This window comes from Rhipicephalus sanguineus, chromosome 4 (assembly GCF_013339695.2).
Source record: "Rhipicephalus sanguineus isolate Rsan-2018 chromosome 4, BIME_Rsan_1.4, whole genome shotgun sequence".
Taxonomy (NCBI): domain Eukaryota; kingdom Metazoa; phylum Arthropoda; class Arachnida; order Ixodida; family Ixodidae; genus Rhipicephalus; species Rhipicephalus sanguineus.
The window spans coordinates 67,417,533-67,489,621 of record NC_051179.1 but is presented as its reverse complement, the minus strand read 5'-3'; the positions used below and the strand labels follow the sequence as shown (position 1 = coordinate 67,489,621).

The 72,089-nt window shown below is 45.3% G+C and overlaps 1 long non-coding RNA gene across 2 annotated transcripts; it reads left to right on the top strand.

Annotated features, from left to right (window-relative positions):
- Positions 1–26,954: 26,954 nt before the first annotated feature.
- LOC119390177 (uncharacterized) lies at positions 26,955–49,285 on the top strand. Of its 2 annotated transcripts, none has more exons than XR_005183247.2 (5): positions 26,955–27,084; positions 30,266–30,364; positions 33,550–33,616; positions 42,329–42,486; positions 49,067–49,285. It is a non-coding gene; the product is annotated as an uncharacterized LOC119390177 (long non-coding RNA). The 2 variants fall into 2 exon arrangements; XR_005183248.2 differs by having other exon boundaries at positions 42,287–42,486.
- The last annotated feature ends 22,804 nt before the right edge of the window (positions 49,286–72,089 follow it).

The following is a 72,089-nucleotide window of genomic DNA, read 5'->3' as shown; positions in this document are numbered from 1 at the left end:
GAAGAGGAGTTGAGTGGCGGCGAGCTTCACTTCTTCTTGACTCAGAAGGGCAACGGTTGCAATGGGATGAGGGTCAACTGGCTGTTTATCCACAGGGAAGCATTAGGAGTTTGGGGGTTTGATTTAGGCGGTAAAGAAGGCAAACCCTTCAGAGAAGCGAATAAGGCCTTGAATAATCACAATGCCTCGACGTAGGGTATGACCGTAAGCTTGCGTGAGCATGTCGCCATTCACAATGTTGTTGCAATAAACGCCTATTATTTCTCTGCATGGCCTAAGAACACAATCAGAGGTGGGGACGAGGCAAATGCGCCAATCGTGTTCAGGCAGAGCATAGTCAGTGGCATTCAGATGTATGAGGCAATGACGAGAAGAAATAGAAGTGGACGCAGAAGGCGAGAAATGCCACCAAGAATTTTGTTCGTAGGTGCAGTCACGGAATGCCGCAATGACAATGGGATAACGAATACCACCTATGCAAACACGAACCATACACTGTGCGAGCGGGCGAATCATGGCGTTGTTCGCGGCACGGAGAAGAGAGCCACAGTAAGGCGTGGTCACTTTTCGGAGGCGGGAACAAAAGTGAGCGTCAGTAATCGAAACGGCAGTGCCAGCGTCCACGAGAGCTTCAACACGTACACCTTGTGCTAACAATAGTTTATTTGTCGCTCTGGAGGAATAGTTGGCTGTCTGATGGATACAGTTTCGTCTTCTAAAACTGCATCAGGGAGTTCAACGAGTGGACGTTCGTGACAAGGGAGGCGGGTCACAGAGGCGACACTGAATGGCGACGTGGGGAAGGTGACCTGCGGCGAGACTCGCAAGCATTTACAGGCCTATTAACACGGTAAGAAGAGGGTGAACAGAAAAGGCAAGACCGATGGAGTCTCCGTTGGTAGCTCGGGGTTGGACGGGCGCCTGCGCGTTCCTCGGAAGCGTAGCCGCGTTGCTCGTACAGCTGGCGCCTTCGGCAAAACAGAGAGGTGTGTCCCCGATAGCAACAGAGGTAACATATGGGTCGAGGAGGACGGTAACTGGTGTAGCAAGGCTGTAGACGCATCGGTGCTAACAACGAGCCAAATGTGCCCGGTCTGTCGGGTTAGGCACCGGGAAGGCGGTGGCTGCAGAGAGCGCCGCAGCGTCAGCGTACGTTGGCACTTGACGAGCGATGTCACGGCGGCGCTGTCTCTTGCTTAATGATGTCCCGCAAGCTGGTTTGAGCAGAAGGTAGAGAAGACTCCGGAGCGCAGGAAGAGCAACGCCCGTGAAGCTCTCCACGAACGATGACACAGATGAGCGGAAGATGAATGTCCGAGATAGCATAGGCGAAGAGACTGTAGTTCTTGAGGTCGCTGGCAAATGGGGATTACATCCTGAGTGTTGTCGCGAGTTGGCATAGCAAGGGCGTTAAAGGCGATGTTGTTTATGTCTTTATTGCTATGGCGTATTTGGTTGGTCCGGGACATGGCAGAGTTTACGTGCTTGCACAATGCCCGGACATCCTTAATGTACAAGGTGTATGATTAACCGGGTGTTTTCATGCATCCAGCCACTTCTTCGCTGCCTTAGCGCTAAATGGAGGGTGGGGAGGCGGAGGCACCGAAAATTTCACGAAGCTGCTGCATGAACGTGTCCCAATCGGAAAGATCTCATTGGTGGTTCTAAAACCAGCTTTTCGCGATATCAGACAGGTAGATGGGGATTTTCCGCAACTTCTGTGGTTTGTACCACCTATTGAAGTCACTGACGAGGTCGTACTTGTGTAGCCAGTCGTCGGCGTCATCCCCTCGTAGAGAAGGGAAACATGGAGGGTCACGCTGATGACCAGAGCGATGGCGAAGGCTGCAGTAGGCCGGCGGCATCGGACGAGCCAGGATTTTCTTGAGCGGGCAGGGCAGGTGGTCTTACGCGTCGACCCGAGCGGAACTCCAATCAAAATATGCAAGAGGACTTGGGGATCGAAAAGCACCATCCTCCATTTATGAGGAACCGCTTTATTCATCCCAGCTGGAGCTATCACGCACTGATGATAATATCTACGGATGATGAAGTGTCGAGGTGAAAAAGAAGTGTCGCTGACTGCGCTGACAATATATGAGAAAGGTGAGCACGAACATTGGACGCGTGACATATACCTAAACAGGGATCATGACCATGAAAATAGCATGACAGAATGGCGACGATGGCATTCTACGGTATGGTATTATAACGCACAGTTCAAACAACACTTTGATGAGCTATACTTAGCTGCGCGAAATTGTGCCCAAGTTGGAAACAGGAGATGAGAAAAGCATAAGTTCCCGAGCAGCTCTGGCTAACAGTCCTCTTTCAGCTCTAAATCTACACCTCTCCTTCTTCCTTTTGGTGTTGTTGTTGTTGTTTTTCAAGAAAAAAAGAAAACAAAAACAAAATCGCGCGAAACACGCCGTATATGAAGTAGACTCGCGTACGCGCGCCACTATACTCAAGCGCTTCCAAGTGTTCTTTGGTTGATGCACGGCTGCGTTCGTTCATCGCCGCATTGTGCAGGTCTTTACCCTGTACAATGAAAGAGTCAGCGGCTTCTTTTGATGCCGCGTACATTAAAAAGCATCTATCATCAATGAAATTTTAGTTGTCAGTCACCGCTCTATGTGTCTTGTGTGCCTTCTTTTCTGTGGTGTCGTCTCATGCTGTAAATGTGGAACTCTCTTGAAAATATGAGGCATAAGTAATGGCTAGTCTCGCCATTATACGGGCGAAGTCATCTTGTGCATATGCAAAAACCTAGACGCTCCGTTGCTTGATATGCGTGTTATAATCGTGTTTCGTTCGTGGTTTGTTTTGCCGGGCTGCTTCGTGTGTCAACGTCTCTGTTGTGAAAGGCGAGTTTACAAGCTTCTGCAAAGACACTTGGGCTGCCGTTGCCGTTGGAGCCACACTGCCTGCGACCGCCGGCATGGGTGGCGCCACTTGCTTAGTTAGCTTCTTGATCTGAGGTGGCCATCTTGAGTTTGGAGCAACTATGGTTAGTGGGATAACTGTAGTTAGGCTTTCCGTTTAGCTGAATAGAATGGCACTACGGCTTGCGAGAACTGAGGTTCTTCGTAACTGAGGTTAGCGTGCCCGTCTAACTCGGTATAAAACATTGCGCATTTCTCGTTCTAACTCAACCTTCCCTATGTATGCCCTCCATGACTGCCTCCTGCAATAATTTATATTATACCACTGCCTTTAGGTTTCATATGACAAACGATCTTTCTTGGAGTCAGCATGCAGAATACCTAATATCTAACGCTAACCGTTCCTTCGGATACCTGAAGAGAATTTTAGGAGCTTGCTCCTTATGCTCGCGCCTTGTCCGTTGTCGGCGGCGTGTACACTAGTTCTCATTGGTCCCGCCATAAGCGCAGTTGCGCTCTCTCCGGTGATTTCAAGAATGCTCACTAGATGGCGCGCCGCCGCTCAAGGCGGCGCACACCACGCTCGGCGCATGCGCTAGTAAGGCAGGTGACCGCTAGAGGGCCGCGCCTCTCGTTTGGCGCTGGCGTTTGGCGCGCTTCCTATCTCTTCGCCGGGAGCTCAGTCAGTGAACACTCTTCGTTGCCGCTCCGCAGCATGAACACCCCAGCCAAGGCAGCAGCACGGCGGGCTCGCAACGCAGCAGCACCTCGGGCTCGCCGCCAAGACGCTGCGGTGAGAACCCGGGAGGCCGAAGCGATGAGGGCTAATGTATATATAACAACGTTGTCACGTCTGTATATGATGGTATAGAGGAATGTGTACGGAGGATTCGCGGGTCACCCGATCATCTCCGAGCAAGCTCCTCAACATCATTCACTTCGTGGATATGGCGAAGTTTTTCGCTTGGACATGTCCCATTGAAACGACTGTTGTATATAACTTACGTCCGCCCTCAATTGGAAAGTACCTAATGCATTTGCAATCTTCGTCAAGTCACATTAAGTAGCAAAATCGGATGAGTGAAAAATCGCTCTGTTCGTTTCTTCCTGGCACACTATCACCGCGCTGCTAGCGTTGCATTAATGAATAGTGCCCTTCAGACACCGCTATTATCTCTACGCAGAAACAATCACGAATTTTAGTTTTCATAAAATCTATTACCACAACGCATCCGTTCGCTCCCTATGCATCTACCCTCCGCCTTACTATTCAGCTCGTCATGATCACGTACATAAACTTAAGGTACCTCGTCATACCACCTAGCATGCTCACGATCATTCCTTTTAGGACCTAGATTGATCGGAATAAACTACCTACATCATTAGTAACCATAGTGGACACCACTAGTTTTAAGAATGCACTTGTCACATCAAATAGCGCATCGTACCAACAGGTGTAGCTGCATGCTTAGTGGTGGACATTGCCTGTTTAGCGCTGTCTTTGTGTATTTAATTTTTATTATATGTTCAATAAAGTGAACTCCATGCGTATGAGTTTACTATTACGTAGTATTGATCGCAGCTCTGTAATTGCTGTAATGAATCCTGCATGTATTTTGCTCCTGCGTTGTATTTCCGACCCTCCCCTCTACAATTTACAAAATGTACCCTGAGTGTCTCATAAATAAATAAATAAATAAATAAATAAATAAATAAATAAATAAATAAATAAATACCGTTAACAGTTAATATGAGTATTTGCAGCACAGATACGTCAGCAGTTTCAGATTGTTGCCCTCTTGAAGCGAAAAGTGTTCCAAACTATTGCGCAGCCTTAAAATTACTTTTAAAGTTACGACAAGATTGATTTTTGAATAAATATGGAGATCAGTAAAGCGTAAGCGCTTTCTATGCTGCCACACGTCGATAAGCGCGGCGCATAAAGAGCCAGTAAGTGCCGCTTGGAATACTGTTTGAAGGAGCATCTTGCTGCACTATCTGTAAGTGCATTTGTAGGATATTCTGACTCCTTGTAACTGACAGGATGAAGTCGGTTTGTGTTGCAGTAAACGTGACATCGCGGAGAACATTAGGCATCACTGCACAAACGTAGAAAAACACAGGTATATAAAGAAACGGAGAAAGGAAAAGTTGAATGCTCGAAAGCCAGAGATTTGTGTTGATCGGTAGTACGTTTCGCCTTCTAAAGCAACTTGTAGAGAAGAAGACTGCATGTACATTTATTAGCTTGATAAAGAAGAAAGTCATGTGTGATGATCCTAGCATACTGGAATTTATTTTAACGTGAATAAAAAGGTCACTCTATCTTGTTTTTCATGAAGGGTTGGTTGAACCCCTTTCAGCTTTCTTTTATATTGAGACACAGTGCACACGTCAACGGGGAAGTTTCATAATGTACCAGAAACACATAAGCGCTATGCGCTTCTTTCATATCGGAAACTGGAGAGATATATACACGATTAAATACTTCTCAGCAGCTGGTGCGTGTATTCGAAAGGTCAAATGTACTGTTCCTTTATCAGAAAAAAAAACGCATGTTTCAGAAGCATCAGTGAGAGTTCATCACTCTGCTGAGGTCTTTAGCAGCTGACATTTAGGAGATCGCTTATACGGAAAATCTTAAACGATTTATACAGCAGCGTTACCACGTGGTCTTGCTGAGTCGGTGGTAGATGTCTTGACGTCAGCACACGATAGTTTCTCAGCAGCATCTTATTTTATTGGTAACCACTGCTGTGTCTAGCCTAGTGATGACGCTCGGGAAGAGGATAACGGTAGCTCTTGTTCTACTGGTTCCTTCGCTATTGTGAGTACATATTAAGTGTAATTTTAGGAATTAGCAGTAGCTGTGTTTTTCAAATGAGAAACATCTGTGTAAGCTGCACGATAAGTCTGAAGAAAAATCTACATCATGCAGAAAAATACAAGCGAATCACCAAGAGAAATATGGCGGTTTCCTCTAGCTAGTATGAATATCTGATGCGGAGCCCCTTGATTTGCTTGTTTCATGCGCTCAGTTGAGATAATTTTCTTTTTGTCGGCACCTATTCTTCCTCACACTAGTGTCGTCTGTTGTGTTCTTTCTTAGCCGCATGCGCAACACAACATGGACAGTCGCTTGAAGGTGACGTAAGATTTGTGGGTTAAAATAAATAACAGGCGAAGAGTATGGCTACAAGAAGAGCAGGCGGCGCACCACTGCGGCACTCAGGCTGTGGACCAGTTTTTGTTGAAGCGGACATCAACGAAGTGCACCAGTCGTATCAGGTTTTGCAGAATATATTTTCACTTTACTGTGTCCTAAATGCATCGCTAGCGTGAAAGTGCGTGGGCAACCCACAAAACATCACAGAGATACGAACCAGGCAATAACCGCGTCATCTTGAAGACGGTGTCGCGAGGTGTCACCGACTCGCACGATGACTCCAGCTTAGTTTGAAATTGGTGTTATTATTATATCTTTATGGCGACGATGGCAACTAATATGCGATAACAGAGACAAATGAATGCGAGAGAACTGGACAAAACAAGCGTAACGAGTTTGAAACTTTGGCGTCGGCGGTGGTTTGTTGAACAATGCAATGTATGTACAGCCGTCCGCACGCTTAGCACGAACGCTCCGCAGCGTGGCCTGGACCGCCTTGGTCTGATGCGAGCGCCGCGAATAGTTAGTTGGTTAGTTCGCAGCGGCTGACGGCAGCTGGCACTATCGATATTAAGCGCACTCTGCCCGCCGGTGAGTCACAAGTGAAAGACTAGTCGATCAGTGAAATCGAGCGGCGCTCCAGCTATCGTCAGCCGCCAAAAACATACTGAGATACATATTGCAGCGCAGGCGTCAGTGCAAGCCGGTTCAGGCCACGCTTCGGAGCGTTCGTGTTCAGCGGGCGGACGGCAACACACACACACACACACACACACACACACACATATATATATATATATATATATATATATATATATATATATATATATATATATATATATATATATATATATATATATGCGAAGAAAAGAAGGTAACTTTTTCAAGGGCTTCTTTTTATTTGTTAGACGCAATATTAATGAGAACTAACATGCAGTAATGCCAAGGAAAGTATTGGAGGTGTTATTTTTAGTAATTAGTATATAAAGGTGAAGAAAGTAAAGTGGACAAAAAGATAACTTGCCGCCGGCAGGGACCGAACCTGCGACCTTCGAATAACGCGTCCGATGCTTTACCACTGAGCTACGGCGGCGCTCGTCTTCCCGTCCACTTTTTGGGGGGTATATGTGTGCATTTAAACCTAGGAGTGTTAGTCAGCGCCGATCGGAGCCATTGCGCCGAGTGTGGAACACTTTTTTTTTGTACCTGCTGGCGTCACGTAGCACGTGAACTTCTTACAATTTGGCAGCTGACCAATAATCTCTCGCATACTACCTGAAGGCATCAAGTCTGCCAGAGCGAGACCCTCGCTATGAATGAAGGAAAGAAGGTAACTTTATCAACGGCTCGTTTTTATTTGTTTGACACACTATTAATGAGAAGTAACAGATAATATTGCTAAGGAAAGTATTGGAGACGTTATTTTTAGTAATTAGTATATAAAGGTGAAGAAAGTAAAGTGAACCAATATATATATATATATATATATATATATATATATATATATATATATATATATATATATATATATATATATATATGGGTATGACATGTGGTTGTTCAGTTAGAAAATTCTTTTCTCTCTTATAACAATAACTACTCTTTTCATACTTCCTACGTCATACCCACAAAGCATACTACACAACGATGCAAAAGACATAGGGGGGTATCGGAGATCTCTGTTCGTTCCGCGTTCGTTCTGGCGGTGTTACGTCACAAAAGTGGGCGGTCCGCAGCTCTCTCCCGCCGAGAGGAAGAGGACAGCCAATCGTCAAGCGGTGAGTGGCGAGCTTTCCGGAAGTAGACGCGCATCGTTTGTCCTCGGCAAAGGGACCGAATATTTCAAAACGAAGTGTTTCTCGCCTTCTAATAAACACAGTTATACGAAAAGATATTGTTTTTCTTTTCAAGCTCAAGCAGTCTCTGAAACAGCAATAGCTTTGAGTGCTGATATTTATTGGTGCTAATTTTTCTAACGTGCTTGCTATGTTAAGTTGCGCACGCGAAAAAAAAAAAGGAAAAGTAGCGGTTGGCGCAGTTTTTCAAGATGCCGTCCCACCGGAATGTGGCTTGGCTCCCGGGTGTCGGATCGTCAAAGGGAGTTTCTGCTGGCTTTTATAAAAGAGCACCCACAGATAGCTACGCCGTCGCGCCCGCTGGGGCCGTCGTTCACGAGTGAGGACCGGGACGACACGTGGCAAGAGCTGGTAGCGCTTTTGAACTAAGAAGTCCCTGCGCGTAAGACCACAGCCCAGTGGCAGGCCCGTTCATTTCGTTCGCACTGCTCCTTTCGAGAAGCGAAAGCGACGCCGCACTCGCTCATGGCTTCAAACGCATCTCGCACCTCCAGCCGCAAGAGAAGCACACGTTGCAAGCGCCATTTTCTGAAAATCAGCTGTTGCGGCAGCCGCAACCCCCGCATCATGCCGTGCGAAGCCGTTTGTTCGCTCGCGTTCTCTCGAGCGAACGGCCTCGCGATCCGTTTGTTTGTAGCAGACGACGTGCTTGTTATGACGCGGTCTGACGTCACCAAAAAAATAAAAGATCAAGCAAAAAGAAAAGTGGCTACGCCCCTCACAGACGTGGTTTATTCCGGCTTCGGCTAATCGCGTGCGCCCCCAGAACGGGTGCAGAACGAACGGCGAAGAACGGAGATCTCCCATCACCCTACTCGTTATGACGCGATATGACGTCACCAAAAAAGAAAAGATCAAGCAAAAAAAAAAAAAGAAATGGCGACACCCCCCGGCCTTGAGTGGCATCTCCCGCTTCAGCCAATCAGCGCGCTTGTTCTTCCCTAGGAGAACGAACAAGCGGAACGAACAGATCTCCGATCGCCCCCATATTTTTACTTGGTCCGCTACATTGTGAAAACGAAGCCGCAATATCGGCCAACACGCTATTCTTTTCAAAATTGGTCACATTATTGTGACAACGTTTCTTCTTCTTTCAATCCCGCAGTATTTTTATCATTTACTATACAAACCTACAAAGCCCTCATTGTGAATATATTACTCGCAGAAAATTCGCCGCTCTTTCTAAGAAATGCTAAACATGCAACATCTTACGACTTTTCGTCAAAGCGAAAAATAACGAAAGTTGAAACAAAAATAAATGAAGTATCATAGTCATGAAGGGACAGCGCCTTGAAATTAAGAAAAAAAAATGTTTCGTAGTAATGACTCAAACCAGCGATTTTATATAATTTTTTTTGTACGCCACAGTTTCACTTCCGTGCCCCAAGTTCGGAGCACCCTCTAGGCAACACAAATTTTTTTCTCAGTATATAACGTCTGAATAACTACTTCTCGCATTCACGCATACCAGCCCAATTATTTCGGCACGATCGGATATCGTCGCAAATATACCTGGTACACTTGATATGGAAAGTACCCATATATATATATATATATATATATATATATATATATATGTGTATATATTGAGCATTAGTGAACCGTAAAATAGTTTGGCATAACTTCTATCACTTGGCGAGCAAACATTTCAGGTGAACAATGCAAAAACAATAGGTACCGCACACTTTCCGGCCTCAACGTGACCAGAGCACAACTTAATGAGAAAATTCATGCCTTTCACAAGAACAGTTTGTTTCGACGGGAACTGCACTACATGGTACATATATTTGGGCAGACGCAACGTTATCGTCGATGCATCTGCACGAGAATTTGGTGCATATTGAATTCCACGTTTTTGGCATAACACCGGATAGTTTACCCAACACTTATTATCATTAATTCAGCACTAGCCAACACTGGCCTTAAGTCCCGCTATGTATCTAACACCATCACTTGAATTTTAGACAATGCCAGGCAAGATTAGTCATTATTTAGCCAACGTTAGCTACCATACAGGAAAGATGTATGAACATCTGAAACTTTTGAATATAGAATGGAATGTTCTCGTATACCATTCGATTCACCCTTGGAACAGTATAGCCATTATTTCCAAGCACGAATACTTTTCGTATAGCTTACGCATATTTGAAAATGTAAGCGGCGAATAAACGAACAAAATTTTTATTTATTGCACCAAGTGCAATGAAATTCAGACTCGCAGACACAGCATGGCCACGAGCCAGAGGACCCTATGCATTGTGGTCGGCTACACCTTTACCGTCCGCTAATTTATTCCCAATGTTGTGTTGTGAAATTCACGCTGAATATACGCCTTCTCGGTGGAGACAAGAACTTTGTATTAATACAATATTACCGTGGAATATTTCGAAAACATAGGGCAAAACACTCGGTTTACTTTTCGTCTGGAACTACTGGACTGTTATTTAATTATTTCTCAAAATTTGCTAATCACACGGTCGTATTGCATCTAGCAAATATTAGTTAACAATAGACGACATGCAATGCCGCTGAACGAACTATAAATAGCCTGTGTGAAATAGGGCGTTTAGTATGCGAGTAAGTATGGTGGACTTCGACACCACGTACAACTGACCGCGTACCGATAAATTGTGGGCGGCTGCACTAAGGTATTCTCTGGTGCGTAAACACTGAAGCAATATCAGTGGACTCTAGAAGATGTGTTTGCCATAGACTACTTATGGCGCTGTATCGTAGTAGGAATAATCTATGGTGTTTAACAGCCAGGCTTTACCCGCATATGGGAGACAATTAGCGCAGTGTGCACCTGTTCCTCTGCGATACAGCTAGCACATTTATAGCTCCTTCTTCCTCGAGGATTGATTTCCAACCGCATATAGCGTATAGATTCGATCTTCTCTGGCTTAGAGCCAACGAACCTGCAACCGTGGGGGCATTTCCTCGTACGACAGCGCATGCGTGCTCAAGGGCACAGACCCTACACAGCTTTCATGAAGAAAGAATAGAAATTGCTGGCCTCAATACTTCACGTGGACTACATACGGTGCCGCTACAGTATGCTCACGATTTCTACAAGCTTGCTAATATTCGAATGATGAGGATTAATTGTGTCAAAGGGGACGTCATGGTGACAGTTTTCGGTACAAGAGTGTCAATTCCAAATGCACTCTTCAGTGCAACATATCCTCATTCGGTGTCGAGCGTGTGTCGATGAGTGTGCGCTCTGTGAACGTTGCATGCTTTTCGTCACAGACAGACCTTTGCCACTTGAATGTCTTAGACAACTTAATAAAACCAACAGACAATGAAAAAAAGGAGGCATATGGTCATTATTTGTATCTCTTCCACTATAGTGCAGTAATTATGACACAAATGGGAAGCAAATACAGCGGATGTAAAAAGAAACTTGCTGTCGGTAGGGACCGAAACTACAACATTCGCATAACGCGCCCGATGCTTTACCAATTCAGCTGCAGCGGCGGTCGTTTTCCCACTCACTTCTGCTATATATTTTTATGTTTAATCTTGGGAGTGTTAGCCAGAGGCACTCGTAGCCATTACGGCGATTGTAGAACACTCTTTTTGCCAGCTAGCGTCACGTAGGAGGTGACCTTTTATGAACTGGTAGCTGCCAGTTCGTAGCAAAACTTTAGCCAAGTTGGAATTTTCCTGATGTGTGTAATGACCATGCCGGTTTTACTGGCAGTGCTAAAGGGAGCTGTATTGCATCCTCCCAAGATATTTCACGAAAGCCCTCATCGAAATATTATCCGTTAGACTTCTTTTGTACCGCCGCTATAACGTATTCATTTCGTTTAGACATATTCACGTTCCGCAAACGTGGGTGCTATAGCCCAACGGGCAATAGATGTGGTTTCTGAGCGGGGCATCGTAGGCTCAAAACCTACCCCCGCGAACAAATTTCATTTTAACACAATAGCGGCAAGCAGACGGTGTCGCAGAAAATTCGGTTCAGACGTTGGCGTCATCGGCAGCGTTGAATAAAAACGGGTCAAAGAAGGCTTTTAGTGGCGCCACATTTCTCAGGGCAGTTACCTCAAACAAAATAATGAGCACTATTCAAAATCTAGAGGGTCATCGTTTCTTGTGCGCAAAAACGAAACCATTTGCATATCGCAGGCTTTCAGATGCTCGCCCCGGATTGTGTCTTTGTTCTCAGATGTCTGCCGATTGCTTTGTCGCTGTTAGGGCAACGAGAGCACTGACAATACCAGAAAGGAAGCAGCACAGTCTTTAATCGAACGTATTGATTACTTAACCGATGAATAAAAAAAAAACTACCGATTAGAACTAGTTTCGTCAACAAGATCAGCATGACATTTTTGCATGAAACAGAAATAGGCGAGCGTAAGCGTTCCGCTCAGCCACTGTTCTCAGTATTGGTGTATTTTTTTTTGCATTCCATGCAATGTAAGCTACACTTCATGAACAACTATGGATGGATTTTTGCTTTCCGCATTATTTTTTTAAAAGAAGGACGGTACTTACGCGCTAGAGAGCATGATGGGTCAGCATTCATCTGCTTATCGAGCTGCTCATCAGGAAACGATGTTTTGTGAGTATAATCGCTGGTAAGGCTACATCTATGGCTCACCATGTGCAAAATGGGAGTATGTAAATATTTATGTAATGGCCAAATTGGGAGACCAGGCTAGACATTTAGTTACGGTGTAATATCTAAAGCACTGAAGTGAAATGTTTCTGAGACACACTGACCGCTAAGAAAACAAGGACCTTTAAAGCTGTATAATCGCGTAGTACATAAAAGGAAACTAATAAAAAGATTGTGCTTGTGCAAGAAATGTTTTCGTTAATGGTCTCAACCAATGCGATATATGGCGGTCACATTGCATCGTAAAGAACCGCTGTGCAGTGAAGAAAAGCAGATTAGATATTCTGGTAACTCGTTGTTCACGCCTGAAACGTGCGATCAGCTTTTTGTTTTTTTAAGGGCGTATCGCTCACATGTAAATGTCCTTGGGCTTTTAAAAAACAGATGAAGAAAGTAATTGTCAATGATACACAGATGCCTGTAACTAAACAATGAGCGGGTGTTAGCAGCACATTGTTGTATAAGACGTGAAGAAACAACGTGGTTTGGATATCTGAAGCGCGTTTGTTATCGCAATCGTAAATCACATAGATCATTCTATGTAATGCAAGCTTACTTTAGAAAATTGACGCTAACATCTCCTCGGCAACGTAAAATTTTATCCGACGATTATCTCAGATCCAAAGTGCAAGTCGCAACAAAAGAAAACTCAGCGTAAGTTTAGCTGTGAGCGATACGCGCTTCGCAGCTACCATGCGAATCAGCTTTTAAGTGCTTCAAACTCCGATATTGTGTTGTCAATTTGCGGTGACACCGTAAGGTCCGCTGACAGCGGCTCGATGAGGGTAGCAACTGCTGCGCTTTCTTGGCCTTGAAGTTCCAGGAACGACTCCTCTGCTGGTCTCTGGCCTCTCCTAATGAAGGGGCTTGCAGACCGCTCTGCGAAAGTGTTATAAAAAAGGTGGTCGCACACAATGGCTGCGCTAGCGCTGACGTCATCACTGCTCCTAGAGGGCTCCGCGAACAAGGGGAATTCACGGCACACTTGAGGTGCCCACCGACAAGCGAATGAAAAGGCGATGTTCATGAACAGGGCCCAATCACGCTTACAATCTTAAAGGCGAAGCTTAAGCGTCCTCCAGTTTCTTACGATACATTTATTTCATTATAGCGATTCGTCGTGACCAAGGGGCAGTGATTAATTATGATTAATCGCAATGATTAATTATGGGTTTAAGCATCTTTTTTTATGTTACAATTCACCTAATCTATACGGCGTTTTCCGCATCAAGTTCAACGCTGTGGGGGTTAGCGAGACTTCTTGCAGTAGATGCTTTCGCATTAAGAAATAGTTCAATGTTTTTGACCACCCAGAATAGATTGTTATTTTCGTTGTTATCCTGAGTATTAAATAAAGATATTTTGTGCCTTAGAAATAGACAAACCATGTTTCACTGCTGTTACAATACGACTGAATCGCTTAGCGTCTTGGTATTTTAGTTTTATGGTATTTAATTTGCAGCCGTCGCCACGCGTCATGCCGAGGCTAGCTTCCACAGCGTTGCACCCGATGTGTGAAATGGAGTATAGTCGCGCGATTGTGAAAGCCTAGTCCTTATGCATTCAACGATTTCATTATAGGCACCATGTGCCAAATGTGAACTGAATGCATACCTTGCGGTGTGGGCAACGCCTCCACAATTAGCTCCGGCAGCGCGCCGTCGCTACGACCGTCCCATTTGGCATGTTCCCGAGAGAAGTGTAACTTTGTCAGCGGCTCAATACACCGTGAGCAGGGGCGTAGGCAGAAATTTTTTTCGGGGGTGGGGGGGGGGGGGGCAGCTCCTTCATTTGAAGTGGGGGCCGGGCATGCAGATGTGGTCATGTGTCATTTTGGGCTCTGTATGCCATAGCAAAATAAAATTCGGGGGGGGGGGGCACGGGCCCGATGTGCCCTCCCCCTGGCCGCGAGGGGGCGACCTTAGACTAAAGGCCCGCTCGTAGATTCACACATCTCAAAAATTGCTCTGTGACGCTCGTCTGGCTGTCATAACGTGATCCCCGTGCTCTCCCCATCAGTAGTTACGGCCGGGCTGGAGGGCAAACACGATGCGCGTCGCGTTTCGCTCTAGCCCGGCCGTGGTGCCGTTCTTTGGGAAACTCTTTAACATGCCGCGGGGTGGTGACCCTGGCCCAAGGTCAGCGACCAATCCGCGACGCTCTCCTGGTTGCCCTCCGTGTTCTCCGATTACGGCCTCCCCGTGCGAATGGAGCGGCTTGAGCAACGGCGCACTGCCGGAGCTAACCGCGAAGGCCAGGGTGAGGAGCCATGGAGCAAGCTTTGAGGTTTCACATTCCTAAATAAGATTTCAGGCGCGGAAAATTCTTGTTTACAATTTTAAACTGACGTGTATTTTGTACACATAACAGCTTAATGCGCGCCGCGCAACCATGTCTAATGCGAACCTTTATCCTTTCAGATCACACTGTACCAGAATGGCCAATCGCGGCGAAATTGATGGTGGAGGAATTGGGTCCTGTAATCAAACTGTATGTATTATGCGGTGATAACGTAACAACTGATAAAGTTCTCGGTTCAGCGAGAAAAGCCATGGCTGCAGAAGAGCCGAAACGCTAAGGCTAGAAAACTTATTGAAGCTTATATGATAACGTCTTCTCTCATTAGTTAATAACAAAATAATAATTTCTGGAGTTTTTAATAATATAACCACGGTCATATTATGGTGCATACTAATTTGTTGAGCTCTGAAAATCTCCACCACCTGGTTTTCCTTAACATGCACCTAATCTAAGTACAGAGGCCCCTAGTATTTAGCCTCCACCGAAATACGACCACCGCGGACGGGATCGAATATGCGTCTTTCGGGTCAGCAGCCGAGCACTGTCACCGCTGTACCACCGTGGTGGCCTTCATTACTTGCCACCACTACTTTTTATACGCCCATTACGAAAATGCTTCGGCCCTTGTGTCTCAGCCCGCAACTGGGCTGAGCTCTACAGTTGTGGAAGTTATCCGTACTCTTAGATTAATTCGCAGGGTTGCCGCCATCATCGCAATTATTCTCCGCATAATGTCCTCAGGAATCAGTTATCTAATGCGGCGAGGAAAAAATCTTACTACTGCAGCCCTTGTAGGGGCTACGGCCCAGCTTCTGTTTTATAAGGAAAGATGAGAGTTGCGAGGAAGGGAGAGCTGAGATGGGAACCAGAGTGGGGAGTTGGCATCCGCGCGTCTGTCATTTCCACATGGCAGACGTGCAGCGGAAAAGTTTACATCAAGCAGACAGGGCGACGTACAAGTGAACAGATGCGGGAACAGTCTGGTCGTAACAGGTAGGATTGGTGGGCATCTAGATTTCCATTGTAGGAGCTGTAGTTGCATAGTGCAATTCTAAAAGTGGGAATCATGGCTAAGTCAAGAGAGAAGACCGACAGATAAATCATATAAGTTTTTAACAGCAGAGCTGTTTATCTTCGGCTTACGCCCGTACGGCGTGCGGAAAAACTGTCATCATCATGTTGGCGCGCGCTATCTTCGTTGTCTTCTTCATCTTCTGCTTCGCTCCCCGAACACCCTTGCCGCTGTTAAAAGAGATTAGAAAAAGCAGATATCAAGACAGAACGAGAGAAAGAGAGAAAAACAAATCGAGAAAAACAAAGACAGAGAAATAGAGAGAGAGAACGAGATGAAAAAAGAGGAAGCGGGGAACACAAAGGGAGACGGACTGATGGAAAAAAGAAGACGAGGGGAACGTGACGTAAAATCCAGTAGCACTAGTCACGTGACATGTTCCCGTTCAAGAAGTCGCGTAACATGTGTCACGTGACGTGTTCCCGCCAAACCCATGTAGTTTACCGGGGCAGGGATATATGGGTTTGGAAAGCCAGCTCCTTCCTCTGGAGTCCAAACACTAGCTCCACTGTTGCTTCCAGCCTTGTACCACTAGTGCTAGCTGCGCAGTCTGTCGCAAGCTGTCGTGTAATGAATAGTCCGAAAGAGTGAAAGGAAAGCTCATAGTTCTAATGCGCTTCAGTCACAGCAAACATTATTCTCCTGTCATGTGTGTACCTTCAATTCCTATAGAGCCTCGGTACCTCTGGCACATACGAATACTATTGCAAACAATCGCTGCTACAACTATCGGCATTGTCTTGTTTGAGTTGAAGCGGCTCAAAGACCAAACAACGTGTAAACGCGCCTAAAGGTTCGAGTGAATAAGTAGCATAAAACTTGGAGGCCGCTTGAGCTTCGCCTTCAAGCGAAGAACGCTATAGCGCAGTAGGGCCCTATGCGCATAGCCTTCAACCGCGCCGCAAAGAAAGGAACGTTTGTGCGCGTAACATTGGTCGTTTCAAACTATCCTAGAATGCCTACAGGTTGTACAGCCGCGAAGTGCCATCTACGCTATATTTCTTCCTTTTGCAAATTGGCGAATACCCATTACGCACCCATGAGGTGCCATGCGCACCAGCACAACTACACACTTCGTAATGGTTGGCAGATTTAAACCACCCACTTGTTGCGCTATTCACATGTTTTGACACCTGGGGCGATTCTACGATACTGCCACGTAATACTACATGCGTCAAGGCGACTCTTCCCACCATATGAGTGTTCTTATAGCGTGTTTCACGAAGCAGTTTCAAGCACTAGCGTGCCTCCATGGTTTTCACCCGAACAGAGCATTTATATTATTTATTCGCATCTATCTCGAAGTTTTGGTCATGGACAACGCCCATTTTTCGCTCACAACCAACGACGCCGCCGCCAACACAGACGCCGACACCGATGCCACACCGGCACCGACGCCGGAATTTCTTCGAAACGAGCTGTTTAACGCTATCGCGAGAAGGCAATTTTCACGAAATAGACTTTAAATTGTTATCCTAAAAAATGTACCATGTTTGCCGATGCCGATCCGCTGCACCTTTCAGGAGGACATGCGCGTGTCAAAGCTACAGACACAGATTTTCGTATGTAGAGATAAAAAAAAATATATCATTGCATCGTTAGTTAAATACCCATATTTGGGGGCGGGGTGGTTATATCTTTCACTGTCATTGAACCTCTTGTTTACAAGCTTAGCTACAAGATAATATGGTGTTCTCTAATTGCTATGGGGGAGTTCGGTCTGGATGCACGTATCAGTGCTGAATGAATTTGGATTGAGGCTTGATAATCATCGAAAGTGACTGTGCAGTAAAGCCTTATTTGGATCGGCTTGATTGAGATCGAAAGTGCCGTTATGTCAGCGGGAAAACTAAGACAGAATGCCCATTATGGTGCCTCAAGTTAATACACCCAATGCACGATCTGCAGCTTTAAGTCAACATACTGTTGGCTTACCCCTACAATGGTGAAATGCGCCGGCATCATAGTACCATTGTAATAAAGTATTCGAAATGGGCAACGTCAACAGAGAAGTGGACGCTAATTTTCACTCGGTTCTCAAGCCCATACATTGAGGCAGACAAGCAAGGCGCGTTCACGCGCCTTGCTTATCCGCCTCAATGGACAGCCTTTTCAAACAGACATGGCGGCGTAAATACGAAGGGCTAAACACAAAAAAAATTTGGCAGATCTCATGCCTTGTGGGAATCGGTTTCATACGAAGCAGTCGGTGACCATGCTGCATTTTTGTCTCTGAGCCAAGTGCTAGGAGGTGGATCGAGGCGTTTTTGTAAATCGAATAGTTCCGTGCACATCATGGGCTTACCAGGCACGTCGACTACACTGGCGTTTAAAGGGTGACTGGTGGTCTGACGTCACGTCAGCACTCACGTTACATCACAGACGCCAGTATTATCGAAACGAAGTGCACTTTACAGAGCAGTGATGTGACTATCATGCGTAACTTCCGTTAGCGTATTCCTCCGGTGTCGAGCAACGCTTGAATAAAGGTTACTGAATCCTAAGAATACGAATGTAACGTTTACTAAATTGCTCTAAAACCGGAGCCAACACTGGAACCACAATTGAAGTTAACCCGACATCACGCCTGTATTTAGGATTACATACGTAATGCATGCGTATTGCCGTCCTATAAAATTAGAAAATTAGATAGACAGCACTGTAACCACCTGATGTTGCACCGACATTACGCCTGCAGGGCGAGAGAAGACAGAAAGCAATTGCAGCGTGCCACAAATCTTCGTAACTCCGCTCGTACTGGATGGATTCTAAAACTTTTTGCGGTGGTCGATTTGTGAGGAAATAAGCTCTTTTCGTGAAGCCATTCGATGGCTATTCGGAAAACTGTTGCAGGGCACCTCCAAAGTTTTACACTTCATTGGTCTTCGTAACAGATACTAGTTTACTCAGTCACAAATAATTGAACTAATAAATCAAAATATATTGCAATTTGCGGCAGGGCACGCTGCGAGACCAGAAGTTGTTACGTTTGGCTTATAGCGTTTCAGCACATGTAGTTCAAGGCGGGGGTAGAAATTAACGATGCCGTAGAATCAGCTTGTTCTAAAACACATATTTCCAAAGTATAAAAAATTATGTTTGCGTAATCAACGAAGGTGCCTTTCTTCCATTCTTACAGTGTACATTCTACCCAAATGGAACCAGCAGTCCTTGCAACGGGAATTGTTCTTGCATCAGCCACAACTTCGACTTTATGAGTAAACCGCAGAACCCACCCGGGCCAGGCACTTGCTATGCGATTCAAAGAAGCCCTAAATCGGCTAAAAAAGTTCCATAAAAATTCACAAAATGAACTGTTTTTATACTGTTCGAATGTTTAATAAACAAATTGAAATCGGTGCCATGAACGCCATAAAACATACACTGTGTGCACCTTAATGCATACTTTAAATCACGACTACTGCTATTGCGTTGCGTTTCATATAAGTCACGGCACTTACCCTAATACACTTTGATATTGGTCATTTCAGCGTAAAATTATTGTTTAGCAAATCTTAACATTCGCAAAAACATAGAACCCCAGGGGTCGTATCCTGAGAGGACTGCTTTCCACGACACTGTGACTTTTGCGTCCGGCCATCTACGGGTCACAGAAGTTTCACACTGTGTCAGCCGTGTTGAGACGGTGAGCAAGAAACATCGTCGCTTGTGAGGACGTCAACGCACTCGACTCCTATCGCATCGAATCTCGCGAAAGTGACAGTTCTGTGCAAAGTAGTAATCTCAGAATACGCTATAAGCTTGAGTGTAATTCAGGTAATTGCCTTTGACACGCTACCATTGCAAATAGAGAAAAGTAGCCAGAAAAAGTACCCAAGCGGAGATGCTGTAAAAAGTCAGAATAAAACTATTACAAAGAGTAGTTAGTATAAAAATGTGTTTAGCATAATTTGTGAAGTGTTCATTTTATCGTAAGCTCTCTTGCACTCTCTTGCTCTCTTGCACTATCAAACCTTCCAAAAAGCAAGAAAATTATTAGATACTCTAAAAAAAGCAACTATGAAGCAATAAACAACGAACTGTGCGAATTTGTGGATGAATTTCTGAAGGACTTTGATAACCGTCTGTGCAGTCAAACTGGAATATGTTCGAGGCTGAGGTAGAGCGTCTAACAAACAAACACATCCCAACCCGTGCCATAACCTGCAATCCACGCGCGCCTTGGTGCAATAATACTTTAAAACGCCTGTCTAACAGGAAAAAAACGTCTGTATCGTTCGGCAAAGCAAACGCCCACTGACTCCCGTTGGAAAGTTTACACGCTTGCATCTAACGCCTATGTAGCCGCTCTCAAACACGCTAAAGAAACATTTTTATCATCCACATTGCCATCTATGCTACTAACCAATGTCAGAAAATTATGGCGAGTCATTCATCCCCTTTCAGATAATTCCATCACTCTTAATGATAGTTCTGGTAACCCTGTTCCAGAAAGCCATTGCGCAGCCCTCTCGAACCATGTTTTCGTAAACAACTTCTCGCGAACTAATGATATTACTCTGCCTGTATTAAACAACTAACTATTTACGAATGCCTGCGATAATTATCGAGGTTACTGGTGTAATTCCACTAATAGATTCAATGAAGATGCATTCGTCACCTGGATTTGACAACATCAGTGTCAAATTCCTTAAAAACACTTCTTCATATAGCTCTATTGTATAAACTAAAATTTTCCAGCAATCACTCAACACATCATCTCTCCCACTCGCATTGAAAAAAGGTAAAGTAATTCCTTTACATAAATCTGGAAGCAAAACCTCACCTAAAAATTATCGTCCCATATCATTGACTAGCACCTGCTGCAAATTACTAGAACATATCATTTTTACTAACCTGATGAACTTTCTTGAATCTAACTCCTTTTTTACACCTTCACAACACGGATTTCGCAAAACCCTATCTTGTGAATCTCAGTTGTTGTCTTTTACTCACAAACTGCACCAGATACTTGACCGTTCTTCCCTTGCTGATTGCATTTTTTTAGACTATTCAAAAGCCTTTGATAAAGCAAGCCATAGACTGTTACTTCATAAACTAAGCATACTAAACCTTGACCGTAACCTTCTAAAATGGATTGAGTCGTTCCTTGTTAATTGTTCCCAGTTCGTAACAGCTGATGATCATGACTCACCACTTAGTATCGTTCAGTCCGGAGTGCCACAAGGCTCGGTTCTGGGACCGCTTTTATTACTTATTTATATTAATGACTTGACTTCGGCGGTAACTTCTAATATACACTTGTTTGCCGATGACTGTGCAATTTTCAAAGAAATAACTACCCCACAAGATATCACTACTCTTCAGGCCGATCTTAACATCAGCAACTGGTGTCAACAGTGGCGAATGGAGCTTAACATTAAGAAATGTAAATTTATGAGGATATCTAGATTGAATATCTGTCTGCCCGTATATCATCTTAATAACATTTCTTTGGAAGCTACAAATTCATATAAATACTTGGGCGTACATATAACATCTAACCTAACATGGATCAAACATATTGAGTACAAAACTAATCAAGGCAACTGTTTCCTTGGTTATTTGCGCCGTAACTTTTCTCGCGCTCCATCGCCATTAAAATACTACTTTATAAAACATTGCTAACGCCAAAGCAAGAGTATGCATCAGCTATATGGGACCCCCATCACGACAACCTAACTCATTCCATCCAGCTAATCCAAAATAACTCTTGTCGTTTTATTCTTTGGAATTACAACCGAATGGCAAGTGCATCCTCTATGAAATCACATCTCGGTCTTGAGTCACTGGCTACACGCCGTAAAATTTCTCGTTTATCATTTTTCATAAACTTTATCACCATCCTACTCTACACCCGGAATTCATGTCACGACCATATTACTTATCTACCGCATTGATCATCAGCACAAAGTTAGAATTTGTGCTTGTAACACAACATGCTTTTCAGAATCATTCATCCCTCGTACGTCACGTGAATGGAATGACCTTCCGGCTGATATTGTATCTATTGTTAACAACGAGCAGTTTCGTAAAGCATTAGCTAACATTGTGTAGTAGCAAACACTTGTATCAACTAATGTTACCTGCCCGTTTATATGGTGTGTTATTATTGCTACATCTGTCAGTCTCATTATGCCTTAAATAAAAAGAAGCACCTACAGTCTTGTTTTCAACGCTCTATTTTACATGCCCAGCTAATATTTTATAATAATCAAATAACACTAACTTTATTTTTTCATTTTATTTATTTCTTTTTCTTCATTTCCTCGTTGTACAGTATATTGACATACTCAGCTAGTATTGTATAATTAACAAATATTCTATTAATCGCGGTGCACTGTTGGCATTGTTATTATTCGCTCCTTTTCAAGTATTTCCTCTGTAACCCACTCCCCTCTGTAATGCTGAAAGGCCCTGAGGGTAAATAAATAAATAAATAAGAAGCTAAAGGATCTTGCGAAGGAAAGCACCGGGACCATTGTTTGCAGTTTAAATTGAAGTGTTGTAATCATACAATAACGGAAAATAAAAGTAGACGCAGAAATAACTTGGTGCAAGTCGGGGCCGAGAACTCACAGGGTCCCTTATGCACTGGCCTAAGACAATTCGAAGGCAGAAGCCATCTTATTCTTCTCTGTGGATGTATTGATCTCCCCTGACACCCTCTGAAGGCTTTCTGCAGCTAACGCGATCTTACACTGTCTCCGGGATTGACCCGGAGGCAGTGTAAGACGGTGCCATGTGATGACGTCATAAAGTGTCGTCACGTTGTGTGACGTCACAGCGACGTCATGATGACGTCGTGGTGCGATCACAAATTTTTGCATCTGTGGCTTTAGGGTTACTTATTAAGGCTTTCGCCTCAAAAAGTAGCCCTAATACCCATGTAGTACGGAATGTCCCCATAGACGGCAAGTTGTTCCGTCGTTCAATTACATTGGTCTTATTGTTGCTACACTTCATAACTTTAAAAGACAATGGCACCTCGGCCTTCCTTTCTTGGTTTCATTATTTGCTGTTTTCAGGTGGTCGCGTGCAACAAAACCGGGCCCCTCGATCGAGTTTCATTGTTTTGTTATTCAGAACGATGTCTTATGAGTGGTGCTTATCGCACTACCATGCCTTACCAGTACGGTGAAGTGAACCCGTACTTATAGGGCGACTTCAAGCACCACTTCGAAACTTAGTAAAGTGCCTTGAACAATGAGTATGCATATAAAAATGGATGCTTTAAGGATGCATCGAAAACTGATGAATGCAGAACTCAATGCATATTCAGTATCAGTGTTAATAGACCTGTTCCTGATTGAATAATTATTTAATTTGTTCTTCAGTACCTATATGACGTTACAGCAGAAGGGGAGAAGACTAGATCTTATTTCGTCAGTTTGTTTGTAGTTAGGGGCAACCACCAGGCGGTGCGTGGCAGCCACCTATCCCACCCTTATAACGTTCGGGAGTTGTTTCCAGCAAGGAGGTCTATAGCATTGATTTATATTGAATGCAAAGCATTTCTTTGCGGAACTAACGCATTTTGGCCATTTCGGTATATCTCTTTATCTAGCCGCCTACTTCTGGACGCTCTCGTGGTTGTCGCCTTAACCTGACGCAGACCAAAGCTGGGATTAGAGGAAATGAGTGTATGAGCAACATGACTGATAGGTCGCGATATGAATAACGTGACGTGGCTGTCACGTACGTCACGAAACCCTTTCGCTCAGTCATGTGTCGCGCATACCAGCTTACCATGGCCCTTAGATTACGGGTATGCGCCACACGCAATTCACAGCTGACATGAGCTCAGGAACAGCAAAAAGACAAAAAGAACGCCTCCCAAAATAAAATAAACATTTTTTTTTGTAATTTCTATAGTTAGGTAAGTTAAATATAACATGCTTACTCAGGGAAAAGTTATTTCAGTTCTGGCTTTTCATTTTTTTTTTTATTTCTGGGATTGCGGCCTACCGCTTTAACATTTTTTATATGTTTTCTTTCGCTTTGCACTGCTGCAAGTTGCCTTTTTATGAATGCATCAAATAATATGCATCGCAATACACGAATTTTGTATGCCATGACACTGCACACGAGACTGAAATAGCTGTAGGTGACCTGTGCAGCCTCTCGCCGTATGGTTCTCGCACTAGAAATATTTTTATTTGCCCATTTGATTAGGGATAATGGCAGCTCAGGGAAACGAAATTTTTGTTCAAGTACATTGGAAGTAATTAGAATTAAGGAGTAATGCAAATCTGTTGTCGGCTTCATTGCGTGTTGTAATAGTACAATCGGCCGATAATTAAAAGAAACAGGGTCATCACGCCATCGCCGAACTCAATCTTATTTTTGCTAACGCGCTTGCCGTCTTTGCACGACATTTATTTATCTGGCAAAATGAATTTCTGCCAAACATATCCACCGAGGTAAGGCTAGACAGCTTCAAATGGGCCTATTTATAGACACTTGCGGCTTGTTCACACTGTTTTTAAATGTATTTTGATACAAAAAGTCGAAGAACTGTTTGCACACAATCGTGATAATGATATTCTGTTTCTAAAATTTAGGCGCTGCTGCTGCTTCGCGGGGTATCCACAAATGCGACATAAGCACTAGCATTTACGTGTCTCTCCATTTGTATATGCACGTGTAAAAATGTTTGTGTTCCAAGAATAGATTTTCATATGTGTGTTTTTTCTGCTTGCAGATCAAAGTGTCTGTATTCGCGGCTGAAATATCTGACCCGACCATTCTTCCTTCGGTGGTGCAGCCGCCTTGAAAATAAATATTCTGGGGCAAATATTGTCTTCCAGGCGCGAAGTAGGAAGGGCTTGAAATGCTCGCTGGAATATGGAAACCTAAATCACTTCCTCAAATAATTTGGATATTTGTGCAGCCTTGAATGTTCTATATATATCGTAGAGAAAATTTATGAAGAAAGTCTCAAAAATTATTGAGAACATTTTCCGCAACAGAAGGAGTTATCCAAGGATACCAACTTCATACCATCCCTTCAAGATGAAACACACGTATATGGCGAGGAAATAAAGAAAAGTTAAAATATCAATACAGGCTGTATATTTGGCCTTCCTATTGCTGATGAACTTTGCTGCACTTACAACCGAATAAATGCTGATGTGTGACATACTGAACTTGCAATGCCCCGTAATGTCGAGTGCAGCGCTACTCATGCCATCCTTGGTTTTGAGGGTGAAACGGGGGTGACGTTGTAAGCTTTTATTCTTGAAATTGCGAAAACTTAGAAACTCATTGACAGCAGTAAAAAAGACCCAGACAGGGTGTTATACAGGATGTGTCGAGATACTGGTACGCCCGAATTTTACCGGAGCTTGCTGGACGACAGACAGTGAAGGAAGATAGCGGGGAAAGTTGCATGTAGTGAATGCCAATATAAAGCCACACATGTCAACAGTGTACCAGCGTGCACCTTATTCGCTTGCAATACAGGACTGTGCAATAGAACGTGCCAGGGCCACTTGTTTTTATCAAGGAAGCATCGCAGCACTACAATACCAATACCAAGAATGATAGCTATCTATCAGCGCACTTTTAAGGAGCTTGCCACGCGCTTACCACCAGAGAGTCTATGATCAGCGCTATTCACGCTTTGACTAAAGGTTTTGTTCCCCGCATGAGATTACACTAACTAAAATGTCATAGACTTTCCAGCAGCTGCATAATGTGGATACTTGAAAAGCAATGATGTTCTCAGAATTAAATTGGGTATAATATTTTATTGCTTACCAGAGTAAAAATTCCGATTACAAAATCTTGTTTCGTCTACAAGTTATTTAGCTCTATTCGGGGAGTGTACGACATTGCGCTACATTAGGAGTCGATGTAGGCTTTAATGAGAGAGAATGCAAACTGTACGAAAATATTTACAGTATATTTCTGAATTTAAGAAAGCACAGCTCGCATAAATGTCTCAGCATGCTTACGCAGACCACGGGGTCCACTCCTGTATTGTTTACTCGACGTCTATACAAAATGTAAAAGAAACACTTGTCCAATAATGGGATCAAGGCTGTACTTTTCAGAAAATAACTCTAACCATTATGCTGCAAGCAGGCAGGACATACGTACCTCTGTGTAAATAATTATTTCTTCATAGTTTCTGCACAACATTACTTGTACGGTGTGCACCAATCTATCCACTGGTAAAATACGTAAACGCCTTCATTTACCGTATGCCAAAGCACGTATACGTTTCCAGAATGCTGCCATTTTTATATTTCGGAGAACACGCCTTTGTTGTGCCATTACGACTGTTACCTCCTCCGGAGCCCACAGGGTCAATATTTCTCCTTAAGTATCAATTTACTTGATACATGCAAACTTCTGATTTAGGAAACTCCGATAGAACAGAGACCAGGCTGTAGAAAACGCGAAGCGCGATTTCGCTTCGCATGTAATCTACACAGAGGACAGGACGTCCGTCTAACCGTTTGAAAGGGCACAACTTGAGCTCACAACAGCGATTACGAAGATTTCCGCTTGTGGCCACATAACGTGAAAAAATGTGTCGAGTCAGCTGTTGCAATCGAACAGATTTGTATTGCAGGAAATAAGCAAGACTCTTGCTATTATATGAAATACAAAACGAGCATTCGTATGTCACTAAAATTTAAAACGTCAATGTGGGACCCTGTGTAACATTCGCATGGATATCTCGTTCTAACGCCCCTGATTCCACATGTTCTTATTGTCTTCGCCTTAACACATGGAGCAGACTGTCCTTTGCTATCGTCCATTTTAGACACTTTGAGCGAGTTCTGGAGCTGGTTCAGTGTAAAATTTCATAAACAATAGTTTCAAAGGGAACTTTGCTTCACGCAAGAGTAGGCCTACACTGCTTCGCATAAGAGTTAGCCTGCTAACTCTAAACTGAAGCCATTGTCCATTTATAGTCAACAAGAAAAGCGAAGAGGTCTTTCACATGGAACGTACACGTGTAAGAACTCATGAGAGCAAGTAGAATTGTGCAATATAAAACTAATCTTACAACTTTCATAACCAACAGTACCTCACTATGTCACAGCTACAACCTGCGTTGCACATTGCCTGCTTATAGCGCGCCTGACCTCAAACAAAGACGCTTGCGTTGAACAGAGCGCCTTTTTTTACTTTCTTACGAGCACTGCGAACTTGAAGTGAGTACATTTACCAACGCCGCAGCGTTGCATACACTATTTCTGGTTCATTATCACACAATTTTTGACGGAACACGAGGCGAAGAACGTAAGGTTTCGTCTTGAGTTCCTTAAAAAATTTTGTCATTCGCCCCCTCACTGTGTTGCAATTGCTACATCGCGATATCCTTACCAATGCCAGTGTACTTTACCACTTTAATTGCTTTGTTTTATGCATAATGCACTGTAGATTTCACAACTGTAATTTAGCTGCATGAGGTCGTCTATTAATAGTATGTATGAAATTTATTGCTTAATGCTTAGTTAACTGATTTATTACTTTTACTGCGAGAAGGTTAAGAGAGAGAGAGAATTCAATAAATACACTATAGTAGCAACAAAATTAAATACCTGGAGGTTCCCACGCTACATGAATGTCTAATCAGCGAAGATTTTGCTGCTACTTTCGGTTTCACTGCACACTCTGGCTTGCACTTTTTAAGCACTGTCGAACCAAATACGCCCAGAAGGCAACTTCTTGTACATATTCTCATCCACTGGTATTTTGAATATATCTGGCGGGCAAGCAGTGCATAAAAATGAAAAGGCCGTAAATACTTTTGAGGGGCGAGTTTCTCATTCATAGAACGAAAGGACAAAACGCTTCTAGTAAGGACAGATATTTTTAAATGACTTATATCAAGACACTCGCATTAATATGATTGCACATCCAATTATTTCTGGCATGCATTTCGCACAATGAAAATGAAGCTATCGGAAATGATTTTTTTCTTGTTAAATACCAAGCATTTCTTAGCGAACCTCCAGCACTTTGGGCGTTTCTATCTATCTATCTATCTATCTATCTATCTATCTATCTATCTATCTATCTATCTATCTATCTATCTATCTATCTATCTATCTATCTATCTATCTATCTATCTATCTATCTATCTATCTATCTATCTATCTATCTATCTATCTATCTATCTATCTATCTATCTATCTATCTATCTATCTATCTATCTATCTATCTATCTATCTATCTATCTATCTATCTATCTATCTATCTATCTATCTATCTATCTATCTATCTATCTATCTATCTATCTATCTATCTATCTATCTATCTATCTATCTATCTATCCGCCCACGTCTGGGCGCGGGAGTAATTTCCATAGGTTGTAATATACTAAAATTTGCATAGCATAGGATGAGCGTATGACGAACACGATTTACTGGTGATGACATGAATAACGCAAAATACCTGTCGCGTACGTCATGAAACCCTTTCTCTCAGTCACGTGTGGCGCATGCCCGCATACCAGAGTTCATGTTATGCGGGTATGTGCCACAGGTGATAACAGAGTTTCAATCAACGCAGTAACCGCGAACGTACAAATTGACACGGAAGGAAAGCAATAATATAGTAATTGTTGGGGTTTTACGTCCCAAAACTACGATATTATTATGAGACACGCAGTAGTGAAGGGTTCCGGAAGTTTTGAGATCGCACAGTACACGGGCCTCTCGCATTTCGCCTCCATCGAAATGCGACCGCCGCGGCCAGGATCCAACCCGCGACAATCGGGTGAGCAGACGAGCACCGTAACCACTATACCACAGCAGCCGACACAAGGAAAGTTAGGGAGCTGATGGCAGAGCATTTGTGGAAGACGATGGGCTACCATCCACTCGTCCACGTGGTCCTCAACGTCGACTACGTGGATTACGCAAATACCGGGGTGAAGGCTTCCTACAATATATCTGCCGAGAGGACCATATCCCTCATGATTACCTGTGACTTCAGCACTGAATTATCAAAACACAACAACGCCTGGTTCTTAGACGGCATGAAAGACGGCTTGGGTGTGGATAGGGCATCACAAGACCTCGGTGCCACGTCCAGGACAGGAGGCATCATAGATCATTTCTTCGTAAAAGCCAACCGCGGTTTCCACAAGCTCTACTATACATCGCACTTCACTTAGACCGTTCGTAGCCGCGATCACGAACGGATCCAATAAAAAGTCCTGTCCAGCTGCTGGTGCTCACTGATCTCGGCAATAATGACCTTATTGAAGAACTGCCAAGAACCCCTTCAACCCATGTGCCCATGGGTTCGTGAAACGAGCGTGCGTTCTCCGTCATAACGGATAATTATATAAGCATAACAACTGTAACGCCACTCTAACAGCTGCAACTGTGACTGTAACGTAAGTGCAGTGCGCCTGCGCGTGCAACTCGGCTGTGTATAAATCTAGGGAAACTTTTTTGAATAAAGCTTAGTTATGAGTTGCGCCTGTCCTGTGCATCTGTGTTCCTTCATTGTCCTAATGGAATTCGCGCTATCCAGTATTGAAGAATATAAGCACTACATATCAGCTTAATGCGTCTGGTGTTAACACCTATGTTGCTGTTGACATCGTTGAGCAACTGTAAACAACTGATTATATAACACATGTGCGACTCTTCAAAATATGTGTGTGCGTAACCATTTGCACATTTCTCTAACGTCATGCCGTAAAGTTTCGCTCAATGTGACAAATTGCAACAAAGTCACCTTCCTGCGCATTCTTCGAATAACCGATTCCCACGGTACGTGGGATCTGCCGAATTTTTTTTCTGAAAATTCATTATTTTAAAATATGATCCTAAATGTATTTTCACAAATAGCTTAAATGGTAGAAGTTCTTTCAATACATGTGACATCGCATTTTACACTTCACTTTTTACGATGTTATTTAAATAGTCTTGATGTTACATGCAGTGACGGCAGAAAACACAACAACGAAGAAAGGCGACACGCAAATCGCTGCGCTGAATATACGGTTGACTGCGAGAAAAAAAAAAACAAGGAAATAAAAGAGCACGAAGTTTAGGAATGTGTGATGTTTATGATTTAGAGGTGAAAAGGAAAGGACGTGTGAAAAAGCACCCCTCGGCGCGCAACTGCAGACAATCGCTTGTAGGAGCAATAACAGAGATGATTGGCTAACGGCCAAACCACCGCTACATGCTGCGAACAATGTTCGGCTCACTTTCTAAAGGTCCTTTCAAACACTGGTATCCACACGTAGAACAGCGCTAAATATAACTAGAACTATATTGAAAACATGCCTCAGATAATTTATATTTTCAGCACGTTTCATGATTGGCGGTGGTTCATCACAATTTACGTAAATAAAAAAAACATTCGCAGGAACAGGGAAGTGGACCACGAATTGCTTCTATTCATCCACTGAAGGACACCTCCTAAGAATATGACATTGCCCTTCTGTATACTAATGGTCATCGTCATGTAAGTGCACTAGGAAAAAATTGTCAACTTTGATAGATCATTGTAATAGGCGACGAATTGAGGAATTTTTTTTGTTCGTAAGTGCTCAGTGTCATTGGTTACCAGGTCTCACCGAGTATGATATATACCCAGCATCAAAATTGCCTTGAAATTCTCTTTCGATTAATTATAGCCTATGAAGGTTTTGAATATACTGGCCCTGGTCACTGCCTCCAGCTAACATCGTATAGTCGCTTAACGAGGGTTTTAGCAATGTGCGATTATGATAGATAATGACACGAAATGGCCAACTTTAATGTTCACAGCTCGGGCAGTAGTGTAATATTAATAATATTATCTGGGATTTAACGCTCCAAAACCACGATATGAATATGATGAACGCCGTAGTCGAGCGCTCCTGAAATTTTGACCACCTGGGGATTTTAACGTGTACCTAACTCTAAGTACATGGGCCTCAAATATTTCAGCCTCCATCGAAAGTGGAGCCGCCACCAGCTATCCATCTCACTCCGGTCAAATCAGCGCACGTGTTCTAGGACTGAAGCAGAAGATGAAGAGGACAAAGGGAAAGAAGAGAACGAACTTAGAGCGTGCTGGTTCATGATGATGATGATAATTTTCTGCTGACCTATTACAAAGAAAGGCTGACATAAACAGCTTCGCTGTGAAAAGCTGGGGGATTGCTTACAGCGGTTATGGAACGTATAAGTACATAAATTAGACGTGATTGAGCCATATCTCCCCGGTAGTTGGCCACTCACATCAATAACACGCATACAGATGTAACACATTATCGGCTACAAATAGGCCACACGCAGAGCACACATACACACCTTTTGTTCGGTGGTGGTCCACACAGCTGTGATAGATGTGACCAGCCACTTACGGTTCCCACATTCACTTACAATGCCCTGAACTGGAAGCCTGTAGTAGACAACATTTTTTATAACTTTACCGGCAGCAGGTTCTACTTCATCCTTTAATGTTCATATTTAGGCAGCCTCTTTTAAAGGATCACTTATAATTGTCTGCCTTTAAAAAATGTAAATAGTTTTCATATCCTCTTCCCATGTCATCTGTAGCACGGATTCTTAAGAGAGACAGCTGCTGTGGTAGATGCATTATAATAGACATTCCTCTCGGCTTTTGGGCCGAGAAACCTTGAGGAGGCATTCGTGTTATTCTACATTCTCATAATTTATTAGCGTGGTCAGTTCTTATTCACTCAACTCTCATAGACCACCTCATATGTCAATGCCATTATTTTATAATATACACATATTTTAAGCTTCTATAGAGCGCTTGTTAAATGCGAAGCATTTCTTAGCTAACGTTTAGCACTTTGAGCATTTCTATCTATCTATCTATCTATCTATCTATCTATCTATCTATCTATCTATCTATCTATCTATCTATCTATCTATCTATCTATCTATCTATCTATCTATCTATCTATCTATCTATCTATCTATCTATCTATCTATCTATCTATCTATCTATCTATCTATCTATCTATCTATCTATCTATCTATCTATCAGCCACCTACGTCTGGTTGCTCTCACGATCACCTCCTTAACTTGGTGTAGCCAAAATCGGCATGAGAGGGTAAGAGGATTTGACGAATATGACTGTTCAGTAGTGATATGAATAACGTGAAAATCCTGCCGCGTACATCGTCAGACCCTTTCCTTCAGACACGTGTGGTACATACCCGTATGCTGTAAGCGGCTATGCGCCAAAGGACATAGACCGTTTATATCTTCCCTGGAACGACGAGAACAAAGACTGATAATTTAAATGCGAGAGCTTTAAGAAAAACCGACATCGGCAGCATTGACCCGAGGAATGGAAGGAATAAAAATTAGGATCCCAGCAGAAGTCTAACTCAAGCATTCTGCATGGCAATCGGCTATTCTACCACAGAGCCACGCCAAGTCTATAAACTGATTGGGAAAAACAGCCTATGCAGGTGTAATGTCGGTGAAACGTCCATTGTGGTTGTGATGGTGCCTATCTAATTTTAGAAGAAAGCAATAAACACTACATATGTACTCCTATAATACAGGCGTCATATCAGATTAACGTCTGTGGTTCCAGTGTTGGCTCCGCTTATCTAGCAGTGTAATAAACATTCCATTTTTATTCATGTGATTCAGCAAGCTATACTGAGGCATTGCTCGACCCCGGAGGAATACATTAACGAAAGTTACGTTATGATATTTCCATGATTGCATCATAAAATACGTAGTTTCGATAACACTGACGTATGTACTCTAACGGGAGGGCTGGCCTTACGTCGCCACCATAAGTTACCCTTTATACGCCAGTGTTTTCGACATGCCTGGTAAGCACACGATGTGCACACAGCTACTACACTTACAAAAACACGTCGATCCACCTTGTAACGCTTGGCTCCGAGCCATAAAATACAGCATAGAAGTACTCGCTGACTGCTTCGCATGAAACCCATTCCCACAACGTGTGGGATCTGCCGAATGCTTTTTCAGTTACTTTGCAGCCACATTACATCCTGTCATAGAACCCTAATGGTCACCATTAGAACTCCATCCTCTGTCACGGCACTCTTTGGCCAAACCTGGTCCTTGCGCCATTAAAACGCACGTATCATCACCATCCCTCTCATACCCCTTTCAGCGGTTTCAAGCCCATTTGAAAGGACTGAATGCGAGAGTAGATTGATCTTGACTATGAGACTAGTACTACTGTCAGCTTCTCTTGTGAATGATACGTTTTCTCGATGTAGTTATTTGAACTAAAAACCACGGCTCTCAATCACACACTTCACAGAGAGTGCGCGCGCTGTATATAAGATCCTTTTAGGGCATACGTACGTCCGTCGCCTAATTATAAAATATAAAGTAGACAAATGTTGGTCACGAAATAGAATACCATTTTGAAAATATGCCGTAAGCAAAACGCTGGACAGCTTGCGATCCAATAAAAGATTATATACAATGCCCATTTAGCGCACCCAGTTTTTCCCAGTGTGCCGTTAGTGTTCCCAGCGAACTCTCACACACTCAGACACACTGTGCAGCATTCAAAGTACCTCCCAGTGCGCTGGAAGGCACAGGGAGAGACTAAAAACGCTGTTTTTTTAAAGATTGATGTTGGCATCCCTCAGTAGACTTAATGAAGAGATGCGCGCACGTGTTTTGCGCAGAAACAAAATCTTTGCTTGGCCTGGTCCCCCCAGTGCTTCCGGAAAAATGGAGTACTGTAATAAAACGGTAAGTGGAACCTTACTTTTTGTAGAATACCATGCTGCAACATAACAGCCCACCGCATGAACCGTATTGTATAGAGGACAATAATGAGAGCAAGGGCTAAGAAATTTGCTGTCGCCTTGTAGAGCAACCGCTTTATCACACGTGTTCCTTTGTTGAGCCTCCCAGTGTACACTCCAACAGATTGCCTGCTACTCTTTTTGGTGACGCCCGACTTCTCACATACAGGTAAATCTCTCTTTAAATGCACATGTTAGTTCAGTATAGATCATTATGCTCTCTTCGAAGAGACGTGGGAGGTGCGACTATCCAAAAGAGAACAGGGGGGCTATTTTGCAAGCGTTTCGTCACAGAACAGAGGCGTTGACGAAACGAAACATCACGAGAGCGAGATGGAACCGCACGGGATTGGTCGAGGCTCGCCTGATGGTCAAGACGTGAGAAGAGCGACCGGAAACGGCAGTGCTGTCAGTCATTTTGGCGCAGAACGGGCACGGGCGGGGACCTCGTTCTTTTCGATGGAACGTATACAAAACAGTCTCCGGACAACTTGGATTCGACCGAAACGTAAGCGCTGGGGCCGGAGTATCGAATTAGCCTGCTCTGTGTCCGGCTTACTCGAATTCCGCGCCAATAGTTTGCAAAAATCACCACCATCCCCCCACCACCGAACGACTCGTCAAATTGCGACACCACCTAGCGTCCACTCAAGGCATTAATAGCAATAAATTCTTAAAGTGATCGCGTTCTTGAATTATCGGTTGTCAAAAACAATGCCTGCCGATACTGATATTCAGCTATAATAATTCTGTATTTCTTCATGCATTCCGAAGGTTTCACAGCGCATACAACAAGGACAAGCAAAGAAGAGACACACACAGCACTGAACTTACAACTGGCTTTTTATTTTCCTGCCACGGCAATATATATGCGCATTTACACAGGAAAAAAAGAGAAAAAAACAGAACAGGTGAGGTATACAAAGACAGTCGGATTATGCAAACCTTCGGATTATGCTGCACCAACTAGCCCAACGCTCAACCTTAGTAAACTTCATGCGTTCTGAACATTTCTACATTCCCACAGCTCGCCTATTGGCTGTTTGCTCCCTTTCGTTCCATCAACGCCACCGTTCTGTCACAGAACGCTTGCAAAATAGCCCCACCCCTCCACTTACCCCCAAGGAGTCCTTAAAGAGAGTTCTATATGCAGAAAATCAGGACTTAAAAAAAAACAGTAAGATACTCGTCTCTTTTTCTACGGTACCAATTTCACGGACACTCTCGGCTGGCTTATGTCGTCGCCGTCGTCGTCATGTACCGCATATATATATATATATATATATATATATATATATATATATATATATATATATATATATATATATAGTTGAAGAAATGAAGGAGCACACTTAAGAAAATTGCATATTTTTACTCATTTACGTGTCGGCCGTGGCACGGCCTTCGTCAGAGAGGTGAAGAGAATGAAGGAAGCATGTTGCGAATGTTATATAATATATATATATATATATATATATATATATATATATATATAAATTCGCAACATGCTTCCTTCATTCTCTTCAGCTGTATGTAATCATCATCACTGTGAGCGTCATCTTCATTCTGAGCGTTGGTCAGGCGGCTCTGCTGAATAAAAGCCGTCGAGACCACGACTGTGCTGCGGTCTTTCAGAGTGGTGGAGGCTGCTTTCGATCCCCAAGTCCTCTACGGCGTCGAGTTCCCCTGGAGCTTCGTTCGGGTCGGCGCTTGCTCCGCCTATGCGCTGTCATGGCCCAAGACACGCTGCCTGGACCATTCGGCCTCCCCGCCCAGCCACCCGCCCCCGCATGGACCATCACCGCCCGGTAGCGGGATCCACCTATCTTCTCCTGTCTCCCACGCGACGATGCCGAAGTATGGCTGAAGGAGTACGACATGACCAGTGTGTATAACCACTGGGACAATCCTCAAAAACTTCGCCACGTCGCATTCTATCTGTGAGACGTACGAAAACGTGGTTTTTTAGCCACGAGGACATCTTCGCTGATTGGCCTACCTTCGCTCAACAAATCCGGAGAATTTTCGGGAAACCCAACATTCATTCTGAAGTCTCGAAGAGAAAGCTCGACGGACGCCTACAACACCCAGGGGAGACGTACACTTCCTACATCAAAGACGTCCTTGCCCTTTGCCGCCGCGTAGACTCGGCTATGACGGAGGCTGATCGTGTTCGACACATCCTCAAAGGGATAGGCCACGTCGCGTTCAACGCTCTGGCCGTCAAAAACCCCAGCACCGTCGAGGATGTCATCACGACTTGCCAGCCTCTTGACGAACTACAAGCCATCCGTTTTTACCCCGACGCCTGTGACAGACGACCTTCCTCGGATGCGGTTTTGTGTACGCTGATTCGCACTCTGGTTCGGCAAGATCTTCAAGCGCAAGGACTGTCATGTCGGGCTGCCCCTCAGCCTCACTCCTCGGCTACTAGTCTGCGCGACATCATCAAAAAGGAGCTGTCCTCAATGGCTTGCGCTATCAAGCCTGGCACTCCGACGCCACCAACGCCGCCCGCGACGTATGCGCAAATCGCTGCCATGCAACCTGCCTTGGTTCACCGCGTGCATCCTGTGCCTGCTCAGACCAACTTAGCAGCATTTGCACCACGTTCACCTGTCCCACCTGCTCCTGCATTTTACACCCCCTGGCGCTCATCTCGCCCAATATGTTATTATTGTGGCATTCGAGGCCACATCTCACGATTTTGTCGCAAGCGCCAGCTGGACAAACGCCGCGGCTACGATGTTTACGAAAGGGATTCGACGTCCTCTCCTAACCAGTACGAGCGCCGCGCTTCAACACGTTTCCTCTCCCCGTCCTCTCCTCCCGACGCACCTCGAACCTACCGTCCAGCACGCCGCCACTCCCATTCTCCTCTGCGCCACTCAACATCGCCTCTACAGCCGGTCACCCATACCTCTGAATACCGCTCGGAAAACTAGGTGGTGCAGTTTTTGGTGGGAAAGCTGCATCGCTTGGACAAACACCAAAACCTCCAGAGGGCCCGGCCAATTTGTTATTAGTGTATGCTGAAGGGGTGCCTATTCAAGCACTGGTGGACACGGGAGCCGCTATTTCTGTTATTCATGCGGATTTGTGTCATCGTCTACGTAAGGTGACTACATCTTAACTGGCACTTCCTTACGTAGCGCAAATGACTAAGATACGGCCGTCAGCACAGTGCACCGTTCGTGTTTTCATTGATGGGATCCGGCACCATATTCAATTCGCCGTGTTGACTTCCTGTGCGTATATGCTAATTTTGGGATGGGACTTTCTTTCTGATGCTTCCGCCTTCATCTCTTGTCAACAACGCCTCGTACACATGCGAGAGACTGATGATACCGACGAGGAATATTAGTCACGCCACCGTTTACGAACCGTCCAAGATTCCGTGGTTCCACTTGGCCACGAAGAAGTTCTCACGGTTGCTTCAAATATCATTGACCACGGTGATGTTCTAGTCGCTCCATCAGCCCGTTGTCTCTGCAAGGAAATTGCACTAGCGTCGAGTCTTCTTGGCTTCACCAATGGCACCGCCTGTCACGCTGTACTCAACGTCACAAATGAGCCGATTCTGCTTCCTAAAGGCTCTCTTGTAGTTTGCGGCGTGGACACTTAACCTCTCTCTGTAGTGGCTACGAATACTGATGCGGCGCAACCACGCTCACTTACAGATACTACTCCTGCTACGGCTCTCGCCAATGCAATCAGCACGGATCTGACTCAGTTGCAAGCAGATGAACTACTAGCGCTGTTGTCGAAGCATAAACCTTCCTTCGACATACATTCACCTATTTTAGGACAGACGTCGGTACACACCTCGTCGCATACACACTGATGGAACTTCTATTGTCCGCCGCCGACCATATCGTGTATCTACTAGCGAACGCGAGATCATCGACAAGCACGTTACCAATATGCTGAAGCAAAATATCATCCACCCCTCCACAAGCCCTTGGTCCTCACCTGTCGTTCTCGTGCGCAAGAAAGACGGCTCGGTGCGATTCTGCGTTGACTACCCTGCCTTGAACAAAATAACCAGAAAAGACGTGTATCTCTTGCCTCGCATTGATGATGCCTTAGAATCGTTGGAAGGAGCGGAATATTTTTCAAGCCTTGACATGCGCTCCGGTTACTGGCAAATTTCCATGCACGGGGATGATAAGGAGAAAACTGCCTTTGCCACACCTGACGGGCTTTGCGAATTTAACGTCATGCCTTTTGGGCTCTGCAATGCGCCAGCAACATTTGAACGAATGATGGACACTGTACTGCGGGGCCTTAAGTGGAAGACATGCTTATGTTACCTTGACGACGTAGTCATATTTTCTTCAACATTCGAACAACACTTGCAGCGCTTAGACGAAGTTCTGACGTGTTTCGCAGCTGCTGGTCTCCAGCTGAATAATGAAAAGTGCCACTTTGCAAGCAAAACCATTAAAGTACTAGGACATCTCGTCAGCAAAGGCGGAATTCGGCATGACCCCGACCAGATTGCCGCCATTCTTCGCTTCCCGACGCCTCACCGTTCCAAAGAGCTCCGCAGCTTTCTTGGCCTCGCCTCTTCCGGCGCTTCATACGCGACTTCGCCACCATAGCCGCGCCGCTTTACCAAATCCTTTCCTCGGGAACTTCATAAGTATGGTCGGACGAGTGCCAAATAGGTTTTGACACATTGAAACGTGCCCTCACGTCTGAAGCAGTGCTTTGTCATTTCGATGACACCGCGGCCACTCTCCTTCATGCTGATGCCAGCGGGCATGGAGTCGGCGCTGTTCTTTTCAAACGACACGAGAGTTCGGGAGAACGTGTGATTGCATACGCAAGTCGGACCCTGACATCTGCCGAGAAAAACTACACTATCACTGAGCAGGAGTGTCTCGCCGTTGTCTGGGCCATCCAGAAATTTCGACCTAATCTCCACGGCCGTCACTTTACCGTTGTGACTGATTACCATGCTCTGTGCTGGCTGTCGACGTTAAAGAATTTGTCTGGACGCCTCGGTCGCTGGATACTTCGTCTTCAAGAGTATGATTTTGACGTCACGTACAAATCCGACAAGAAACATAACGATGCAGATGCCATCAGCCATTGTCCGTTACCTCCATCGTCAGACATAACCGGCCTGTCGCCATCCCTGAGCGACCCCGTCAACTAGTCTTCGGCAGTTCTTTCACTCGCCGCTCTCAATGTGCTCCATTCTTTCCGCAATGAGACGTTTGCGTCTCACTAACGCAGCGACGCTTACTGCCACTCCATTATGCAACGCCTTCACGGCTCTTCGCCTCCTCCTAATGACCGCGTCCATCGCCAGTTGCAGAACTTAGAGATTGAGAACTCAATCCTATACCGCTATACCTTCCACCCCGAAGGATAGCGTTGGGTTCCCGTCGCTCCTCGCTCACTCAGAGCACAAATATTGGCAGCATTTCACGACGACCCCAAGGCTGGTCATCTCGGCTTTCACAAGACCTATGAACGCATCTGCAGTCGCTTTGCTTGGCCTGGACTCTCCACCTGCGTAGCGCAATACGTTGCTTCATGCTCGCTCTGCCAGCGCCGCAAACGACCCACTTCATCTCCCCGCGGGACCCCTACAACCTCTTCCATGTCCTGACTCTCCATTCGAGGTCATTAGGATTGATCTGTACGGACCACTGCCAATATCAGCAAGCGGTAAGCGATGGATTATCACTGCAGTAGACCACTTGAAAAAGTACGCCGAAACAGCTGCACTCCCTTCCGGATCAGCGGAGGACATTGCCACCTTCTTCTTGGAAGCTATCTTTTTGCGACATGGCGCGCCACGTGTGCTTTTGAGTGACCGCGGCAAGGCGTTTCCGTCGAAATTACTCGAGGACGTTCTCCACGCATGCAACACCATCCATAAGACGACTTCTAGCTACCATCCCCAGACTAATGACCCCGCAGAGCGTTTTCATCGAAGTCTCTCCGATATGATCTCCATGTATATCAACGCCGACCACACAAACTGGGATACCATCTTGCCAGTCGTGACCTTCGCGTACAATACCGCTACGCAGCGCACCACGGGCTACTCACCCTTCTTTTTTGTCTACGGCCGTTAACCGACATCTCCCCTAGACGTCTTTTTTTTTTTATGTCCCCCTGGGGTCGTCGGCATCGTCGAGTGAGCACTTAATCTCGCCTTGCCGCTTCTCGCCACCACGCCCGCCTCAATACCGAGGCGAGTCAACAGGATCGGAAGGCTCGCTACGATGACTTTCACCGCGTCGTTCACTTCAATCCCGGAGATGAAGTATTGCTGTTGACCCTTACGCGAGTTCCTGGCCTATGTGATAAGTTTCAGCCACGTTTTATCAGGCCCTATGTGATTGTCAAGTGACCTTCTCCCGTGAACTATCGGGTAACTCCCATTGTCGTGCCGTCCGACAGCCGTTGCCGCGGCACAGAGGTTGTCCACGTTTCCCGCTTAAAACCATCCCTACGGCGCACACAATCGTCATAAACAGCGGCCTGGTTGGCCGCTTCAGCGCGAGGGGGAAATTAGTGGGAGCACAATATTCACAACATACTTCCTTCATTCTCTTCACCTGTACTTAATCATCATCACTGTGAGCGTCATCTTCGTTCTGAGCGTTGGTCAGGCGGCTCTGCGTCGAGACCACGACTGTGCTGGGGTCTTTCAATATATACATCAATATATATATATATATATATATATATATATATATATATATATATATATATATATATATATATATATATATATATATATATATATATAGCAAGGACAAATAATTCACAAGAAATATTTTCGGACGCGCGCGACCTGGGATTCAAGCCTGCGGGCGTCGCGTTAGCCAACTTCGCCATGCAGTATACGTCTTTCAGTATACTAACGGCGAGCTATTTATGTATACACCATTTACCGCTGGCGGAACCCAGAACTCGAGGGTGTCCTTCACCTTATCCCTATTACCCGCGAGACGGCGCGAAGGGTGCGCTTGAAAGGTCGTCGTCCCACTCGTGTTTGGCAAGAGAAGGCTGTGCGTCAGACCTGTACTTTGACCTACAGGGCATTGTCGCCTGTGCTCGCATACTTATCACGTGAGGGGGGAGGCATGTACAGGGGTGGTCAAAAGTTCCCAGGTCGCAACGCCCGGCCGCGGAGCAGCGGCTTGCTGCTATCGGGGCGCTGCGATCGCAATCACGCCTTGGTACACGCTGGCGTCGAGCGTGTGCGTTAGGGGGGCAGGGGTGCATCTCTCTGATATCAAGGAAACCACATGCTTGCGCAGCAAGACATACTTGTGTGATAACTAGAGACAAGACATTATTGCATGATAACTAGAGAAGGTTAGGACAACTGCGTTTGTTTGGCAAGTGCTATGTTGCACTTGCCAAACACGTGATACGCTACTCACGATTCGCATGTACGTCTTAAGCATTTAAATACTGTATGGGTAACAGCCGATAATTCTGATGACGAAGCAACATGGCAGTGCGCATGCAGACGCGATCGCCCGCTTGGATTCGAACTTGGGCTGTTTGCCTATTGTCGTGACAACAATAAATAGACGGTGGAATCGACAATCACTTTGCGCTTTCTGACACTGAGGACAGAGTATCAGGTACGTTTTGTCCCTATTATTGAGATCAGCTGTTTGTCCAGTCACGCCTGCTAAGCTCTGTCCTCGAGGACATGAAAAAGAATCTTCGAAACAGTGCAAAACAGACTCGAATACATTGCTGGGTTAGCGTCACGATGCAAATATAACACAAACAACAGCGTCGCTTCGGAACATAAGAGCCACACAGCTCATCATGGAGACTTTGTAAATTTGAGGCGCAAGGAACCAGCTCCGAAGGATGCAGCTGAATTGTTTGTTTTTCCGGCGTATTCCGTTGCAGCTCAACGCTAAAAGCGTTGGTTGCTGCCGTGCGCTCCCTCTACTCCCCCAGCGCGTGAGCGCAGATGCAAAGGGGCGCCGAGTAGACGACGCGGCGCGCCTGAATATATCGTGAAAGGTGTTCACTCTTCCTATTGGATAAGCGGCCCCGTAGCTTCCACAGTGCTGCAATCAGCTTGTGATATGTACTAGACGCTTACATCGGCGCAACTGTGTGCATCAGTTACTGTGACTGACGGTAAGTCAGAATAATTTATACGGTTCGTAAGTAATGCAGCTTTCTAGAAATCTGTCAGATACTTCGAGAGTTATAAAAGATAGTTAGCAAATGTAATTAAGTGACAGTAATCAGTAATGAGCAAGAAAAGTGTTATAGTAGTGCACAAAGCATAGATTTCATAGCATTAGCGGAGAAAAAATGCAGAATATTTGAAAAATATATCTTTTGACATTGAACATACTTCCCGAAATAAACTTGTCTGTGAAATTTGAATGGAAGTACGATAGAACAGTCAGCTGGCAGGAACCCTTATTTGCCACAAGACGAGTGGTTTCTCAAACGGCTCATCCGGGAGGTTGCCTTATTTTTAACAAGGTGGCTCCCAGTACTAAAAAGGTGCTCCGCGGATGAGTTGAGGAGTGTGACAATATACGGCAGAAAATGTTCTTAAAACGCGGGTATTGTAACACGTATTCTACTTCCCTTGTCTCAGCTGAAACCATTGTCCGTGTGCTGTTTCTGCGAATTGTTGCAGTGTTACCTGCGCAGAAGTGGCACTTCGAACGACTGCCCGCCTGAATGCCGGTGCATCCCCTTAGATTTTGCGCACGGGGTATCTTATGGAAAAGGAAATTGCTTTAAGGAGAAATGGAACTAATCTCAATAAACTACCTCGCATCGGTGCAAAAGAAGGTAAGATTATTAGTTTTTAAAAGTTTTTAACATGCAATAGCAAACTTCAAGTATATAGCTCAATAGTTCGCCTTCACGTTAGGCGCTATGCACAAAAAAGTAAGCACTATAAACGATAAATACATCCATGGCAACTTGTCTGTCATGATCTTAGTGTTTCTTCTTCTATCAGAATAAAAAGACAAGAAGCCTCATAGTGACATGGTGAACACCGTTATTTACTTAGTGATGCCAGGAAACAGTTACTTGCTCTGGCCTCGATATTCCAGCAGTTATGACACTTCGAAATCTCAGTAGATCTCGCCAGCTGTTTGACGTGTCCTGGCTGTTGCCTGTCGCACGGACATTTCGTTTAAACAAAGCGCTCCGTAAACGCAAGCCCGAGGAAACAATGCCTTGTTAATCAGCTATATTTAAGCAGCAACAGCACAACAGGCTTCTTTCAGCATTGCTCACACCTGTAGCGGGTGTGATCGCTCAGAAACGGCAGTCACAAATCCAGAAATATGGAATAATTATTTGCCGTAAACTCCTGAGTTTGAACAGATTAGGGAAATTTTCATGCAGCGTTACCGTTTGCTGAAAGGACTGAAAGGAGTACCCAAACGACGCATATTCACAATGAGACGTGACCAGCTAGTTACGACCAATAAACCGAAAAGGTGATGCGACGTTCGGGACTTCTCTTCAGGCGACGTTACCTTGGATAGAATGTCTTGATCCACTCAAACTCACGTATTGGCCTCTCGATGATGATGTCTCCGCATTTTCAAACGGAAACGTCGGTTTAGAGTTATCAACACCATTAAAAATTGCATTATAACACGGCGGCGTTTTATGCCGGGGTCGACTAAGGCTTGACTAAGTATTTAAGTCACAGATACGACTTTGAAAAAATGCGAACTAACCGATGACAAAGAAACAGTAGAAAAAAATTATTAACTCGAATAACCTTGGAATAACCCACGATCTCTCGATCCGCAATCATAGGTGCTGCGCGCTCTACCCACTGCGCTAGAGACGTACATGTATGAAACTTAAGAAGCGATCCTTCTATCTCACATTCTTGCTCCCTTACACAGTGCTCTTGGTTAGTGGGGCCGTTTCGCTGTCTGGAAGCGGTGAAGTGAAATATTGCGTCATGACACTAACGAGCGCCAATGAGGAGCGATTCGGTGACCATACAGTTAGGGCACCTCGATGGCAGCGCAGAAAGGCTGGCATCGCTGGCATTAAGAAGGGAGCCTAGACGCTGTAGCGTGCTTTGCCTTTCGCGTTATGTTAGTCTGGCGGCTTGTCGTCAGCGTAACAGCTTCCACATGCGCCAACATTGTTTCTCGGCCTCCTACTGTTTCGAGTGCGACGACACCGACTAATATAACTGCTCCAATAAGCGCGGCATAAAGGTAGCGACGTCGACAGATGTCGCGCCTTTCTAGAGCGGGACACACGCAAGCGGGAAGCGGAACGCCTTCGCACGTTCACGACCCAAGCTACGAGCATCTGCTTCCCGCAATCTTGAAGCGAAGTGTATGCATGAGCACAGGCGTATGCTACGTTGTTACTTGGGAGCGCACACCTCGCCGTTCCTTTCCTCCATTTCTATAACAATTTCCAAGACAAACGAACCCATCTAAGAACGCTTGTTTTTAGGTAGGCTAGGTCTCGTTCCGACAGACTTGATGCCTTAGGTATTTATTGGTCAGTATTTATTGGTCAGCTTAGAGCTCGTAATAAGACCGCACGCAACTCGACGCAAGCTGACAACAACAAAGCGCTTCGCACGCTTCGTCATGGCTGCTAACAATCTGCCTAACAACCTCAGGATTACGTTAACATAAATACCCCGTAAAATGGATGGGAAAGGGACCGCCGCTGCAGCTCAGTTGGTAGATCATTGGACGTTATCTGAACTTTGTAGATTCCGTCGCTACCTGCGGGGGGTTGATTTTTCGTCCACTTTTTTATTCCGTTCCACTTGTCATAATTACTATGCTACAGAGTAAACACACACGGAATGTCCCCTGTACCTTCCTTAGCTTCGGTGTCTGCTCGTTTCATTGTAGTTACAGTGTAAAACGTAATTTCTTCTGTACCGATTCGTGCGTGTTTGCAGGTTTTGTCGTACTGATTCTTATTTGCTTCTTTTCATGCGCACGTTAACTGTTGTTGTATTCGTTATGGTTCCCCCTATGCAGTGTCTTCTGGGCATTTTAGCGTACTTGAGTAAAAATAAGAAACGTATATGCCCTTTTTCAGGAATGACAGCGATTCGCTGGCTTTGTGTGCTGCCAGTTCAAACGGGGGTGACAGCAGTTGACTGAGGTAGGCAACGGGCCCATAGCTGTGTAATGATGTAATGCCCTTTCCGTGGGACCACAGGCTAAATGTTCCATACGGTCACTGGCATGGAAGTACTTCTCGTTAGCCCACTTGGAAAAGTAGCTAAATCTGACTAAAAATGACAGCACAAGTCCCAGAAGCATGTCACTATACAGGGTGTTTCAGCTAAAAAGCACCAAGTATTAAAAAACTAAACATAGGTGGTACGCATCTCCAATTAGTGCATTATTGTTCTAAGCCATATAGAGCACGTCAGAATATTTTTTTTTCCAATCCGCCAAGCTCGGTAATTAACAAAGATTGCTTAATGAACTTTTCGAATAGCAACTCTAGAGTAACGTTTTCGAGACAAAAGTTGTAGCGCTTGTTCAGAAACATCGATTTTTCAATCTGTATTAAGGTAACTCCCCTGCTTAATTTTTTTCCCGCCTTTCTTTAAAGCGCGCGAATTTTAAAAAATAGCACGTGACTGCCGCCTAACGCAAGCGCTTTTAGTGCCCTCAAATGTAAGTTGAACGAATTATCAAAGGCTGCTCCGCGCACGAAGGTCGATTGAGCATGCTGGCGGTGACTGCGATGGACGCTAAATGACGATAGAGGCGTACCACCTAAACGAAAAGAAGAAAATTAAGAAAAGATCTACGTAAGAGCGGCCGTCACGTGTGAGTGCATATTTTATCTCGGTCCTTCATCACGCTGTCACCCTCGCCCCTTCCAATGTGTTTCTTCATTGGGGCGAAGAGAAAAAGAAAAAAAAAAAGGCCTTCGCTGCATCAAATGCTGCATACAGTCTCATGTAGCATTTGCTCCGTGGCTGCCGCTGTTTCTTTGAAGAATTTTTTTGTAGTTGTTGAAGCGGTGTGCTCATTTCGTCGCTTAACGTCCATCGCAGTCACCGATAACCTGTTCCATCGATCTTCGAGCGCAAAGCAGCCTTTGATAATTCGTTCAACTTACATTTGAGGGCACTAAAAGCGCCGCGCGTTTGGCGGCACTCAAGTGGTATTTTTTTTTTTAAATTCGCGCGCTTTAACGAAAGGCCGAAAAAAATTAAGCAGGGGAGTTATCTTAACACAGATTGAAAAATTCGATGTTTCTGAAGAAGCGCTACAACTTTTGTGCTGAAAAGTTTTCTCTAGAGTTACTCTTTGAAAAGTTCATTAAGCAATCTTTGTTAATTGCCAAGCTTGGCGGATTGAAGAAAAAATATTCTGACGTGCTCTATATGGCTGAGAACAATATTGCGCTAATTGGAGACGCGTAGCGCCCATGCTTAATGTTTTACTACTTGGTGCTTTTTAGCTGAAACATCCTGTATATACAAACCTCTTGCTGGGACTCGTTTTGCTGCCGAGTTTAGGTGTTTGCAGAAGGACGACATTAAACTTATCAATATTCGAAGACTGACGTCGCCATTGCCAATGCTTCACGACCACACAACACTTGCTGATGGTTTGAAATGTGACTCGGTGTGTTGGTGCTTGTAAAAAAAGGAAAACAATTCTGATGAACATTTCACCGGCTTGGCCATATTTGTGACAGCTACAGAAATTGCTTGAATAAAGCGTGCATGGGTGGCATGGCAGATCCAAGTCCTGTGCACTGAAATGTAATATTTCATTCGTACACATATTATTCGTACATATATTATTGCACGCTTGTTATTAAGGGGGTCGTGAACCGCTCCTCGGGCTTGGTGAGAAAACACATGGTGCGTATAGCAGACACTGCTATGAAAATCTCAGCCAGATGTTAGAGTCCTGCGCGACAAGGAGAGCAAGCGAAGTTGCCATTTTCTTAGGCGCCCTCTTTTCATACAGAGGCCTGCGCTCACTCACTTCGGAGCTGCCGTTTTCCGCTGCTTAACGTCGGACAGCGGCTAGAATTGTAGTTGCCAATAACCGTTATAAATCGATAGCGGCGTTTCGATCAGATGCGCATCTTGTCACGGGGTGCCGCTACGGGCCGGCGCTGTGGTCCATAGCCTGTTTTAATAGCGCTTAATTTAAACCTATACTTAAGCACACTACTGTTGTAAAAAGCATAGCCTGAAACATGTAGATGTTGTGCCTACTAATTCAACCGTCAGCTTTACCATAATTCCAAAAGATGCTTCTCATTCTCGCGTGCAGCTCGTCGTCAAAGCGACTCGCCCAAAGTGGGCTAGTCGCTTTGTGTCCGTGAAAGTGGTGCAACATAATCAGCAGAATTTTCATATATTGGAACAGCGTATCTGTTTAAGCTAGCCGTAAGTTGTCTGCCGTATCACGATTCATAAGCGGGTATTTGTCACAAAAATTCGGTCAGTCTCACTATTCACCACTGGTCTACAAAAAATGAAGGAAGCAAAAACTATCATCATCATAAACGGGCACGTGCCACAGAAACTGGGTAAATCCTACTACTCGGCACTTGTCCACTAAAAAGGAAGAAGGCAACGGTTAGCCCAGCAAGAAATGGCTGCGAAGCGACGGCGGCGAGCAGAATACCCGAGTATGTAAAAGAGAATGCTAGGTAACGGGAAAGGCAACGGCGGCTGCGAGAAGGCCCCAAAGGGATGGAAGGCCTGCGGCAACGACAACGTGCCCGTAGATCTATGAGAGATGTGAACTCTTGGTTTCAGTGCGAGTTTCTGTTTTTGGATTTTGGATATCCGTGTCGTGTCTGTGACTGTCTGTGGTTAAACACGAACCTCTTTGCGCTGGGACACAACGTAGAAACAACCTAGCACCACCTAGCTAATACCTAGCAACGACCTAGAAGCAACCTAGAAACAACCTGCATGACCTAGCTAAGGCCTAGAAACAACCTAGAAGCAACCAGATTATTGTTCAGAATCGTCTAGTTCCATTGTTTCAAGCCTTGCGTGGCTTAGTGAAAGCTTCACCAATTTCTTATTGTAAGTCGCATTGTTTTCAAGCATCTCTCACGATTATATCTGAGGATGTCATAAGAGCTTCGTTTGTCTTTACAAGTGATTAAATGTTTTATTTAATCATTATCTTAGATAGTTTATCATAATTAGCACTTTCATAATTGCATTTAATTACAAACCCAAATGATGTGCATCAGGGGAAAGTAACATTCATTGTGAAGGGCCGCTCAGAATTAGATGGCACGATTCGCGAACATTGGGTTGAATTTCAATGATCCCTGTTACCGGCGACCAGTTCATACAATAATGGGCATTGCTAAGGGCAAGCTTGATTGATCATTAGAGCGTTAGAGGAGCCGCTGAGCAAGAAATCTAAAGCTTCGAGAAAGACCTACACGCCAAAGCACCACCAGCAGAAAGAAGAACCACAAGAGCGTCACTTGGAACTGATGTTATTCTCAGGAAAACAGCAGAAAATACATAGGCCTCTGCGAACACCACCACGCATCCGCGAACACCACTGCGTCACATAATAGTTACACATGAAACACGAGAGCAATCAAACGTCATTTCTAATCCATCAAGCAAGTACAAAATTGAAATTCAGAATTCTGCAAACACAAAGACTCATTTATACATAATTCGCCTATTTTTTTTTATCCAGTAAGCGTCGATTATTACCCAGGCCAGAGCACCTGAGCTTTTGACAAGAACGGAAGCACTGGGAAACTTCGTCTTACACGAGCAGGAATTACAATGTTTATGCAAATGTGTAAACAGGTTGTTTCGCGTAAAAATTCCGTGGTCCCAAACTCTGACGTTCAGAAAACGGCCAGTTTGGCCGATGTAAACATACATGTGTGTGTATGTACTCGGTCATACCGGCATACACCCTAAAGTATACTAACGGTAACGGCGAGTTATTTATATCCACCATTTACCGTTCGTGGCACGCAGACCTCTGAGGGGCTTCAGCGTGGCAGAGGTTTGTTCACTTTCACCCGCGAGATAGCGCAAATGGCCATAGCGCGCTAAGAAGTGCATCGCCCTTCCCGTATTTCTCTTGTGTTGAGCTGCATGCTCCATGCTCTGACCTGCTGTAAGTGGTCGCCTGGGCTCGCGCGCTTGTCTCTTGAGCGGGGCTCAACAGATGGCTCATAGCTTTCTGCGGGTTGTTCTTCCATCGCAATTAGCTTTGAAGCCGCAGTCCGCATAAAGGTTACTTCGCTTGCTGCCGTGGCCGTGTTTGCTAAAGGAGTGGGCTGCTAGCCTTTCATCTTATGACATTCAAATTTGTTGCTGTCATATTCATGGCACCGGCTTGCGGCGAAACTGTGACTTTTTTCTTTTTTTTTTTTGCAGAAATGGCTGAATTCACACGGAGGTTTTTCAGGTGACAGCGAGTTCAATATTTATACGGAGATTGGCATGGGGCTAAGGAAGCGGGTGTAGCGACCTTCTGAACACTTCTAGCCCATTACACCTGTATTCATACAAAATATAGCTGCAATGATCTACTTGAATCACGAAGTCCTGGAAAAAAAAATGTGCCTGAGTTCTCACAATAATTGATTCAACATATATTATTCCAGTTGAGTTTTCTAAAACTAATAGTAAAGCTCAATTTTATACAATGATTCTTTGCATTCAAGATTACTCAAACGCGAAACAACACCAAATAGTTTTTCCAGTAATAGCGGTAGACGTGGCTGGCAATGTGTTGCTTCTGAAACGAATGAAAGTTAAGGAGAGGAAATTTTCGAACATCTAATTTACAGATGTTATCATAATTGTTGGATTTAACGTCCAAAAACGACGATATGGTTATGAGGGACGCCGTAGTGGAGGGTTCCTGAAATTTTGACCACCTGGGGTTCTTCAACGTGCACCTAAATCTGAGCACACGGGCTCACACGGGCCTCGGGAAAATGCGGCCGCCGCGAGCGGGATTCAATCCCGCGACCTTCGGGTCAGCAGTAGAGCACCATAACTACTAGACCACCGTGGTGGGTAATATAGAGGTGTTGTAGGCACATATCAACTAGGTTCCTAGTCGACTTCGCGCGTGTCATGAGCCAAGTGCCGGTCACACCACTTGTAGGCATGCACCTTCGCATTATTATGACAGCACGGTGCATCATGCACGGTAATTTTTCTGCATCAAAGTGTCAGCTACGCCCTTGCATTATTTTGTAATCCTGCATTCAAGTTAGGCAGAGAGCGTATTTGCTCGCAAGTAGGCAAGGAGTGCGTCTTCATTTGCTGCACGCATTAGACAGAAGACCAGAGAAGCCGAGAAAATATTCATTCTATATTAGAAGGTTCGACTGGAGTGGGTGATAGCGAGTGTTACACAACGCTCGTCCAGATAGCCTTAGCTGCCTGTGACGCTCAGATACCTCTTCGAAACAAAACGACACCATAGTGTTTATTACGCCTTTTCATATTGTCACGAGGGTTCAGGAGTACTGGGGCTTTAATAAGCCACAAAGTAGCTGGATCCTGAAAAGCTCGTCCGTCAGGGCTGGCTCTCAAGCGGAGAAGAGGCGAGCGGTTTTTCTTTAACACGATAGTGTTAAAGAGCACGTTTCGCAGAAATTCCGGTGTCGGTGTGGTTGGTTGCGAGCGAAAAATCGTCATCCTGTCCGTGACTGAAACGTCGAGAAAGATGGAAATAAAATAAATGATAAAAATCGTGGGCTCGAGTGAAAATCGCACCCAGGCCGTCTGCATGGCAACTAGGTGTTCTACCACAGAGCTACGTTAATGCTTGAAACTGCTTCGAAAAAAAGAAAACACCATATGAATGTAATAGAAGTAGTCTCCTTAACGCATGTAGTATTACGTAACAGAAACGTAGAATAGCGCCAGGCGTGAAATATTAAGGTGGACGCCTTAGATGGCACTGCAACATTCAATACATCATTCAATATAGCACTTCCAACAAGATTCAATGTAGTATACCCAATACAATATTCAATACAATGCAATATGCCAGTACAACAACTATTTACTCAAGCTAAACGGTGAGCTCTGCTTTCTTTTGGAATGTCACATTCAATTTTTCAATTTTTAGAAGCGACGCATGTTTTGCTCGGGGGTATGTAACGCGGCGTGGCAATCCGCACGCGCCGTGGTAGTCCGCACTCACTCTACGCATGCGCGCCTCTCCTCCTACCCTCTCTCCGACAGCTGCACGTTACTCTCTCCACTTCTCTACCAGCGCCTGCTTGCGCTTCTCCTGCGTTCCCGCTTTTGCTTTCGCGGCGCATGCGCTACTCTCCTCCTCTAAGCGGTTAGAGCGCAGTGCGCGTTCAGTGCAGCGCTTGCTTTGGTTGACTCCGATTGACTCCATCGGTGCTTCCGATGAAGCGTGATGGAAGCAACAGTCCCGTCAGTGAGTGGGCTGACGCAAGCACGCGTCAGCATCAGCCCAATTGCGTCCACTCAAGACAAAGCTGCGAAGCGAAGGGCACGCGATGCTGAACGCGAACGCTTGAAGTGAGCGGCGGACCCTGAACTTCGTCAGCGCGAAGCAGCTTGGCAGCGTCAACGTCGAGCATCGGATCCTGAGCTTGGAGCACGTAGAGCAGCGTTGGAACTTGAACGTCGAGCAGCAGAACCTGAGATTCGGGACCGTGACGGTCAACATAAACGTACGAAGCGAGCGGCGGAACCCGACCTTCGAGAAAGGAAGCCGCGTGTAAACGTCAAAAACGAGAGGCTGCTCCCGATGCGGCACGCGACCGCGAGCGCGGCGTCAGCATCAGCCCAATTACGTCCACTCAAGACAAAGCTGCTAAGTGAAGGGCACGCGACCGTGGTCGGTAGCATGCCCAACGATCGCCAACGGAACGCAATCGTGCAAGTGCTCCGGCTTCGCATCGCCTCATGGTCCCCTTTAGCGGGAGATGGTGTAATTTTTTTTAGTTGGTTTGTCACGTTATGTCATTTTAAGGGTATTATGCCGGAAAAGTCGAAACTTGGACAAGTTGGTATGCATAGATTAAGAAAATTTGCAGAAAGCTAGAGCTTCGCCTTCAAGAGTAGGAAGCGATAGCGTAATCGTTCACGTCCGCATCGCCTTCTCAATTGCTAGTCTCGCTTCGATTCTTGATGCATGCCTCAACAATGCCGTAAGGAAACGAACGACTGCGCGCGTAACATTGGCTCTGTCAAACTATCCTAGAATGCCTACTGCATGTGCAGTTGTTAAGTGCCCACTACGCCATAATCCTTCCTTTTGCGAATCAGCGAAGGGCCCACTACGCGTCCGTAAGGCAACACGCGAACCTACGCAGCTGCTCGCTTTGTTGATATTTTCGCAACTGGTGATCATTAAATATGTCTGAGCGCTTTGTAATGGGTGTGCGTTTAAAACACTCACTCGTTGCACAGTTCACATGTTTGGACGCCTTGCGCGATTCTACGATTATGCCACGTAATATTACATGCGTTAAGGAGACTGCTTCCAATACATGAGATTCATATAGTGCTTTTTACAGCGAAAGCTGTTATGAGATCATTTCAGCGGCCATTTTCGGCACCGTAGTTGTCCGCCGCCGCCGCCGGTGTCCGTAACCACTATCCCTCGAAATAAGAAGAAAAACAACATAAGAAAAAATTCCAGGATGGAACGAGGTTCGAAACTGGGCCCTCTGCGTGGGAGCCCAGTATTCAACCTCTGCAAAAAGGTCCTATACAGGTTTCATTTCGGGAAGGAACCACATTAACATATGCAATATAGCGTGGTAGAAGAGTACAATAAGCACCAAGCGTCGCACAACGCGCATTCTGTAACCAGGCGTCACACATTGCGAATTGCGCAACGAGTAGGTTATTGAATGCTTCCAACCCATTACAAAGGGCTCCGCCATAATTCTTCATCGTCATCAGGCACAGCATCAAAAAAGTGCGCATAATGCCTTACATGCGTTCAGCAGGTACCACGGCTCTCCGTAGTATAAACATTGTAAGCATCGCTAGGGCTATGCGAAGATTTGAAACTGAATGTTCGATACCAATAGCTCGATATTCGAATCAATTCGCAAGGCACTCTCACTCTTCGAAATAATTGAGCACCGCAACACTTCATAAGTAGTCTTGATATCAGCACAAAGAATTACATGCGATGTAAAGAAAGGAGCAGGAAAAGAAAAATGAAAGGACAGGGACTGTCATTGAGCCTGTGGGGTGAAATTCTGCGTGATGGTAGCGCCGTCTGGTTTTTAACGGTTGTCGAAAAAATATTAGAAGGTTCATATAAATTGCAACAACAATAGTTGTTAAAAAAGAAGGAACAAAATTTTACATTTAGTATAACGTAGACTTCTTTAAACTAGATTTCTTAGCGCAGACACTGCCGGCTCCGTCTGCGCCGTTTGTTCGCGAATAAACTAGGGCCGAACCAGGAACAATTCATTATGGCTACTGGCATTCGGCGGCCTTTCTATGGCGGTCTGTAGCTTGCTTGGAGCATTGTATGCCTCTTTAGTAGGGTGTGCAAGCGTTTTCTATTACCTGTTTGTCTTGAACGCCAAAACTGATTTTGTCTGTGTACTGACAGCTTTGTAGGAATTGGTAGTGCGGCACAGGCCATTGAGCTACACGCTCGCGAGGTGAGAACAACACATATTGTAAGTACACAAAATTATTTATTACTGTAGCATCACTATGCTATATAAATATGCACAGTTGGAATTTGATGAAGAATAAGATATACACAATTTTTGTGTAAGGTACCATTCGTCGCTGTGCGTACACCTGTACGCAGAAAATTTCATTTGAGCAGCACATAATCAATATATTGTGCGGGCGTCAAACAGGCACTTCGACCACAATCGAGGCACGCTCAGGAACCTAACTGGGTCTCTCCCGCATCTTTCGCGAATTTCGTTTCTTTTCGAAGTGGTGTGAGCTAGGGTCCCCTTTTGCTATAACACCGCACGTCAGTTGCATGAAATGTACTCAATAGCTCACCAATACAAAGCATGTGCTACCATGAGTCTCGTAAACATGGCTGTTAATTCATTTATCGGTTGGCGCTACAAGGCAAGGAAATAAACGCGGAGCTTCTTGTCGGTTTATTTTCTGCATATTTATTCTGCGATTACAGCCTCACGTTGCCATTTTTCTCATGAAGTTTATCCAACTGTCCTCTACTGTCTTTCAAACCCAATGCGTTCGACAAGTTACTACTTCTGTAGTTGCTACGGGATGGATACTTCGACACGATAAATAAATGCGATAAATGCGTAGTTTCTGAGAATTTACCAGACGCCGTGGCAAAAGGGTGTCATCTGCAAGATTTCTTCTGTAAGATCTATATTACAGAATGATGTACCCCTATTTGCGTTCCCAGAGTTGGGCCTTAGAGTTTTATTATGAAAATTATTTGTCTTTCCTATTCAATATAGCAAAAGGGTTCGCATCCATCCACCTTCTACTTCACCTCTCGGCACTTTTCACGCGTCCTCATACGAAATGTACACGGTTTAGTGTAGTATACCACACTTGCATATATCTTGATTTTCTCCTCTCTGCACAAACATTTTTTTAAATGTGACCGCCATTTTCAACGAGCTTTCCAAAGTCCTGCTTTGCGAACGCAGAAGAGGCAAGCTCTTGAATACACGGTCAGCCTGAGCTACAGTTACGTGATCTTATAGACGCAACAAAAAACCAGACCAACAAAAGTATAGACAGTGCTATTCGAAGTTTTAATTGAAGGCAACAATTAGATACAACAACAAATGGCAGCGAAGCGACGGCGGCGAGCCTAAGACACAATGAGAGAATTATAGGTAACGGGAAAAGCAACGGCGGCTGTGAGAAGACCCCGAAGCGATGGAATGGGTACGCCAACGACAACGTACCCGTAGGCCTATGAGAGGTGCAAACGCTTGGTTTCAGCACGAGTATTTGTCCCTGGAGTTTGGACATCTGTGTCTTCGATGTGACTGTCTGTGGTTTAACTCGAACCTCTCTGCGCTTCGAATCAACATAGAGATAACCTCCATCACCTAGCTGAGGCGCTGAAACAACCTAAAAGCAACCAGATTGGTGTTCAGAATCGTTCAAGTTTGCTGTTTCAAGCCTTGCGTGGCTTAGTGCAAGCTTCGCCAATTTTTTTTTATGTCAAAGAATCCTCCTAGACGTACTTCTGAATTCGTAAATAAATAGAAATCACTTTCCACAGATCGTCTTGATAGTGCCTGTTAGCAACACGTAATAAATAATAATTGACGGGATTTAACGTCAGACCACGATATGATTATTGATATGAGGCCACTACTGCAGCTTTCGCCGCGACTGCGCTGCAGGTTCCACGCAGGTCTGTCGTTCTCTTTTTATTAATATTAAGGTAAATATTTTTAATCCCAGTTAACTAAACGTATCGACTTAATAAGCTTAATAAAAACTGTTGATGCAGCTAATACCTATAATTGTTGGGGTTTTACCTCCCAAAACCACGATTTAATTATGAGGGACGCCGTATAGGAGGGTTCTGCAAATTTTGACCATCTGGTATTCTTTAATGTGTGCCTAAATATATGCACACGCGCTTCAAGCACTTCGCCTCCATCATAATGCGGCCGCCACGGCCTGGATTCGATCCCCCAACCTTCGGGTCTGCAGTCGAGCGCCATGACTACTAGATCCCCATAGCGGGTGTGCTGATGCAGCGACAGTGGTAGCAATGGCATTGTGCAGGTGTTGAAGAAACTTCGATGTGCTTTACATTTGAGGTTAAGAGCGATGGCGCGCGAGCGCGGCTTTCAGAATTACAATAGCAGTCACAGCTGCAATAGGTCACAGGCTAATATACATGCACCACAGTCTCTATTACTTGAATTCTTGCTCATGGTATTCACATTTTGCGGAACGAGACCACCACTGTGACGTAAGTGCCAGAAATATAAGGTCGGTCCTCTGAAACATATTAAAAATGGCCTACATAACATCAGAAATCAGAAATGCTTTTATTTTCCAACGAAGTTGGGGGTCCTTCAGGCGAAAAGCTGCACAATACAGCTTGAATGTGCCTGAAGGCCCTTACATGGCACTTTTTCTTCCATTGTCTCAACCGAGAGCTCTAGCCATACAATTCCATTGTTTCTATTTATAGAGAAATATCTGCAAATCGTCGTTCGAAATGCATATTTCCGTAGAAGACTGAAATGTAAATGAAGCACAAGGAATCGAATTCATGAAAAAGGGCACCTTGTTCAGGCAGGTCCATTTATAGCATAAATTGTGAAATGATATTGTTCAACACAATGCGTTGGCGGACTTCCTGGTGCCAGCACATGGTGCTTTTAAGAGCGAAGCCGTTGTAGCTCGGCGTAAAATGTCCTGACCCAAAATTATGACGCTCATGAACCGGCACGCGCTCTCTTCGCCCCTTGTTGCTTTTCATCTTCTGCTTCACTCCCAGAACACGTGCGCCGATTTGTGGTCCGGCGTATAGCAAGGAGGAAGCAGAAAGCCAAGGAGACATGTGAGGATAAGGAGGAGGAGGGCGAAGAAAGAAACAGAGAGACAGAAGGAAAGCAAATAAAAAATGTTGGCGAAAAAATTCCTGGTGAGGCGCCGGGATTCGAACCCGCGATCTCACTATCCGACGGCGAGCGCCTTGACCACTCGAGTTTTTAATAATAAATAACTCGGCTATCCAGACACGCTTAGAGATAATAGCGTAGCCCTGTATAGTGTCATACAGCAAGGGAGTAGAAAAGGGTAGTTAGGGTAGTTAGGGTGGGAAGGAGGGAAAGGAGCATAGTATATATATAAGCAATTAGAAAGAGAGAAATAGAGGGAAAGAAATCCAGAAAGAGAAAGAACGAGAGAAAGAGAAAAAGATAGGAAATAGCAAGCAAGTGTGAAATAGAGAAATAGGTTGCCCAGCGAGCGGCGACGGGCCCGTGCTTCGCTGTTCCAACGTAAGCGCGGCTTAATGCAATCTTCCTGCATATTTTTTAGATGCGAAGCAGGTCTTTGACTAGCCTGCGTAATGCTGTCCGTCCGCACAAACACGAGGCAACGCGCTTCCCTCGGCGCAGGTGTTGGAGTGGTGCCAACTAGGTCACGCCGCAGCTGGGCGTTGACGTCACGCTCCCCTCGCACGCTTCCCTCGCAGGTGCGCGCATACGTCACTCTCTCCCTCACCCGCCGGAGCGCCCGCAGCTGCCGGCTCCAACGCCCGCTCGCCTCCCATGTCTGCGTTTCAAACAAACGTTTACACCAGTAAACGCTACACCGAGTTTCGCTTCAAACGAATCTTCCCGTGCTCACCGCAGCACCCGCGTTAGCGCCGTTCAACCCGTGACGCCACCCGTGCGCAACGCTGCTGCTTCGCATCCCATCAGGGTTCCCTTCGGGGAGATGGTCCAATTTTTTTAGCGCAATACGACACCGCAAGACAGAAGACAGGACAAAATGGTTTGTCATGCCTTCAGTTTTGTGGTGTCGTCTTGCGCTAAAGAGAGCCCTATGAGAATTGATATTTCGCTAGATGAAGAAAACACATTACTTCCTTATCGTCTTCTACGCTGGCACCCAAGCTCAATTGCCCCACATTAAGAAAATTAAAACGATGATTCAGATATTGTTTATCACGCTTATAATTAAGCAACAAAGTTTACTATCCACACCTTACATTTCCAATTCACTTTTACGAATATATTGACCTGGCAAAAAGTTACATCTGAAATACGCTCTAATGGATTTCAGCAGTTGCACTTCTTACGCAGATGGCTACGCCATGCTCCTTTTCCAGTGCGCTCGCTCGCTGTGAACACAAACGTACGATGAGCATTAAAATAAGCATACGAAATTGCGGACCCACATAAGTTAAAAGACACTGATCTGCTCGAAATGACCGGGCCAAGGCCACCATATTTATTTTTAATAAATACAAAAGATCGCCTTCTTCAAATGCAGTCAATTCATCAGGAAAAAGAAAGATTTTCACTTGCATTATAGAAAGAAATTTGATAGGATACATTTTCTTCTTTAAATAATGGCTCAATACATGAAGGTATCTGATCTACCACACGTTAGTACGTGGTTCATTCTTCAATTTCCTTCACATTCTTTAGTCTCTGGAAGAACATATTTCTGTAAGATTTCAGGTTTATTTTTCCTGCTCATGTTGGTTTTCACTGACCGTACGAGAATGTGTTAATAAGTTTTTTTTTTTTGCAATTATTCAACAGTTTGCTTCATCCTTATTATGCTGTATTTATGACGTATTGTTGCATATTATTTGACAAATGCACACTTCTAAATGTCCAGTTTCTATAGTCTTTATTGAAGGTTACTGCCACTCCGGCTATGGCAAAGTTGGCCTGCAGTAATTTATATATAAGTAAATAAATACATAAATAAATACACCCTACTCTCTTTTTTGAAATTCCAGGAAGCATCAAGTTGGTGTTTTGTTATGTAAATCTTTTATGCATTTCCTGTAAAGTCAATAAGCATGCTTAGCGCCTGAACAAGTTACCTTTCTCAAAGGTAGCATTATTTAACCATGAAGTTGGTGAATTAAAAATTACTGAATTACTGAGTCATTCTCGTAACGTTCATCTTCCTGCGATAAAGCATAAACAATGTGTTGAGTATTGTTCAGCCTAAAGAAGCAGGGAAAATAACTTCGCAACTTCTATAACTCACGAAAGTGTAGAAAACACTATTTCCAAGACACAATGAACATCCACATTTACGGCACGTCTCGTCCACAATAAGTCTAGCAGCCTTATTTTAATAAAAAGGTTTGTTTCTCTCTTGCAAAAGTGCACGTATAAAACTTCAGATCTTTCTTCGAGATGTAAGCCTCGTGCTTTTAGCAACTATTTTATCACATGTCATCACTATTGGATGAGCGCCACTATATAACGTGTTTGAGCTGCTCTCGCAGTACTAAAGGCTTGGCTTTAAAATAATGAGAGTTCAAAAAGCTTAGCAACGCTTGCCTCGGCGGTTCAAGAAAGGTGCCCATACCGCAGGTTCGCCTTCGTCGAAGAGTTCATTAAGGAGTAGAACCCATTGCCACTACAGTGCGACGCGCAGTTTAGAGTGCCCAAAGCACCTAAAATGGTAAATATTGTATTGAACGACCATATAACGCTTTTGTTCATAAAATTATTTCACATGCTTTGCATTTAGGTGCCACTTCCAAGTGTTTGTCTGCAGGTGGTACCCATTGCTCCAAAAACCGCGTTTACTTGGAGCACGGCAGTAGCATATAACATTTTATATTTATCGATCGTTGACTTCTGCAGTGTTCACGTTCGTCCGAAAAACTCCGCAACACTGGAGGTGCCTACCTGATGTCTTCATTGTTGTGTGGAGCTAGAGACAACAGTAGCCGCGCCATGTTTTTTCTGTCCCTCCCTCTGAAAAATAGTTTACAAGCATAGCATGCAACATTTTAGTGTAGTAGTACCATCCTACCACATAATGGCTTTCACCATTTTAGAGCACCACTGCTATGCGCACGATGCGAACTAGCATTTTTCACAGTCATGCAGTGCGATGACAAGGTAATGTCCTTTTGTTAGATTTAGAACATTCGCGACGCTTATGCCTTCTTACCCTCTCGAATGCCTCACTAGCCTATATCGCGCTATAAGGCCGTACTTATTCGGCAATAATCAACTTTTGAACAGCGAAACTGTTATAGCTCGCGTACTGTGTTGCGACCCAAAATTATCATAGTCATCAACCGGCACACGCTCTCTTAGTCCTCTTCTGCTTCGCTCCCAGAACACGTGCGCCGATTTGGACGAAGTATAGCAAGGGGGAGGCACAAAGCGAAAGAGAGATGTGAGTGTGAGATGGAGGGCCAAGTAAGAAGGAGCGAAAGAAACAGACAGACACACAGAAAGAATGGAATGAAAAAAACAGGCAGGCCTAGCCTCTCCGAAATATATAAACAGAAAATCCTGGCGAAAAAAATTTGCAGTGGCTTAGCTCGGCTATGCCAGGACATACGTAGCGTTAGCAAAGGTTCAGCTGATTATTCTTAGCTTTCCAGATTGTCTAGGATTATTAGCCTTCTTCTGTTCATTCTTCGTACGCTGAACCGCTATGTGCCAGGCAACTACTTCGGGATCCGATGACGTAAGCTTCTCGGCTCTTCTGCGCCGTCGAGCAGCATTTGCGCTCTCCTTCTCCATGGCGTTACCCACCTGCAAACGCCGGTCAGAGGCGCTATCAAGCGGCCCCAGCACAGTGTCAGACAGCGACTGCACAGCGAAGGCGAATAGCTGCGTGCGTGCCGGGGCTACTGTGTCTATGGCTACGACGTCACTCCTCTCGAATGCGGCGCAGACCAGCAGCGGCGAGCCGCGCGCGGCGGTGGCGGAGTCAGCGCGCGCGCCGATGCCAGCGTGTCTGCCGCGCCTAAGACGCCACTCCTCCCGTACGCGCAGACCAGCAGCGGCGAGCCGCGCACGGCGGTGTCGGAGAGCGCGTGAGATGCCAGCTCCGGTGAGATGCGTGAGATGCCCCTCCACGCGAAATTGGCTCCGGCTAGGCAAGTGTAGCTAACGCTACCAAAATCCTCTTGAGGCGGCGGGATTCGAAACCACGTACCCACGATCCGAAAGCGAGCGTCTCAACCACTCGGCTCTGCAGGCACGCTGACAGAACATGCCTTGTAGAGAATCGTATCGCAAGGGGGCAGAAACGGTAGAAAATTGTGAGGAGGAGAAATGTGAGGGTGATGAGGAGAAAAAGGAGGAGGGGAGAGAGTAAAGCATAGCTATAAAGAATGAGAAAGAGAAACAACGAAAGACAGAAAGACCAAGAAAGGCGGTACGCACGCGGCCCGATTACGCTATGGCGTTCTCCTCTTGAAGCGAAGCTCAAGCGTTCTCAGTTTTATGGGCGGAGCACTTTAGGGGCCCAAGCTTTCGTATGTTACCGTATGCTGTCGTAATGCAAGCGAAACCACATATAGCATAGCCATCTGTAGCATAGCCATGTATTGTGGGGGGGGGGGGGGGGAATGGAAGTGAGGGTGAAGAGGAGCGATGCGAGGCTGAGGAGAATAAAAAGGAGGAGAGGAGAGGGGTAAACATAGCATAGTCATGTATGGCTTTAGGCAGGCAAACCCATGTATAGCATAGTCGTGTATAGCAAGGGGGTCAGAAAGGGAAGTGAGGGTGATCAGGATTGAAAGAAGGAAGGAATAAGGTAAAGCATAGCAGTCATAAATGGCGTTTGGCAGGCCCAAACAAGTATAGCATAGCCGTGTATACAAAGGTGTCAGAATGGGTAGTGAGAGTGAGGAGGAAGGGAGAAGGCATAAGCGTGCGCAGGGTTCCGCATCAGGGGAGGGTGAAGGTGCAACGCAGCACCCCTCCTCCTACTAAGTTAATGTACGAGGCAGATTTTGCGAGCCCCCTTAGGTGACTAGGGGGGTCAATGTATGGGGCAGACTTTGCGCCCTCCCTCTTAGGTGACCAGGAGGGCGGTCGCCCTGCCCCCCACCCCGTGCGCACGCCTGTGCGAGAGGGTAAAGCAAAGCATAGCCATGTGTGGCATTAGGCAGGCTGAACCATGTACAGCAGGAGGAGTGATGATGATGTGAGGAGGAGTGATGTGAGAGTGAAGAGGAGGGAAAGCAGGAGGGGAAGGGCGCCAATGCATCACAAATGAAGGTTTGCTTTCCCGCCATGGAAGCCTAGCGGGCATCACGGTGGACCGTCAGGGCGCGCTTGCCCATGAAGGAACGCAGATCCCAAGCACAGTTTAAGTTCACATAATATCTTACCAACCAGCGCACACACCCCTCCTCCACACACACGCACGCTCCTTCAGTTTGTCGCTGAAGGACAGGCGCATTAATACTCCGCACTTCCTACAGCTTTCACGTTGAGTGCACCTGCATAAACCTTTTGGCTTGCCTGCAGTATATGTGGTTAAATCTTTGCAGGCACCGTTCAGCTGGATACGATATATATATCGCCTTGCCTAGGGATGGCGCTTTCTAAGGCTCTCGGTGTTGTGCTCCTAAATATTATGATCATCCTCATGTAAGTACCCAAAAAAGGCTGAACATTATGAACACGAGAGCATGAAAGCCAAACTAGATGCAGTGCTCCTTTCAGATAAGCTGCCGACAACGATTTACTTTAGATGGCCCCTAAATCACCAAAAGGTCGATATTTAGTTCTGATATTGCATTTGTGCACGGGTATACAACCAACACGTAGACGTGGGAATTTTTCGAAATGGTGCCGTAATAGCGGAGTTACACGCGTTTCATTACACCAAAGAAACCTTCGCTCTTTTCGCTCTTTCCTTCGCTATGCTTTGTTCTTCGGCTCGTCTCTCCTCCTGGCCGCGTGCTCCTTCTCGCCGCGCGAATAGGAAGAGTGGCGACCGTGCGTACCTGCGTGCAAACAGGCTTTTGTGCAGGAAAGCTGTTATACTATGACGACAACAAAAAGCCAATCATCTTTGTTTCCTCGTTTTAAATCTTTTGATGCAGAATTTTTCAGACGTTGATTTCATGCTAATCTAATGCAAAGCCAGTAATGTTATGCAAAGCAGAGTGGCAAAGAAAAAATAATAGTATAGCCTTACAGCGCAGGAGATGCCCTTTGAACATAGTTTCATAAAAAATCAAGTGAGATATGACCTGTTGTCTTAAATGACGTCTCAAAAACTATAACGATTAATTGAAAATCAGCACAACCAATTACATTCATGTGCTGAACTGCATAAAATTTGATGCGCAAAGAGACAAATTGGTTTCCTTTGTCAGCCCCACCTCCCCCCACGTTCTTCACTTTTGCAAACGCTTGACCGGTGTTCTAGTGTAGTTCACAAAGCGTGGCAATTTGCATGAGGCCGAGCATGCCCAGTGCCCTAATTATACCCAAAGAAATCACCGAAACACATACGCAGGCATTGCTAAATGAAAAAAAAAACTAAAAAAAAAAGGAACGCAGTGTTTTCTGGGTTAACATTCGATGTAGCGCCTGCAATGAATATCATGCCAGTAAGTTGTCATTGCCTCTCCAAATTAACATAGTATGCTTAACAAACTAAACTATGACAAGAGAATACATATCAACACTAGTTTCTGGTAGGCAGTTTTTGTTTTCTGGCGGAATTGTGACATACATAATAGTGCCGCTGTTCCCCGAACATACCGACCAGATATGCTTCCTTCACGACAACATTAAGTAACTGCAGATTCGGTACTGTCAAGCAAGAGTGTCGTACAACACTATATTTTTTCCGTATAGCAAACTTGCCTTTCCCTCTCTTGTTAACGAAAAAAGATTTTTTGCAAAGTCAATGAGTGGTACTATTCGTATTCGAGAATATTCGAAAAATAATCTATTCGAACTGAATTCGATTCTAAGTAGAAAATTTTGCTATTCGCACACCCCGATTGCCGAGCGCTGAAGCAGGAAAAAGCATATGCCTAGAAAACGTTTCGCGAGAAATCTTGCTGTACTCTGTTTGACGCTCTGATCATTTATTCGCCTCGTGTGCCGCAGATGGCTGCGTTGCGAACGGCGCTCCGGTGACGCTAAGGCGGGAAGTCGGTTTTTGTAGTCTGCTAGGCTCCGGCTAAAACAGCGGCATTTGCATTATAGTTCGCTCAGGTCGCATGCCGTTCCTCGACTACTAGCTGTATTTTCTTCTAATGATAGTTCTTTAGATGGCTGCTAGCATTACATGAGGTTAAGAAACGTTAATGTTTAACATTTCTTCTATATACCCACAGCCATCGCAGTCAGAATTGTGGCCCCGAGTTAGTGGCATCAATCACTGGGCTTAGATGGTGTTTAAATAGCCTACGTGAAATTGCGAACGTCCCGCCAAGCGAGTTAAATAGAGTCTACGCTGCTTTGGAAGCGTAGCGCGAGAAATTTTACGTCTTAGTCGCAAAACTTAGCTTAGTGTAAACAGACTTGAGTTGGAGCAAAATTCACACTCCACTCCAAATTGTAGTCATGTGGACTAAACGTTTGCCACAAAACGTTTGCCACAAAACGTTTGCCGACGAAATAAAATTGATCACTTCATCGACAAGCGGGTTCTAAGGACAACTGGTTATTGAGTACAAGCGGGTTAATTAGGATGAGTTGGATACACATTAAAACTTGTTGTGCGTGCTATCGGCTCAGAATGAAACGCCAGCAGTGGCGCGCGTGGTACAGCTCGCACCCTTATGATTAGAGACAGATACGCTCATGCGGTTTGCCGCTCCAGAGCATCGTCTATGCTTTCGATCGTGCAGTACTGCCGCATCGGGTGGGCGTTAGTGATGCAGAACTATCGATGGTACTATCGATACTATCGATAGCTGAGTCACTATCGAACTATCGATGGTAAAAAAATCCGGCAGACCCCACGTACCGTGGGAGTCGATGTTATGCGAAGAATGCGGCGGGTAGGTGACTGTGGCGTAACTTTTTTTAATGAGCGACACGTTACAAAATGACGCTAAAGATTTGTATAAATTTTAAACGAACACATATATACGTTGAAGAGCCGCATATGTGTTATATAACCAGTTGTTTACGGTTGGGTAACGCTGCCAATGGCAATGTGGGTATTGCCAACACCAGTAGCGGTAAGCTGACGTGTAGTGCGTATACGTGTCCCGAGTACGCACGCATGTTTCACCAACCCGTGTGCATGTGTGCAAGAAGTTCTTGACAGTTCTTGAACAAGGGCATCATCACCGTGATCAGTGAGCACCAGCAGCTGGTCATGACTTGTTATAGGATCCGGTCGTGATCGTGGTGACGAGGGGTCCATGTGTAGAGAAGTATGTGGTATAGTAGAGCTGTTGGAATTCGTGGATACCTCGGTCATTTCGTCAACAAATTGTCTGTCGACCGAGCCTGCGACATGTCGGAACCTGGAGCCACCCTTCGCGTTGGTGAGGTATAGGCCGTCGAGGCTGGTAGGCCAGGATAGTGCTACGTAGACCAACATCAGTGGATGGTGTTTGTCGTATTCGTAGACTACCTGGACGTATGTGGCCTACGTAGCCTAGTCTACAAAGCGGCTGTCAATCAATCTGGCATCATCCTCGGTCAGCATGAGGCCATCGCCCAGCCTCGTAAGAAATAAAGAGGACACTGCGTCGTTCTGGTGGACGAAGTGCACTTTACGTTGCGGTGATGTCGATATCATATGTAACTTTCGTTAATGTACTCCTCCAGGGTCGAGCAATGCTTCAATATAGCTTGCTGAATCATAGGAATAGTAACGTAATGTTTATTAGACTGCTATAAAAGCGGAGCCAACACTGGAACTACAGACGTTTAACTCCTGTATCGTTGGGGTACACATCGTAGGAGCATCATGTAGTGTTTATTCCTTTCTTGTAAAATTAGATAGCCAGAACCACAACCACAATTGACGTTGCACCGATATTACGCCTGCGTAGGCTGTTTTTCCAAACCACTTTATAGACCTGGCGTGGCTCAGTGGTTAAATACCTGATTGCCACGCAGAATGCTTGGGTTCGATTCCTGCTGGGATCCTAATTTTCATTCTCTCCATTCGGCAAGTCAACGCTGCCGATGTTGGTTTTTCTTAACGCTCTCGCATTTAAGTTAACAATGTCTGTTCTCGCCGTACCTGGGTAGATATGAACTGTCAATCACCTGTGGCGCATACCCGTACACCCCGGCCCGTGGTAGACGGGTATGTGCCACAGGTGTCTAGTGGAAAGGGTTTGACGACGTACGCGACGGGATTTTAAAGTTATTCATGTCATGACCAGGAATCATATTCGTCAAATCCTCTTACCCTCCCATGCAAATTTTGGTCTACACCAAGTTAAGGAGGCGATCATGAGAGCACCCAGACGTAGGCGGCTAGATAGATAGATAGATAGATAGATAGATAGAAACACTCAAAGTGACAAAGGTTCGCTAAGAAATGCTTCGCATTTAAAATACTATCGATAGCGCTATCGATAGTAAAAAATTGATGGTGCTATCGATAGTATAAAATCAACAGCGCGGACTCACTGCAGAATAAACTTGGTTTTCCGCGCGCGTGGTACATAGTGTAGCCGGAGGAGCAGGCTGAAGGGCAAGAAAGTTGACATCATTGCGTTCTTCTCCAGAGTGCTTTGCTGACACATGATCATAAAGTCAAACTGTTCAGCTGTAGCGGAAAGGAAGCCTTTACATGTGGTAGGACTGCGCGGCTTCAAATTGATATTGCATTTTATGATTACAAAATAAAAAAATACCAAGAAGTTAATTGTAAGGTGTAACTGGTTGCTTTTGGATACTAATTTATTGATGGACATATTCCGCCATTTTGACGGCGGAAATAATTTTTCTGCCAAAAATTGCTCATAGATTAATCGCAAATATTTTGGCAATATGGCCGGCCAGTAACCGCATCATTATTCAGACCACTATCGATGGTATTGTCACGTGGTTGTGACGGTGAAGAATGCTGCAGCAAGACTGGGAAATACGGAGTTCTTTATTTGGGCGAACTTGTGTCCAGAAAATCAAAACTCAAAATACAAGCGATACATGCTGTGCACTGTAGCGGCAGGAGCAGTCGTCGGCTGTTGAGTAATCTGATCATCGGTGGAACGCGTCGTCCTTTATGCATCAGTCACCAAAGCTTCCAGCGTTATCGCTGGTGCTCGCGTAAGCTCTCGAATAAACTTGACTACTCGCGTCCGGCGCGTGATCTTAACAGATTGATCTCAAACAATGGTGAATGAAGTTTCTCACATATTACGGCGCGGTCTGTGACAATCGTTGCTAACAGTCTTTGTGGGTGAAACCCGAATACGTCAAAACAAAGCAATAAACACGCGTGGCAGTAATATAGTATTATCGCCATAGTAATATTAACGATGGTACTACCGACTGCACTATCGATAGTTTGTTTACACTATCGATAGTTTGAAAAGAACTATCGATACTATCGATAGTCAATTTACCGATAGTTCTGCATCACTAGTGTGCGTGCCTGCCAATGGTGACGACAGGATGACGTGTGCTATACAGTTCGTAATACCTGGGATGCTCCGCTGTTCGCGTTTCATTTGACACCGATAGTACAGCTTGGTAAACAGTACGAAAAATGGGCGAATGTGTCAGGAAGAGGAGAAAGAGAACGCTTTTCCACCATTATTCTGGCCCCTTTGGCTGGTTATTGCTCTTCTTCACGGCGCTGTAACAAGATTGAATATTTTAGGGTGAAAGCCTTACATTCCTCATAAAGCGTGTAAATTGACCATCGGCGTCCCGCGTCGGCAGCGTCAACACGAGTCGTGCAAAAAATCGTCACAAGATAACATCACCTTATGACCTCAACATGACATCACATATCGCCAAAATTTGTGACATCATAGCGTCTCGCGATATGATGACGTTATCACATGATGTCATCACTTTGCATTGCCTCCGTGACCGGTGTGCCGATCACGGAGGCAATGCAAAATCAGGCGCTGTGTAGCAAGCTCGCAATACCTCTGATCCTAGGGGCAGTGCGAAACCACGTTACTACCAGAAAGCCTTCGGAGGAGGGCGGCGAACGAACAATACAGCGACTGAAGAAAAAGAAGATGCTTTTCACGTTCGTGTGATCCTAGAAAAATGCATGAGGGACCCTGTGAGTCTTTTTAGCACAATGATCGCACCACGCCCTATCAAGAGTCGACCGTTGAGAGTGATTCACACTATTTTATTGCAAATTCATCTTATTAAGTCTTTCCATGCGAAAGCTTTCTATTTATCTGCGTTAGTATGATTACACTAATTTTGTTCAGCATACTTTCCGAAGATCATGAACGAGTCAGCAAACGTCATTTTGTCAATGTAGAGATTAAAATGTGTTGCAAAAAAAAAAAAACTCCGCACAACCTACCAATATTTTATATCACCGTCGTGCATCCCATGTTGATTCGGGCTCTCAGCCATTTTATTTCTCATTTAAAATTTTAGTACTTACGGCGTGCTTTCAGATAGCCACTGAAAGCTTGCAATTAATCAAACGCTTTCCTGTAACGACCACTGAGTTAATTCGGATGACATCACACGTTGTTTGCCATGCCCTTAGAACTCCGAACAAAGGAAATGAACCAAAGGAGCAGGCTTGGCAACCGAACACGCGCACCACGCGGTATACATATAATGCGCTGTAACGCAGACACGGAAGCCGAAGCGCCAACGCTGAAGTTAATGAACGAAAATGGGCTGCAAAGTCATTTTGAGTGCGCCACGGCCATAGAACAGTCGCGAAAAGAAATCGTCGCCATACATGCAGATGTACTCATTGATGGCTGGCAGACGACGCCACGAGCAATCGACGCTGAACATGCTCCTGACGGAAACTCCAATCGATTTCACTGGGCATATTGCTTCAACATTCGGTACAAATTACTTTATGAACTTGCCCACTAATGTTTCAATATGTCGAGCAGTACAGACAGGCCGGTAGCGTCGTGCAGCCTTCATTAGCGAATGAGCGCGCGCGCGAAGAGCGGCACCCGAGTCCTCTCTGTGATGTGACACGCGAGGGGGCGCCGCCACTCAAAGATCTCGGCGCGTATAACTAACATGATCCAATTATTTCATCCTGCGCATCGCTGTTGTAGCACTCGCGCTGGTATTTTGATCGTATTCGCTTAACGCTGTGCTTCAACTTAAATGAATGGCAAATGTCTTTGACGCAGAGGCAAAATCTCCGCTCGACCAGGTCCACCCAGCAATTCTGGCTCAATGGTGCCATGCGGCGAAGAGGTAAGGGTGACATACTTCGTCGATCATAATAAACCCATTGATCCTCTACTTACTGCCTCAAACAACAAATGTACGACGCAAACGTAAAATATACTATCCTACACGAAGTAAAACACACACATATATATATATATATATATATATATATATATATATATATATATATATATATATATATATATATATATTGTGGGAACCACGCCCACCGGCTATCGCGAGATAGCGCCTCGTGCTGCGCAGAGGCGGTGCGCGTGGCCCAGCTGCGCGGCTTAAAAGGGGAAGCCTGGGCTCCGCCCAGGGGAGACGTGCCTGGGATGCCAGGAAGGACGGATGCTGCCACCCGCCTGCCGCCGATCATGGTCGTCGCCTCGTCGTCTCGTGTTCCTGGACCGACCCCGCCGTATGCAGCGTAGAGTTAAATAAATTGTTGTTGTTGTTTGTTGCGAGTTCAAGCCTCCGTCGTCCTTGCTTTAACTACGGACGGGACGCAGCAAGCCCAGTACCCACAATATATATATATATATATATATATATATATATATATATATATATATATATATATATATATATATATATATATATATATATATATATATATATATCACTACCCGCCGCCGACGCACCGCCATTCAGACAGAAACCTGACTGAAGTTCATATATAGATATATATATTGCCGCATCCAGTCTGCACAGCGACAACAAAGAAGAGCTCGCGCAGCGAGAGAGGAAGACTAGGTTCACGCCCGATCCCTTTTTTCTAGTGCCTCGCATAATTAAAGTGAGCTGTGCTATATCCGACTTCTACTGTTTCTGCGTCGTGACACTGGTGGAGGCGCTGGGTACATGTTCGGGACACCTGCCAGCAGCCCCGCATCTAGCCCAGAAAGACTTCCGCGCGTCGATACGCCGGTTCACCGCACCAGCCGCCGCCTGTTGAGCCTGAGCCCAGAGTTCAGTCCTTTGCCAGAAAGGATGACCGCGCCCGTAAGCAGTGTCCCAGACATGGCCAGCCCAAGCACGACACAGGTGACTGTTTTGAACCCTCAAATTCCGGTGGACTTCCACGGCAACACATATGAGGACGCAGATGACTGGCTCGATGAGTTCGAGCGCGTAGCCAACGTTAACGGTTGGAACGCCGGACAGAAGTTGGGCTACGTGTACTTCCCTCTTCAAGACGGAGCCCGAACATGGTTCACGAATCGCGTGTGGTCATTGTGGGACGAGTTCCGGCGGAAGTTCCTGGACACTTTCGCAAGCACCGAAAGACGAGAGCATGCACAGCGACTCCTGGAATCACGGATTCAGAAGCCAAATGAATCTGTTGCGATGTTTGTTGAGGACATGGCCCGTCTATTTCATCGGGCAGATCCGGATGTGTCCGAAGCCAAAAAGATCAGCCACCTCATGCGCGGCGTTAAGGAGCAGCTTTTTGCTGATCTCGTGCGCAACCAGCCTACGAGCGTCGACGAATTTTCTAAGGAGGTGATAGCCATCGAACGCGTACTACACCTACGCTACCGCCAGTACGACCGCCCAAACAACAGTGGGCCAGTCAGCGCCACAGCCGTGACCGCAGTGACCACACCTGACGAGCGTTCTTTGCGCTAACTAATACGAGAAATCGTACAAGAAGAGGTGAAGAAGCTCGTTGCCACGCCGAATGACTGCGCAATTGCGTCAGTCACCGAAGTTGTGCGTCAGGAGATAAGGCAAGCGCTTTCGCTTCCCGAGCCGAACAGCGACACTGTTAAACCATCGTATGCAGACATTGTCCGTCGACAGCCATCGAACGAGCCGCCACCGCAGCAGTACCACCAGCCACAGCCGCCGACAGGGCCTTGGTACTACAGGGAAACTTCGACGCCGATGCGACCACCACTTCGCAAAACCAACATTTGGCGTACCCCTGACTACAGGCCCTTGTGTTTTCATTGTGAGGAAGCAGGCCACATCGTTCGGTATTGCCCTTATCGCGTCGCAGGGTACCAAGGCTTTCCGTCCACTACTCCTCGGCGCCATTTCAATGGAAGACCTCACATCGACACGAGTATGACGACCTCGCGGGATGATTCTCCTGGGCTCCGGTCATGGTCGCCCTCTCCAGGACGTTATTCCCCCTCTAATAGACGTACCTCCACTGACATGGCGAGAGGGAGGTCTCCCAGCCCACGCCGGGGAAACTAAAAGCAGCGACCTCAGGGGGGAAGGTTGCGAATCGTCGAAAAGCTGAAAATCCCCCATTACTGCTGAACGAAGAGCCGGAAATTGGCAATGACTCGACGACAGATCAGATTGTTACCGCCGACATTACACTTAAGATTGACCGTCACGACGTGACGGCACTGGTCGACACTGGTGCGGACTTTTCAATAATGAGTGAGAATCTGGCAAATAAGCTCAGGAAGGTGAAAATGGAATGGACGGGACCGCAGATTAGAGGAGCTGGAGTGCAGCTGCTCACACCTTCTGGAAAGTGCACCGCGAGAAACAAGATAGGGGATTCATCATTCGTCGCAACTTTCGTTATTCTTTCCGAGTGTTGTAAACAGGCAATCCTAGGGATGGATTTCTTGCGTGGATACGGTGCCATCATCAATATACCGGACAGTGTCCTGACCTTTTCAGCGGATCATAGCGCACCGCTATACGCAAGTCCCTGCGTGTCATCGACGACGTGACCATACCACCGTTATCGTGCCGCCTTGTTTCTGTCACATGCAACACGCAGCATACTGGAGAAGGTCTCGCTGAACAAGTATCGACGCTTTTACTCACTCGAGGTGTTGCCATTGCCAGAAGTCTCGTCAGTATCGTGTGCGGGCAAGCAGAGGTCCTGATGACGAACTTCAGCAACGAGCGTCGACACATTACAGAGGGCACCACAGTTGCTTACTTCGACGAGATTGTAGACGTCCGCGAGTGCTTTGCAGTGCAACAGGAAGAGACGCCAGCCGCTTCAGCACCACCACCTGTTGATGTGAGCATGGAGTTATCACCAGCGCAGAGGCAGCGTCTTGTAGATCTTCTGCACCAGTTCGAAGATTGTTTCTCATCGACCTCGAGGGTAAATCAAACGCCACTGATGAAGCACCGGATTACAACGGATGAGACAGCAAGACCAATTCGACAAAATCCATCCCGCGTAGCACCGAAAGAGCGTGAAGCAATCCAAGAACAAGTGCAGAAAATGCTCGACGATGACGTCATCCAGCCGTCAAAAAGCCCTTGGGAATCACCGGTAGTGCTGGTTAAAAAGGAAGACGGCAGCTTACGCTTCTGTGTCGACTACCGCAAGCTGAACCGCGTGAAAAAAAAAGACGTGTACCCATTACCGCGTATCGACGATTCGCTTGACAGGCTGAGGCATGCACGCTTCTTCTCGTCGATGGACCTCAAAAGCAGGGCTGGGCAGAGATACTCAGAAAAGTATTCCGGAATACAGATATCGAAATACATGAACTGAAAGCCTGAAATACAGATGCTGAGATAGATTTGCCTTTAACGTAACGGGATATTTCATAGATACTTTCGCAATAGGACGAAAAAAGTATTCCGGAATACAGATACAGCAATACAGATACTGATCGTTCTCGTGTTTCGGCAACAATGGGGGATCT